Source organism: Solanum pennellii, chromosome 6 (genome assembly GCF_001406875.1).
Source record: "Solanum pennellii chromosome 6, SPENNV200".
Taxonomy (NCBI): domain Eukaryota; kingdom Viridiplantae; phylum Streptophyta; class Magnoliopsida; order Solanales; family Solanaceae; genus Solanum; species Solanum pennellii.
The window spans coordinates 54,660,556-54,730,799 of record NC_028642.1 but is presented as its reverse complement, the minus strand read 5'-3'; the positions used below and the strand labels follow the sequence as shown (position 1 = coordinate 54,730,799).

Below are 70,244 nucleotides of genomic sequence, written 5' to 3'. Positions count from 1 at the left end.
TAAAGAGTTGGTCAACTTTCAACATTCTACAATCATTTCCCACCTCAAATTACTCAAATCTCAAATTACTCATAACAAATTTGGTTTCACCCTGAGGAGGATGAGATGTTGCCCCGGTTAGGAGGTGTGAGTGGTTGGTCGTAATGGGCTTAAGGGAGGGAGGGGAGGCTAAGCCAAAGAAGTATTAAGGTGAAGTGATTAGGCAGGATATGGCACAACTGCAGCTTATCGAGGACATGACCTTGATATGAGGATGTGGAGGTTGAAAATTAAGGTATAGGGTTTAGTAGGTAGTCGGGCAAATTTCTTTTCCTTTCCCTGTGTATCAGTATTATTCTTGTTTTTCATTATTTTTCATTTCTACATGTTGTTCCTTTAACCTCAGTTATCTTATTATCTTGATGTTGTTTCTGCTTGTTGCTAATGTCTCTTTTTTATCGTTCTTTGAGCCGAGGAACTTTCAGAAACAGCCTCTACCTTCTCAAGGTAGGGGTTAAGGTATGTGTACACTCTACCCTCCTTAGACCCCACATGTGGGATTACACTGGGATTGTTGTTGTTGCGTGCAAACAACTTTTTTCACTTTGATGATGCAAGTTGCATGTAAATAAAGTAGTACATGAAATAGACTCAAAAGTAGGAAGCAAATAAATTACATGGCTAAACCTTGATATTCCAGTTGATCCTTTTGTTTTTTTACATCTCTAAAGATTGTCAATTTGTTATACAAATTACATTGCATATAATTAACTAGTACATAGAAATTTGGGGCCTTTTAACTTTTGCGGCATAAGGCAATGACTTCATTTGCCTTGCCCTCGAGCCGCTCCTATTGGCGAGGGTAGTCTATGAGAGATTGCATCCCAAACAATTTAAAAGGATATGGACAAGGTAAAACTTGCACCTACATTCTGAAGGTAAATTTTACGCATTCAACGAAACCACAAATACACAAGTACCACTGCTCAAGTTGTCGCAGGCGTGCTGAGAACATAAAAAAAGGAAGGGACTGTCTTGAGAAAAAAAGGGACTGAACGGGATTTTCAGAATAAATAAATGTTTGTAGATCAAATAACAAATCCAATTACTTATAGATTACACCAAAATGCTTTGAAAGGCAAATGAAAAGGCTCACCATCGGTACCACTATTCTGTCAAGGCCTGCTCGTGTCAAAAATGTAAAAGAGAGAAGACCGACACTCTGCGTCAATTTCCTGCTCACAGTAGCAATGTAAAGAAATAAAAAGTTAATGTTCAAAAGAGACAGTCAGAAACTCATTGGACCAAAAATGATGCTGCTTTCATTCACTGTTAGAATGGATATATGTATCTTACATAAACTGAACATTCAGGAAATAGAAAAGAAAACAATAACTCCATGTTCCAAAGGAGGAATAGCCTAAGGTAGAGTGGCATCCCCTAGGTATTCAAAGGAAGAGAAGAAAGAGCAATCCTTTCTGCTTTTTAAATGCTACCAGTCCCAAGACTCCCAAGAAGAGATACTTACTCCCTCCATCTAAAACTTTTTTTTCCAAAAAGAAAACTTTGAGGTGGAAGGAGTAATATCTCTACTGAGACTAGTGCATCTCAAAGTGTAAGTTCACCTTTTTTATAAAAGAAAGTTCTTTCCTGTGTTGAGTTATCCTAAAGCAAAATAAATCTCACTTCGACAGTGGACCTCTTTTTCTCTTCTTCTCCACAAGTGCAAAATAGAAATCTAAAAAGAGAATGGATAAATAAGAAGAAGCAAGCGAGAGAGAAAACAATACCTTTAATTCCTAAAACTTATGACCAACTTCAATGTGGTCTCAAGTTAATTTGGTGAAAGAGTTTGTCCTGGAACTCTTAAATCCAATTTTCTTGTTTTGCACAAAGAAGCGACATGGCTCCTACGGCTTGAAATGGAAAGCGAGAAGTGAAGTATATGCTTCGTTGAAGTAAAGCACATAATTTACAAAATAAGAATAGGTAAAAATACATGGATAAAGACTCTATTTTGACACCAAATACCATTTAGAACACCTAAACTTTACCCATGACAAGACACTTCTCGGCAGAAGTGTGACCGTGAACCCCTCATGCTGAATAGCAAAAATTGTAGTTTCCAGTCAACCTCAGGCGCATGAAGACCCTTAGATTATTTTTTTCCGTGTGAACCCCACTTCTTCGCCCCAAAACCAACACCCTCTGGCCACCACCCCAACCAAGCCCATAGCTTGCATCATCACCCTCTGGCCACCATCCTAACAAATTACATCCACCACATATTTTCACCCAAATAAACATATCCACAACAGGGGTGGAGGGGAAAGGAGAAGAACAATAACAGGGAGTTGGTTTTGAAAGAAGACTAGAGGCAGGGAGGGGAAGGAGGAGCGGAGAAGAGGGGGACGAGGCGGGTGGAGCAAAGGGACGAGCATTGGCAGGGAGAGGGGGCTAATCTTAGAAGAAGAAGAGGGGGGTAGATCTGTTAGGCTCTCTGTAAGTAGTTTCTCCCCTTCTCTTTTTTTTTTTTGGGTTCCTCTTTTGAGCGTCTCCACAGCATATCCTTAATGTTGAGGAATACAACATTACCAGTTTCAAAAAAAAAAAAAAAAAGAGGGGGGCGGGGATGGGGGTAGTCTTTTTCTTTAAGAAAAAAGTAATAATAAAAGTGACAATTACTTTTTTTTATACACTTGTCGATCACTTATTTGTTTGTTTGATATCAGCAGCATTCGCACTTCACGCACACTTCCTCTAAGAAGAGATGTCAATTTGATCATTGACAAAAAAAGTGTCTAACTTTGAGTGAGACATCTATGAATTTCGCCAAAGTCAGATAAAAATAGTTGTTTTCTGTACTATAATAATCAAATTGCAATTAAGATAACTACAATTTAAGAAATAGATCGCCTTCTTGTTGAGATCATTTGTGCATCATTATTTGAAGTGCACACTTCTTTGAAGCGTGTAGGAGTTCACCCATGAAGGATTACTCCTCGCTTCACATTACTTCCATCGCTCTAAGAGGTGAAATGGTGGTTTTAATAACAACCCTTGTACCAGTAACAGATCAAACCAAACTAACAAGCAGTTGAAAGCAAAATACTACCCCCTAATTTCAACTCCTTCAAGGAGTACAAGTAGGAAACTTCTTCCTTCACTTAAACAAGTCAGAAATCAAGATTATTATGTCGAACACAAGACCATAAACGCCTATTATACAAAGTTGCAATGCTGTGTAGAGATACATCAGCATATCTCTCCAACTAACTGCATAACCTAAAGGAAGAGACACGCCACACTATTGACTGCTCAATAGTGTAAAGTTCTCTCAGGTCAAAAGAAGGAAAAAAGTATACAGCACGTGCAATTATAGTTCACTGGTATCAAACCTGTTCTTCATACAGCGGCTGAAGACAACAACGTCAGCCCCAAGTCTCATTGAACTTGTCTTAAAACCGTTTCCATCTGAAAAGGAGGTGTATACTTGTATTGAAAGAAATGGGAGAACAAGAAAGTAACAATAATTACTTAATATCCATACATTGTCCAATGGCTGATTTGGACTTCTTATCTGAAAATCCAAAACTCAGACAGCATCGCATGGCTTCTTGGTCCATTCCACCACCATCATCTAGTAGAATATCAGAGACAGTCACAATCTCGTACCAACAGTTGTTCAACAAGAAGTACAAACTTCACAATCACAAACAAAGAAAAAACAGAAAGATGTGGAATACCTTGAATTAACAAAGCTGAAGTTCCATCCTTCGGATTTAACATTTTATCTATAATGGCGTAGGTGGCCCCATTTTGTATCTGTTACCATCAATGAGACATTCAAAAATAAAAATAGTAAGCACATTATCCAACTGCATGAGATCCATGAGTTACATTATTATCACATTTTAGACTGATTATAAGCCCTGATATTTCATCTAATGTGAAAGATAAAAGAGATCGCTAATTGAATTGAGAGGCGCACACATAAAAGAACATTTATTTTTTTATTTACGACCATTTATTGGGTCTTTATAGAACAGAATGATTAAGACCTATAACAAAGTCTTATTATCATTACTATGCTATTCATTCAAGTAGTTTTACAAAGATGCCACTGCCACCACTATCGCCACTCACCACTATCAACTATTACTGCAGCAATAAAAGCCACCCACCATCCACAGCAACCACTGCCTTCAATAACTACAATCAGCCTCACTACTACTACCAACCATTTACAACCATCACAACCAACTATCATTACCACAACAATCATCCGTAATTGCAAACAATCACCACCATCAGCACCACTACTACCATCAACCACTATATACTATACGCAACCACCATCGCCATCCACCACTGTCAATCAGCCGCCACAACCGTCAATATGCCTATCCCTACTATCAACTACTACACATAGTTTTTTTTTTTAAAAAAAAAGTTAAAATAGTATTAGATTAAGCCGTGTTTTGTTTGAATTTCATAATTATTAAAAAATTATGCATTTCAATGTCAAGAAAATAAGTGGGCGTTTGGTCATTAGAACAAAAAAAAATCACTTTATTTGGAGTTCTCTAAGTTGGAGTTGGGAGTTGGAGCTGGAGTTGTGTTTGGCCATACTTTTTAGTATTTAGATTTTGAATTTTTTTTAAAGAACATGAAATATGACTTGAACATAAATATAATTTAAAGGAGTTATTTTATAAAAATAAAAAATTTAGGGTAAATTTGAAAAATAAAAATTTATACAGTGAATAAAAGGTGAAATCAGGGATTTTGGTGTTTTCTAAATTTCAAGTACAACATCAAGTTGTATTGAAATTTTTTTATGGACAAATACTGATTTTCAAATTAAGTGAAATAAATTTCCTGAAAAAAGTGAAATTCTCATGGCCAACGGGTCATGAATAATCTTTAGTTATAGTATTTAGATCTTAATACAATATCTTAATATTTTGTTTCAAACATCTTCTCTTAATCTTAATATAAAACAAACAGGCCTTAACCAAAAGACAAGCTCATCACATAGGCATATGGAGGAGCACAGTAGGTTAAAGCTGCTCAGGACCTATTGCCTCCCCATCTCCTTAAGGAAGAGTAAAGCTTATTCATGAGAATGATTTGTGGTTCTCATAAGAAAAGAGATTGCCTATGCAATTGGTACCTAGTGTCAGTCAATCAAGATTTGCCATCAAAAAAAGGGAAGAGCCTTGAAAAAGGAGTTAATCTACTAGACTAGAATTAACTCACTAGAATTATATCACATTATCTTACATTGCTACTCATGTCAACAGTTAGAATCCCCAAATGTTGAGCAGAATGGATTATTGTCTCCTTAATATAGTCTTAGGCAATCCTCACTTCATTAGCTAGTTTTGGGGGTCAGGTTAGACCCTAGATTTATTTTCTTTTATATGGTATCATAACCAGACTCATCCCTATTGTTAGTTTACCCAATGTTTGCGTCATACATTATATCGTCTACGCTTCAAATACCCCAACCTTGGCGTACAGTGGGGAAGTTAGAATGTACCACATTGGAACAGACTCTTGTCTCCTTATGTGGTATTGGCAACTCTCACCTCATGAGCTAGTTTTAATTTACCCCATGTACTTTTGCTCTACATCAACGAACTTAAAATTCCGATCAAACGGAGTGACAATATAGGTTAAATATAGATGTTTCACTTTAGGTTTTTCAAATGAAAAAGTAGGTCAAGGACATCACAATTAGGACTTCTAACAAAAATAGGGTTCAGTAGATAAGAGCATGAAGACTTCACAACAAGAATAACATCCATATACTACGTATTTTGGCAATTTTTCCCCAGCACAGCGAAAATTAAAGGGAGTTTCATGATTTCATGACCAAAAAGGAAACAAAACAGAGAAAAAACTAAGAAGCTAGAGCGGCAATTTACCTCATCAACAGCGTTGTCAAGCAGTTCAGCTATGGCTACAAAATACAACACAAGGAAAGCAAGTGAAAGTCAGAAATTCTGTTGGGTGGCTACTTGTGATATGTCTACGCTCTTCAAGCAATGTAGGCTAAGGCATTGACAAGAATACATACCCCCAAATGCCCATTTATGTGAAGTGGCATTTGAGTGAAGGAACTTTGGGTGAACATGCAGGAAACTAGTCCCATCTTCCAAAAGAGACCACAAGTCAGATAACAGATAATGGAGATGTAAAATGCATACTTGACCCGAATCAGTTGGTGAGTTAGTGGACATGAAGCCTCACATACATACTTTAACTAGCAGGAAAAAAAAGAAAATAGGTGAAAGTATCACTTCAAATAATTTAAAAGCAGTAGGCAATCACTGTCAGACACGTCATTAATATAATCCAGAACATCATCAAAGCATCTTGAGAGAAGAATACTTCTAGAGGACGACTTGTAAATAAGCCCAGAATCATAATTCCCAGCTCTCCAAAACTGGCGGCAAAGAGGTGCTGGACATATAGGTGACATAGAGAGGGTTGAGGCATCAATTGGAGAGTGTTCTTTCTCCAATAGAGTGGTTCCACTATGTCCGATGCTTTCAACATCTTGCCTTCGACTACTGGCTTGGTATTCTGGTTGCATGATAATTCAGTTTCTTGGTATTCCTTCAGTTGCATGACCTTCAAAACCAACTGCCAAAATTTAGGAGCCTATCCACCCCTGCAGGATCATACTGAACAAGTCAATAATGTTTGTCAAACTCCATATGGATTGAAAAGGAATTAAATGACTGAAAATAATATATTCCACAAACAGAAGTCAGGAATAAGGATTTTAAAGCTAGAAGGTGACCTGCAAAGGACATTAAAGTTATGTTGCTCGGACTCTTCAAAAATGTCCTCAGGTATTAGATCCTTCAAAAATAGTGCATTTTTGGAGGATCCGACACGAGTGCGGCAGCATATTCAAAGAGTCCGAGCAACTTAGCTTTAAAGACCAGGCAAACAAAAATTTCAGAGATGTCCGGAGACAAAGACAGACAAAAGAACATTCTTAGAGGAAACTCTTCACACATGCATATACTATTCTTACACAGGAAGTCCTGTAAGTTAAAGCCCAACTATACTAGACCAGGGGACTAGTGTCTGTATTTCCACGTCCATGCCTGTAACACACCTAAACTTGTTTAATTTTTAGCAGTGAAGTTACAATTTGTACATCTAGAATTTCATTCAAAGGGACAAGATGACTAAAGACTATTTTGTGAACTAGTAATGAGCATTATATAGGGCCTAAAGCACGAAAGAAATACAACAACCAATTGCTTACTAACTGTTGGAGCCAGAATCCTAACAAAAAATTCAAAGAAATGAAAAAATGAAACAAAAAAATAAACTATATCTAGAAAGTTCTTTTATGCCAAGGGATTCACCAGTCATATATACAAAAGAACACATATTTTTGTACACTACTAGCACACTGTAAATTCCGGATAAACGGGATTCAATTGAAACTGCTTCCTTCCTCACCTTTAGCTCCACCACTGCAGCCAGCTTTTCAGCAAGCACTAAACTTCACTTTATTTAGTTTCACAAAGTCCATCCAATATTAGTTAAGCAACAAGCCAACACACTCCCACAAGTGCGTCTGGGGAGGGTGGTGTGAATGCAGTCTTACCCTACCTAGTAAAGGTAGAGAGACGAACATTAGTAAAGACAACTGGCAAAATACGCATAAGCTGGAGGCAGAGAGGAAGTAAATCTTTTCCAGGTTGACTTGTCATTCAAAAATCCAAACAGCAAATTAAGCCAACACCTTATGTACATCGTGACGAGATCTTTATCATTATCTTCTACTCCCTCTATTCCAATTTATGTGATGTAATTTGATTAGATATTAATTTAAGAAAACTAGGAATACTCCGTAATGTTTCAAACCCACCCTTAAAATAAATGAATTTCTAAATAAGAAAGTACACCTTTGTGGGCTTTTTGTCAAATAAGTGGGACCCAACATCGGTAAAATATAAGGAACTATGTCAATTCTTTTTGGACAGACTAGAAAGGGAAGTGTCATAAATTTGGATAGAGGAAGTACTTTTTATGTTCTTCTTTATCTTATGGAAGAAACAATCTATAGTTCAGAGAAAATCTTATCTCTTCAAAAGCGAAAGATACCATCAATCCTACCCCCTCCATTTTAGTTCATATGACAGTGTTTGAATATCACGGAGTTCAATATAAAAAGTTCCATACATATCAAAAGTACCACTAGAACTTGTGGATTAATTGAAATTTCTATAACTAATAAAAGAGCATGTCATTAAGAATGTGTTTGGTATGAAGGAATATGTTTTCCTAGAAGTTGTTTTCTTGGAAAACAAGTGGTTTCTTCCTTACTTTTTAGTGTTTGGCAAGTAAGCCAAAAATATTATCCCAAGAACATTTATATGTAATCTAGCAAAACTGTGAGATGGGACAGGGTGGGAAGTAGGGATTTGGGGTGGCGGGAGTGGAATGGTCAAAGAGAGGAGATTCGGGACATTGGATGAATGGGGAGAAGACGATGAGCATGGAATGTTACCTACGGAACTTGTTTATCCTATTTCCATTAAGAAAGTCATTTTTAAAGAACTTATTTTCGTAGATAAAATATTTTTCAAACAATTTTGACCAACCAAATATGAGAAAATTGGAACACGTACCAAACAAAACATAAGAGTAAAACAAAAGTTTAAAGTTAGTGACTTTGCAAATATAAAAAAGGGCCATTTTTATGAAATAGACTAACAAGGAATGAGTCATTTAATATCAAAGGAAGGGAGTTATCTTTTAGGGGCTTTAAAGATTAAGATAGAGTCCTAATAGTTCCAACTTGTTCAAAACTCATTCTATTATAAATAAGACACTCTTATACTTTGTTTGCAAAGTACTTGAACAACAATTTATGCAACAATGCTTTAATTTCATTTATCCCCCTTTTTATTCCAATCATGGTAGACAATTCACTCGAAAATCCAAATCCCGATCCCCCTTAGGAACAACAATTGTTTGCACTTCCTTCCTCCCTTAGAACTTGTTTAAATGGGTTTATAAGTCAAAAGTTAGGAATTAAACTTATGCTTTTGACTTATTTTTATCTTTTTGGCTTAAAACAATTGCTTTAAAACACTTTTTTCTTTACCCAAACATCATAAAAGTGTTTAAAAGCTATTTTGGCTTAAGACACTTAAAATAAGTCAATCCAAACAGGTTCACTCGAACTTTTAACCTCATAATTGGACTCAAAGCTCTCAAAGGAACCTCCTCTTGGCTGGGAGTTGATATACACACACATGCATATAAAAGAAAAACCTAAATGTTAGCAACTAAAGAGCTTCAAAGCCACTACACTTCTTCTTCATCACTTCCCTTCACATATTCATGAGGCTTTTCATATAAGCTCACACAAACCTACTCTTTGCTTGATAAGAGTTAGGGTATTAGCCAACTTAGTTGCACCTTGACTGTCACAACTGAATATTTTGTTACACTTCACCAAATCAAGTTACCATGCATCTCATAGAGAAGCAATACTTCTCAATTAGGGCAAGTTCAACAAACCAAAATCTAATATGGAACCAAACATGCAAAAAAATCACATTTACCTCTTGAACAGTTATCAATGTAAAGTACATACCTTACTAGTTACTTAGTTTGTGCCCAATCACCAAGAATTTTGAGAAGATTGGGCTAAATTTTAGCCTTAATCTAACATTTTAGGTTTGAAATTGGGGAAAAGGTAATTTGAGAAGTTTTAAGGCAACAAAAATGGGGTTAATAAGGAAAAGGGGGGAAAAAGGGGATGGGTTAGAATTTCAAGGCAAAAAGGTACCTTTTTATAATTATTTTATAAGAAATGTAAAATGTAGCTTAAGAAAGAAGCAACTCCAAATATAAAAGTACATTCATACCCTCACTTCATATAAGACTTCTAGTCCAACCTAGTACTAATATCAGCACCAAAATTGACTTTTCACTAACAACTTCATAGTGAGTAACTGCTGGTGAAGCATCATCCTGAACGGAACAGGTGATAAGCATTTACTCAGTCCAGTTAAAAATGATGACGAGTGCGGTCAAAATTTTCTTAAATTTAGTTTTTACTAATCGCCATAAAAAATTTATCATTTATGAAAAGATTTTAAAACTTTTCAACTTTGACTCAAATATGATAGGGATGAACAACTACTTTATAAATAAGATAACATAGTATTTTATGTATTATATTAATAAAATTATATATATCTTTTATGTTATTTTTATAAATATATATATTCCAAATTATGTATTATTATAAATTTTAAAATACACAAATTCCACGGAGATTTATTAGTTCAATAAATTAAATTTATCTTTTAATATAATCCTTTTATATGGTATAGACATCGGGTAATGTTTAATCAAATATGACTTTCTTTTTGTAAAATTTTAAATTATAATTAAAAAAAAGGTTTGAAATCCATTTTATTTACTTTTTAGAGAATGTAAAATTTCAAAAGATGATTTGAAATTATGTTTACATTTACAGTTCATAGATAAATGTTCATTTAAAATCAACACTAAATTTAAGTTTCTAGTTCCAATGATCAAACGCACTAAGTAGGCATTTGAATTTGCTATTTCAAATCACGATATGAAATCATAAGATGAGATCAGAATTTGATTTGTTCTCAATTTGATTTGCACAGTGAAATGAACCCTAAGTTTGAACTTTGAAGGAAAGAATCGTGTTTTGGAGAAAAATTTTGAGTGCATGTATAGTGTGTACAAAGTCCCACATGAAAAGTAGGGCGACAAATATTACTTATTTGATGTTGCGAATAGCATCACATTGTGGTAATAGCATTTTGAGTTATTTTATTCAATAATTGATATAAAAAATCAATGATTCGACGAGATAAGTATGAAGATGACAGAGTGATGATGTGGACCCAATTTAGTACCTTTGTTGGGGCCGATTTTGCTATGTAACATTGAAAGCATATACATAAGAAAGAAAGTAAATTTAAAAAACTTTGTTGACCATAAATACTCGATTGATATGGGCGACACAATTGATTTGTGCATTAGCTCATGAAGGATGAGAGTGACACATAATTTTCATTTTTCTTGTTTTACTTTCTATATTTGGTTCCAACAAAGCATAACTAATTATGGAAAAACTACCATACTGATTCTGCTGACTGAAAAATTAGATTACAATTTCATTTTGATCTGTTCTTTCACTCACTTTGTTGTCACCTGCCCTTCCTTTATACTTGTACCATTTTGCACATACAAGAAAATAACCCAAATTCAGAATCTCTAGTCCTGCAATGAGATAATAAAAAGAGTCTAATTTCCCCTTGTTAAGGTCCTCAGCCAACCAACTTGATGTCTTATGAACAACTGATGTCAAGAAACTGCTCAAATAACTCGACCCCGCCATGCCAACAAAGAAGAAAGATGCCGCGATGCTCCTCATGTTTTCAGGGCATTGTTTATAGAAGAACTCGTTCTCGCTGATTAGTGTAAAAGCCTCAGAAAGACCTGTATTCAGTCATGAGTATTTGAAGGTTAGAATTGTGTCTTAACATGAAAAAAGGAGTTAACTTCCGTTCTGGATTCATGAAAACATCCTTTGGCAAATGCTTCGTCTTTAATATATCTGAGAATTTCACACCGCAAACTAGTTTTTGAACTTCAAATTCTCCGATTCAAGTTGAAGTTGAAAAGATGAGCAAAACTGTAAAACAAACATTGATTTGCAAAAGGTTACCTGCTAATGCCATCTGAGGTATTAGCCATAGTCCTGACATGGATGAAACTGCACCTTTCCCCTGAGTCATTTGCAGCATTGGCCTAGTCATTGCCAGGGTCCTTCTCTTGTCTTCAACGATCCCTGATAGGATCATTGTTGCGATAGATAGAAATATACCAATTCCCATTTTCTGGAGAAGGGTGATTCCATCTTCTTTTCCAGTGAATTTCCGAAGCCATGGAAGTAAAACGCGATCATATATAGGTAGCCAAATTGTTATGCTGAGCATAGAAATGACTATGAAAGATGCTGGTGGGATGTGGAAATTGATGTGGCCTAGTCGATTGTCACTTTGTAAGGCTTGAAAGATAACATAATTTTGCGATTGTACAACAGAGACATAATAGATAGTTCCAGCAACCCATATTGGGATTACTCTTAGTAAGCATTTCACTTCTTCCACTTGCTGAATACTGCAAAGCCTCCATGGATCGACTGCAGATCCATCTGATGAGTTTATATGGTCTTCTGGGGTTTTCACTGCTGCTTTACTCAAGAATCTGAAATCATGAGCTCTTATAGTTAGTCAATAGTTTATCTTGACTTAGCTACTGTTAGAGTGGATTAGACTCCCACGTTGGTTAGCTAATGGATTGTTAGTCTGCTTATACGGACTTGGACAATCCTACTCTCATGAGTTAACTTTTGGAGTTCGAGTTAGGCTCATGTGATATATCTTTACATGATTAAATATAAGACTATCCACAACTATTACGGTGGCAAGAGGAATGAATTACCTAAACTGATTAGTGTAAGGAAGCATAGAATTCAAGGAATTGGAAGGTACATAGTTGAACAAGGAGAAGCATGGTTGCTCTGGCAGCTGCAGGTGCCTTTTCTTGAATGCAGCAACTAAGACCTGTGCGACACTTGACAAAGGGCTGCCTTTTGGCACAAACCTGACATATATTTTAGTGCCCACAAAGAAAAGTGCACAAGAAAGGAACATAGTAATTGTTGGGATGGCTAATCCTAGAGACCAGCTGATATTTGATTGAACATACACAATGACAGTCAATGAGACCATCACAGCAAACGTGCGAGTGAAATAGTACCAGTTGAAGAAACTCATAACTCCTCTTCTTCCGGATTCAGTATTGGGATCAAATTGATCAGCCCCAAATGCTAAACTACAAGGCCTTATGCCAGAAGCACCAATTACTAGCAATCCAAAACCTCCTAGTAAAAATGTCATTTGCCTTGCTGTTGGACCAACACATACTGGTGCAGTTTCTTGATTACCACATTCAGGTGGATGAAACTTTGAGACTGCTGCTGTTAAAGTCAGTACTAACATCCCCTGTAAATGATCAATTTGGAAAACAACGATAACTCCAGTAACTACAAGGACTTTCAAATAATGATTTAAGTTAATGTGTGTTTGGTACGACATAAGTCATTTCCTAGACCAATTATTGTCTTTTTTTCTTCATGTTGAATGATAAAGGAGATTTTTTCTAGAAAGATTATAAACATCGTTATCAATCTTTACTACTCAAAACTTTCAGCAAAACACTTTCCAACCTGAAAACATAAAAAATGACTTGTGTCGTACTAAACAACTCTTAATCTCAAGTTTTATCTCAACATGAATATTTCTTGTACCAAGAAGGAACACACTGAGGCAAATCCAAGAATGTTGTAACGACCAAAGTACGTATCAGAAAGAAAAGCTCCAAGCAAGGTTCCAAAGTTGCAAGTACCATTGAAGATATTGACAATATTAGTAGCTGTTATGCTCTTCAAATGAAATATACTTGTTAAATAAACCAACAGATTTGATGAGCTTCCAATTGTTCCTAGCTTCTCAAATGTCTCATTCCCTGCAGTTTATCATACAGCACGAAGTTAGAGTCAGCTAAATGAATCCTCAGTCTCATTTCATATCATCGAAAAGTATACAATAAGTTTAGTATACACAAAAAATAAAAATATATACCTATGACAAAGGGCATTGCTCTGATTCCTCTGTACTTGATTTCATCTTTAGTTGATTCTTTGTTAGTTTCCTCCATATTTGCTATTCTTTTCAGTGAGGTGTTATTTTATTACTTAAGGAATAAGGCAAAGATGAAATGGTTATATAAGGGAGATGTATGTTTTTTTAATTGAATCTAATTCTTTTATATCACTCATGATGTTTACCAATAAAAGAATAAGTTGACATTTTCCTCTATGCATTATTTGTGGAAAGAAATTTGTGAAACTTTTTTTTTGTACTGTTGAGACATGTGGAGAAGGGTAAACCACCCTAGTGGAATCATTATATCATCTCTAAAATTCAAGGATATCAAAACTTAGATTTTATTCAACTTGAGACTAACTAAAAATTTACTGACATGTTTTGCTCCTTATAGGAAAATAGAATTTTTTTAAAAAAAATAATAATGAAGTGGGGTTAAATCAAGTTTTTTTTTTTCTTGTATAAAAGTGGAGTGAAATCACATCATTTGTTGGCATCCATTAAAAAATAAAAAGCCAATGCTGTTGGAAAAATGAGTCGTTGCTCACAACAATCCATCCATAGAGGGAAACCTACATAATTAAATGTAATCTTAGTCAGTTAATTTAATCAATATGATCGAAGTATACGCTAGAGACAGGTATATTATAAGTCTATTTAGTCTAGAGTATACATATATCCTAGTACATGTTTTATAAATTAAATGGACCAAATGCATTGGACTATAAGTTTACCATTATTGATTGATTGTATAGTGTTAGGTAGTAAAACTATACTGGACTTAAACAGAAATACAACTATTTATCATAATTATACTGTAAAATATTAGTAAATATGAAATAAGAAATATAAATTAGAGACACTAGATAATAGAATGTAGAGATCATCGTATTCAAGTGTTTTCGTTAGCTAAAGCTTAATATTAGTTAGGTACATGTACAACAATTGATCACTTTCAGAATCAAGCCTAGTTAGAACCTTTTTAATGCTCATTTACCTATAATTGTACTCTGCCATTCCCATTTGATTATAGGAGTTGGATAGATTTGTTGTTCCAACCCTACATCTACATACTTTTTGGTTATTAATATACACATTTGAGGTCCAAACAAGACCTCTCAGCTCAATAAGCGAGGCTTGCTCAAGTGATTGAGCACCTTCATCATTATGGCAGGTTGAAGGTTCGAGTCAAGCTGGAGGGTAAGTGGGAACACTATTATTGATCCTCCTCGGGGGTGTGGGGAAAAAAGAACACACTCAGCTCCCACCATAATGGTGGCATTTAGTTGTAGGCCTAGTCTCTGGCACCCATCACATTCAGAGAAAAGTAAGAAATGAATAATAAAGTAACAATGTAACAGTATCAACCAAAAATGTTTGCCACCTTTACTTCTTCAGATGTGCACAAAATGTATTTGTGCAACTTGCAAGTATCAAACTTCTGTGTATGCTATCTTGTAAAAGCAATTCCATTTTTTAAAAAGGAATCGCTAATTTTTTTCAAAAAAATTCCTATGGCAGACTGTTAACGGTGAGATTAGACCAGCCAATCTCACAAACGCGGTATATTGACAGGGACAATATGATTTTTTTTACAGGAAGCTTATGACTATGAGTCCTCTTCATAGCACTTTAAGCATGGTACATGAACAAGCTGCTTCCACTCGAGCAAGCGATCAGATTGTGCGTTGGATGCCAAGCCAGATGCAGTAACTTGGACTTCAGGTTACAGGATATCTCATTTTCTGAGTCATGATCTTGTCCTGAAATCACCAACAAAAAGCAATGTAGATAAAGATGAAACTAAATTTTGGTGGGGTGGATTTTCCACCATTTGATTAATTATGGGCCTTGCACAAGCATATGCATAATCAGTACTAACTACCTTGGCGATAAAATCCTCGTGCCAAGTTGCTCAATGATGACCTTCGAGGCCTTGAAGTAGTTTGAGAGGTTGGTTTTCTACAAATCAAGGTTAATGAAGTGTCAATAATTCAACAACAGAATAAAGACAATAGAAGATCATCTTAGTACAAGGGTTACCTATTTGATTCTTTTTTGACTTCCAGTGTGATGCCATTTTCATTCCCAGTTCCAAACGAAAATACACGAAGATGATTGCTAAATCAACAAAACATTACCATAAAAATTTCATCATATGTACAGAATATCAACAAAATGGAAGTACATAATTACACAACAACTGATAGAATTATTCATATGTAGGGGTTAAAACTTTCTTTGAAGGATAAACCTGTAAGATCCAGTTGCAAATTGAAGTTCGTTTCCATTCAGGCAGCAATCGAACTTATCGAAGATGGCATCATTTGTATACAACTTAGGAAGCTGCCACACAACATGTATTAGGTCACAAAATCAGAAAATGCTATCAATCTATTTTGATTATATAGCATGTTCACACAACACACCATATCTCTAACTGTTTATATCTTTGTAAACCTACGAGAAAAAATTGTGGCAAGACCCACATACCTTAGGACGGAGGTGTTCATGAATCTTATATGTTGCAACCGGGGAAGACTCCATGTGAGTGTCCCATAGCTATCAGATATTCAACAAATAATACATAACTACAGATCCATCTTATGACAGTACATGTAAAACATAAGAAGGCAACAAGCACGGGAAATATGAACCACTCAAAGTCACAGCTTATTTGTCATGTCACCAAGATTAACAGAACAAAGAAGATTCCACTAATGAGAGATGAAAGAGTCAAAGCGAGGTGGCAGTTAAAAAGGTAAAAAGGAAAACAGAAAAAGGAAAGCTGAAATCCACAAGCTGAATACACTTTTAAGGACCCAAAAGATGAATCAAGGAAAACGTTGACACACAATTCCAAGGATAAAAAAGTGCAGGATGCACCTAATTGAGGATTGAAAATGTGTGAGAAGCACATATCAATACTAACTCTATCCTGTAAATCACTCTATCTAGTTCTTGAATATTAAATTGAAAATTTTATATTTGGAAAACATTTCTTTGACGAATGTAATTAGAGACCAATAAATGCAAAGGAAATTTAGTTCATGAATCAAAGTGCAGTGTACATATACAGTAAAAGGATTATCGAAATTGAGAAGACCTTCAGAGTCATGTAATCCCGACTTAAAATATGCCTTCCATCCATTGCATACTTCATGTCAGATATAGAAGCAATGATCTCACTGAAAAATGTTTTAGAGCCATGGCTCCTTCCATCTTGAAGTCTGTAAAAAGTAGTACCATAAGTTATGGTTTGTTAGAAGTACTGTAAGCCTCGTCAGAGAAGCAGATTAGAAGACATACTGAGTCATACAGATGAGAGAAATAAAATGGAAATGGGTATACAACTTACATTTTCACATTGTGATCACATATTGCAGACATCCTCATGTCAACAAGACGTATGAATCCCCGCGAACTACTATAAGCCAACAAATTGCAGTGAAATGGATGGAATTCTGCTGATGTAATCACCTCTACATACACAACAGTGCGATGATCATTTTCATCCTTTATCAGGTGGCAGTCTGGTCAAACTTTTGATGCAGAATAGAAGGATATGGTGATGGAACTACATTACCTAATGGCATCATTTGATCCATGTCATAAAGTAGATCATCATTTCAAATTTACTGGTCAAGTTCCTTTCAGGGGGAGGAGTAAGGGCGGTTTCTGATTCCTTACAAACGTTCATAAGATTTTCTTTCTTTCTTTTATTCTATTCTATTTTTCTTGTTTGGATATGATAGGAGGCATTCTCCTTATATCAGAGGAGAACAAGATGTCAGAATGATAAATGAATGCACTTAAAGAATAAGGAAAAAAGGCTTTTTCAGGGTGCAGGGGCGGGGTTCTTTTTTGTTTTAATGCTTTTTCTAAATCACTGCTAATGATCCCTTAGATGCAACGACATTCTTGCTTTGATTTTCTGCATGCATTTTTGGAATTTGATGATAAAACCGAAAGCAACCTTTGATTGCTTACTCCAGAAACCATTTTGAGAAAGAAACCTAAACCCGCCACCACACAAAAATAATCCCTAGCATGAGTTTTAACAGTAGAGGTAGATAACTTACGATGGTACATACTCAATACGCGAGGCTTATATAGTATTCAGATACATAGATGTACAATCTACACATACCCTTATGTTGTTAGCTATGAGACCTAAAGCTACTACCTGAAACCATATTTTGCCTTCTATAAGTTCTTGAAGTGCTCTGTCATTATATCTAGCAGGTAATATTCACAAATTACATCTCCATACTTTCAGAGAATATAAACTGGAAACTTCAAATTGGGTTAACGGAGAGTAGCACCGATGCATGAGATAAGATCCAGCAGGTTAAAGCATGTAATATGCTTTGAGAAGAGATCCACAATTACCTGTAAGATCTTCCATATCTTTTGGCTTCATATCAATGATATTGAAACACTGATCTCTAACCTCAAGGTTCCATACGTTTATCCTGAGGTCATCCCCAGAGAGGAATGTCTCACCATCGCTGTAAAAGTATTAAAACCAGAGTATTATCTAATGCCTCACATTTCATCTGGTAAACAACTTCAATACAGTTGAGTCTTTCTGGTACTGATAACTAAAAAAGGATAATCTGAGCTGATCGATCAAGCTCAATCAGAGGTGCTGGTCAAATTTCATTTCAAGTGAGTAAGTTTGAAATTCATAATATTTGCAAGAACACAAGAATACCTATTGTTTGAGATGGAATTGATGTTGAAATCATGAGCATTTGCATACACTTTTCGGGATCTTGTATAATCTACATTTGTGATATCTGCAAGCTACATATAGTGGAGGCCAGAATTACAAGCTATGAGAACATGTCAAATGCATAGAGTTTAGGAGAGGTGAATTTAATAAAAATGCAAGAATATTTAGGTAACAAGTAGAACAATTTACACTCTCCGTGTCATACATGTGATGATGATGTGCCGTTCATTTTGTTAGTCCATTCTAGACTGTAACCATTAACATGAGATGATTCACTTTGTCCACTCATGTAACTTCTATCAGCTAAAAGAGAATTCTCTGAAGTCACAGATGAATTGATGTCCATTTGTTTAACTTTCTTTACTTTCTGTTCCTTGATCTGTAAAAGAAACAAATTAAGAAAATAGTACATTGATATGTACAACTTAGTAAACACACAGTAACGGGAACTGAAAAGTCTATCTAAATTCATCCAGAAAGAACATCCATCCAGCCTTTTCTCTTGATACAACAATGTACCCAGTGAAATCCCACAAAGTGGGTCTAGGGAGGGTAGTGTGTATGCAGACCTTACCACTATCTCATGGAGCCAGCCTTTTTTCTTAATGAACAGACAAATTCCATTTTGGACAGACGTTTAACAGGCAATAGCTAATACTTGAATTTCATCACAGAGAATTCCTCCTTTATTTTCCCCTTGTTTTTAGTTTTGGTGTTAGGTGTACGTCAGAAGAGTATCTAAGTATGAGATACTTTAGAAGATAAAAAATGATAGTACCACAGGCACTTCTAGTTATCAATATTTTGATGATACAGGAAAAGGCACCCAGAATAGAACCTTCTATTTGAAGTGGCACCAGACACACACACACACACACACACACACATATAAAGGATAATCCATTTTGCATGCTCAATCTTTGAGTAAATATGGAAATGTAGTAGCTGCTGAAATATAAAAAAGCTCATCTAAGCAGTATTTGTCTAGTATCATTCTGAAGGAGCTCTTAGCCAGCAAGAGAACAACCAGAGAAACCTGAGGTTATCCATAGAACACAGTTCTTATCTTTTCATCACCTGATTTATGCAGACATAGTTATGTAAAGAGGAACCATGTAAAGGCAAACAATTGATTTCTCAGGGTACATTGTAGTACTAAATCACATATCATAACAAACAGAAAAGTTAATCCCCTAAAAGGCATAATCCAAACTTCCAGAAACTTATAAGACAACCATCTGTTTCTTCAATTTGACATTGTCTGAAGTTTCACGAATGCCATAGGGACTTCATACCTTCCAAAGTTTTATCGTCCTGTCGTTTGCTGTAAGAAGAAATAACGATCTGTTGAGTTTCGTACACCATCTGATTTTATTAATCTTCTCTTCAATTTCCACACTCTTCAAATAATCAAACTGAAGAAAATGCAACATGATCAGCATCCATAGTTCATAAAGATCAGCTATACATGCAGAATTTTAAGCAGCCTAACAGATGTATATCCGAAGGTAGATAAAATGATTATCTAATCATACCTCAGATTCATGACTCTGGAATTCTGTCTTATACTCAAATTCAGGATGCTGCTTTTGTGGAAGGTTGAACTGACCAGAGTCACTTCGAGAACTGCACTCAAAGAGATCCTAAAAGAACATAGTGGTGAACAGGTTACATGCGATGCAAAATTTGGATATGACAAAAATGATATTTCTGAAAATTTTGTCCGCACTTCTTTACCAGCATGCCGCTCAAAAATCATGACACGTCCAGCTTGATCTCCAACAGCCAGATTATCACCATTCTTGTCAAACTCCATTGCAGAGATAATATCACCTAACATAAAATGTTTTTTTTTTAATTTGTAGGTCATCGAGAAATATAAAGGCAAATAAAAGTGACACCAATTTCCTTCTTGTCCCTTGTATTTCTTTGGTTCATAATTCCTCTCTTTTGTTTCAGGCGAGAGGGTAAAATAAGGAAAGAAGAACTAGACATCTCTTTGCTGTTTTTATTTTTAGATAACTGAAATGCTGAAAATATTATAAAAGTAGAAATCAGCAATCACCAGCAAAGGTACCAAAAGCTCACAGACAACTCAATTATCTATCTCCCGTGCATATGAGAATTTCAAGATAGATCTATTATCCGATAAAGAATAAAACGTATGATGATGTGGTCCAACATGCTCAAAAAAGAATTATATTCCATTATATAAACAGTATTGGCTTCAACAACTCATCCCAACTTTCTGTGATCTAACAATCCCCATACCATGCGTTATCCCCTTCTCATTAAAAGAAAACAAAAGTCCGTTCCAGTTCTTCCCCTTCCACATATATGATGAGCTAATTATAAGGATTAGTTTGTGAACAGTTTTCCTCTTCTTCTTTTTTCGACTCTTCTTCTCACGTTCTCTGCCTGGGCAATAACTTTACCAGTCACACCAAGGTTCCCCGTTATATGTAATACTAAAAAAAGCATGCAGAAAATGCTAAAGGATTGTTTCTGCTAGCATCAACCAGTCTCTCATCTCCATAGAATATTAAATGTACCAATTCAAGCAATATCCTTCCATCCACAATTAACAACAACAACTACTACCACTATTGAGCCTCAATCCCAACCTACTTGCGATCAGCTCTAAAGTTTCATCTACCAGAATTGAACCCGCACCTCAAATTTCTAAATAATCCTGTATTGAATCAGACAAGTTTACCCTATTAGGCCACAAGATTTCATGTATATTTAGTTCTACAGCATCTAAAGTCTAATCTTTCTTTTTTATGAAAAGGGAACCTGCAACTGCTACCTTTGGCTGCACCCATGGTAAAACCCTACTCTTATGCAATAGCTCGCAAACCACACGAGAGAGTTAAAAGTTACACATTCCATACGAAACCAAATTAAAGAAGCTGAAAACTAAAGGAAGGAAACCATACATAAGCAGCAGTACAACAGATTTGACATACTTCCACCCCTACCCTTACCCTACCCCAAAAAAAGGAAAAAAAAATACAAATCAAACAGTATATTACTGAAATTCATTCACGTAAAGATTTAACTATAAAGAAAAGTGAAAGAAAGTTACAATCTTGTACATCCTCATGGGGATTTTGTTCACCAAAGACTTGAGAGAACTTCCATTCAGACCCAAAAGTCATAACTCCTCACTCAAGAAATTAAACCAACACTCCCAAGATTTGAACTTTATGATTTCTATCACTTAAAAGATTGAATTTTGGAGACAAGAAGCTTGTATAAATGTGTTTTCTTGATTTCTATTTGGGCTATTGAAGTTCAAGTGTATATATTTTTTTTTTCTTGTTATCCACTCGATGTTTCCCGGGAAAAAAGAGTTTGTGCAATAACTGTTTTTTGTCTTTTTCTGTGATTAACCAAAGGTTTTTCAGTCGCTGATACATTATATACACGCCGGGTGTAACAATTTCCCATTTTACATTTCATAAATTCTGCAAATAATGGCCTTAAAATATTATATTTCGAGATAACGTTAAACTCAGATTTAATATTTACTCTAATTTATCAACTTAGTATGTCATCTTTGGAGTTTGAATCGTAATCTAAAAATAAAAATAAATTACTTAAACAAATATTTACTATATGTCAATACCCTCTATTCTATTTTAAGATTATCAGACCAGTCCAATTGGAGAGTGTAGTTTTAGATTGTTATCGATTTTATTCTTAAGCGAGCTAGCTTTTAGGGTTAAAGTTAAACTTATCTACTCGGGTGTTAATGTATTTGCATTTTGGTTGGTAGGGAAATTTATACAAAAAATAATACAGAACTACAAAGCCATTTATAGTCATTATTTCAGAAATAAAAAAATAAATGCGTGCCATAGCTTCTTCATTTTCCCCGTCAGAAAAATTTAATGGCCAACAACTAACAAGGAGCCACTTGCTTTGCTTGGTTATTGTCACAAGTAAGTATTACAAACAATGCTTTCCACAGAAATCTACAGTTATTTTTTGTTCTCTTTTCAACCCTTTATTCTAATCCTTTTACAAACCAAAATTGCAAGTTGAGTTGTGTTATCCAGTCTTTTTCTTTGATTTTGAATCTTTTAACCATTACTCAGAGCAGGGAAAGCTGTTGAGCCCCGAGAATATAACGTGGTCAGCTTGGCGTCTTCCATCAGTTCATGCAGACTGCTTCCTTCACCTTCTGCAAGTAAGCAAAGACATAAGCATGAGTTGAAGTGATGGAGTTTCTACCCTGAACTTACTGAGAATTTCTTCTTACATTGGAAACTTCTATCCATAGATCAAGTGTCTTCACCGCTTTGCCAGAGAGTAGTGTCTCACGAGCTAATTCCACTCCTTCAGCCAGATTATCAACGCGTCCACTTACCAGGAGAGCAGCTGATGCATTTAGTGCCTGTGGATTTATTTGATAGAGATGATGTAAGAACTTTCAAGGTGAAAGGAAGTTGTTGAAAACGAAAAGAAGTTATGTCTATTTCTTTAATGAGGATTCACACATTTGGTAACAAGCTCATGAAGAAACTTACAAATGCATCAGCAATTGACCCTTTTTCTCCTGACAGCACACGTCTGAGCATCTCGGCATTGTACTCTGGACCTCCACCTCGTAGGCTTTCAAGAGTGCAACGAGGGATGCCAAAGTCCACTATTGAAGGATTTACGTGTCAGACTAACTTTTAAAGAGACAATGTTAAATGCTGGTGAAAAAGACATCAATCATAATGCACCATTCTTTACTGCAGAGTTCTGCAATGCATATTTAAAGTGGCATTCATTGTTTATCTGTGCAAAGCAATAAGATATAAAAAAAAAAGTCTTGCACCAAAAGAGAAAGAAATTTATGAGAATAAGAAAAGTTTTAACTGTCCTTAGATTTAGAGGTTACTTACATGGATCAAAGGAGAACTTCTTAATATTATCTGGTGTGACGTCAAGGACTAATCCAGGGCCTGCAAAATAAATTGTCACACATAATATGATGGAAATGTCTATATCTAGTTACTCACATTTTTTTAAAAAACAAATGGATAAGCAAGACAAAAACAAAAAAGAGCCATGAAATTACCAAACACAATAGATTCTGAAAGGGGACCATACCAAGAGGACTCATCTCATCTAGGCCTTCTGAGTGAACAACCAATGCTCTTTTCATGCCAAATCTTTGCAATGCTTTAGCCATTTTGTGGACCTATAACAAGAGATTGCTTCATTCACTAAATGAATGTAAAAAATACGAAGAATAAATTTGAAACGGGTCAAGAAGCTATGACCCAAAGGGAAGAACAGAGATAAGACCAGAAAGATTAGCACATAAGTTATGTTTACAAGATTCTTAAAGCTACATTCATAGTACAGGTGGTCTTGCTGTAATTAAGGTCGAAAATATACCAGGTCTTCTTTGTAAACTCCTACTACAGCAAACGGCACTCTTGCTGGGTTCAACATAGGTCCCAAGATGTTGAACACCGTCTTTACTTTCAGCTTTTTTCTGATAGGTCTGACGATCTTCATTGCCGGATGGTAGATCGGAGACATCATGAAACCAATTCCAGCTTTATTTACACACTCTTTCACCCCCTGATCCCAGTAATAATGAGATACATCAGGATCAACCAAGTTGAAATCATATATAATGCCAGTTATCCTTAAAGTATCATGCATTTTTCAGTAATACTCTTAACACCATTTATTATAGAAACTAGCTCTTAACACCATTAACCATTGTCCCAAAAGACAGAGAACATATAACATATCTTTGTTGTCTCTTGGTGGCAGTTACCAAGAGCAAATAAAATGAGCACATGATGCAGACAACTTAGATCTAGAATAAGCACAAATGAAAGGAAACACATCCTGCTATTGCCATCATACTACTTGGGAAATTCTTACAGTGGACAAGTTAGTATCAAGAAAAGGACAGCAGTAGCTTTAAGGGCTATCATCCAGTACAAATGGATTGGACAATGGGTGGGATTTAGCGTATCGCCTATTCTAAAGGGTGCTTTTCTTTAATAAAATACTTATCATTACATCCGTGGTCGCTTGATGACTCATTAAATTAGTTTAATAATTGATTTGATGAATGTCACAACCAGTCTTTTTTCTTATAAAGCAGCTAACTACATAAACAACAGCATAAACTTCATTTTTAAACCTTTGATTTTGAAAACTACAATATGATGGTGAATGTCCTCAAGTGTACAGTACTTTTCAGCCAATAAGAGCAATTTCACTAACCTCAGGGTCCAGCTCAATGGCAACACCTAGTTCTTCCAATACATCTGCGCTCCCACAAGCGGATGAACTGGATCTGTTCCCTTGCTACAATTCAATTCCACAAACTTTCAGCCTTAAATATACACAATTTTACAATGAAATGAAATATGCATTGAGACGGAATAACTCTGTCAACCTTGGCTACTTTTGCACCACAAGCTGCAGCAAGAATTGAGGCACCTGTTGAGATATTCACCGTGTTTGCTCCATCCCCTCCTGTCCCAACAATATCAACTGCGTCACCTAAACCTTCAACTTGTCTGCAATGCTTTATCATTGCCCTTGCCAATCCCACTACCTAACAATCATTATTAGCTCGATGAGGCTAAGCGGATCAGACAATAGTGACAATATCATGGTTGATTCCCAGCTCTCAATAATGAAGGAGAGAACTAACACGTTCTAGCTCTGGTGAAACCAGATACCTACACAGACAATCATGCCCCCTGACGCGAAGGATTGTATATCAAAGCGGAACCTTTACATTATATTTTGAATTACGAGCTCTAGCTTCAAAAAACATAGAGTTTTCTGATTTTTTTTCATCAATGCGCAGAAGAGCCACTTTTCTCTCACAACCATGAGAGACTACAAATATTAATGAACAAGGTAAAATATTCATTCACCCACATTATGCTTCAAGAGTATACATAAACCTTTACTCTGAGTCTTATTGGATGCACTTATAACTTTTAGCTTATTTTGGTATTAAAACAAGTGCTTAAATACACTTTATTATCTTACCCAAATGCGATAGAAGTACTTAGAAAAACAACTAAAATAAGTCAATCGAAACAAGGTGAATAGTTGAAGGAAGCTCTACTTACTTCTTCAAAGGTTTCTCCTTTAGCTCTCAAAAGAACAAGAAAAGCACTAATCAAAGCTTCATCAGCACCATCCAACAAGAAATCAAGAGAATCTTCTGATTCAGATTCCGTCAAATCTTTCCCACTAATTAAAGCCTCAATCAACTGAAACCAAATCAAAAATAAAACACACCCACAACAAAAAAGAACAAATCTTTAATCAAAATAACAAAAACCCAATTCACAATTGTATTCAACAATCCAAAAAAGCCAAACCTTATATTACCTCACTAAATGTGGATATGGATGAATGCTTATTGGAATCATTCAAAGCATAGCAAAGAGATGAAAACTTCTTTTGGGTAGTTTTAACAAATGGGTTACTACTATTTCCAACAAACAATTTTGTAAATTCAATTCTTGGAGAAACAGATGGAGATACTGCTGAAAATGGAATTCGACACTGAAACAGAGCCATTTTTGGTGGCAGAGGAAGAATAAAACAGGTGATTCAGTTACCCAATTTAATGTAGTGAAGCTGAAGAAGGGATCTTTGGGTGCAATAAATATGGGGAAACAAGTTGAGTCCGTGTACAGTTTGCTCAAAGGGTAACAGAAGGAATAACAATCATATATAGAAATAAAAAATGTTATTCCATCATCTTTTATGATCTGGTTCGAGTCATTTTGGTACGGAGTCATTTTTATTAAGAGTATTTTTATTATCTTTCGATTTAAATCTATTTGATGTAGTGTTATTTTTGTTTAGAAGTGTTTTATTCTTTTATATAAGACTTTTTCGTGCGAATTCAGATATAATAGATAATCAAGATAGATATTAAAAATTGGCAAGTGATAAAAAAACAAATCAGATTTATTTAGTCAGCAATCAATGTACATATTGAACACCGAGTAAGAAATTAAAAAAGAAACACAAAAGGGGATAGAACTATTTTTATTTATTTATTATCTATCATCAGTATCCATCTTTATTTATTCATATATAATAAAATAGACGGCTTAAAAAGTAATAAATTAAATAGTAATTATATGATATTGCCTCTAATTATTATACGTCGTTTTATTTATGGAAAAATGGATATTATTTGATTTAATACTTAATAAAAAGAGAAAGTGGATATAAATAGATAAATTAACTCTATATTTTTTGAATTGGACAAATAAAAAAAATATTAATGTATGATGTATAGTTATATAAGTAAAAATAAAGTAATTATTGTATTTATTATTGTAGTCAAAATTGCCCAAGGGCCCAGATTCATAAATTAGGGTTTCTATCTTTCTGACCAAACAATTACTTTTTATTGAACAAAATAAGATCAAATTGACCACGTGACTGGTTGTAGCTTTATTCACTTTTTTTAAAAAAAAGATAATAAAAAAAATCTTAAAATATTGATCAAAATTGATAAATATTTTGAAACTAATTAAATATCAGACTTAAAATTGATTGTTACATCAACCAGTTTTGAATTTGTTTTTTTTTAAAAAAAGAAGCTTCTTTTATTAATTTGGTTATAGGGTGGTAGAATATTATAGAGAATTTAATTTCTATTAAGATACGTGGACGTATGGTGACAAATTGTCGAAAAAAGGACGTTTTGCTGTTGGTAGTTGGCACCAACCCTAGACATTTATGTAATAAAATATGATTATTTTTTTTCATAATATAAGGATTAATTAATAATCAGCCTTTAATGGCACATTTTGCCAGTGGCATCCATTAAAAACATCTCCATCAAGATTGTTAAGCTAGGCCTACGAGACGACTTTACTTTATGAAAAAAAAAGTGATATTTATTAGGGAACATTTGGTTGATCGATAATTTTAAGTATAGTTAAACTCAATCGTTTAAAATGGAATTTAGAGTGTTACTATTTGTGGATTACTAATATAAATCTTTTTTGTACCGGTTGTATGCTGACATCTTAATTTGACTTGGCCTGTCATTCTTGGAACATCAACACCGAGATTGTTGAACTCGTCGTATAAAAATGACTCGACTTCACTAGAAAGACATGATATTCATTAGCGAGAGTATGGTGATCAATGATTCTGACTTGGTTGGGATGGAAGCTAGAGTGCTACCTTTTGTGGATTTAAGGGCCCCATTTGAACCTATTGAAACATGAAAGCCAAGTCCCAAGGGACAATCTTTATGATATAATCATATAAAAATAATGATTCTACATCCTTTAACCAACTTTTCTTTTGACTGGGATTGAGTTTCTTTTTCTAGTATATCTAGTCATTGCCCCCACCAAAGGATCTCAAACACTAGTGTTGTGTTGAAACCTCTACAATTTGAGTTAACAAAGCACATTGTAGGCAATACTACTCTCCTACTCCAAATACAGTGAAGATTGATTGTATTAACAAACTGAAATAAAGAAATTACAATAACAAAGTACTACTAATTCTCTTTTGTCTAACATCCAAGACTCAGAAGCGGAGCCAGGATTACAAATGAACAAAAAAAGTGGAAAGAAATGTTTACACTTCTTTATAAATAATATGGAATCATCTATACACATTGCAAGTGAATAGTTATATAAATAAGAAAATCTCTGTTTCCATAGTTACCCCAAAATGTACATCTAACAAACCAGAAGTTTAAATCACTGTATTTTTTTTTTTGCCTAAACTTCTAAAGATTCACAACTACTTTGTTAAATAACTTTTTTTTTCCATTTCGTCGTTCCTTCCAGAAAAAAGAACAAAAGATCCAAGTTTGGTGTTCAAAATCACGAGCTGCTATAGCCGTCTTGAAAGCTGAAAAATTTGTTATTTGGCCTTAGTACAATGAGGATTCATACAGCCGATCCTGACTTGGTTGGGATGGAAGCGCGTGGAAGTTGGTGTATCATCTTGCACACTGATAAGACTGAGGAAACCACTTCGAAAGCAAATGGTGTTTCAGCTTCATTACCAAAACAAAAACACCATAGCATGGTATGTGCATAAATGCCACCAACAAGTACCTAAAAATATCAATTCAATAGTTCATAGTAAGTCTGCTAGTGTACTTGCCAAAAAAAATTCAGGACTTTTTGTCTATGCTACTCGGACTCTCCAAAAATGTCATTGTACATGTGACCGATCCTCCAAAAATACACCAAATTTATAGGATTCTGCATACACGGTATTTTTAAAGAATCCGAGCAACATAGCTTAGGACGTGATAGGGAGTACATACCACAAAGGTGAAACTGCAGATGATAGATCAAGAAATGGATAGGGCCACCTGTTTAACAAAATAACATGGATACTAATTAATCGATTAAACAAGTGAAAAGATAACAACATATAAGTATTAGCATTATCATTACCAGATTGAAATGCAGGCATGAACAACCCACTGGAAAATAACATAAACTCCTGTCCACAGAAAGAAGTATCCAATTCGAAACCAAGGAAACCGCTGAAATAGCATAACAATGAGAATCAGTAACTACATCAAATCTACGAAGACCACATTTGGTATCGATAAAAGTATGCAAACTTACCAAACAATTCAGAGCAGTATCACCAAGTAGAAATACAACATTGACTGAATGCATATTTATAATCCACTGCAACATAGTTAATAAAAACATTTAGAGAAACAAAACAACGAAAAGTAATGTGCACAATCTCATTGAGCTAGTGCAGCATACTCACAAAATTCAACTTGTAGCCTTTGATGGTTAAATATGGAACAAGTATGAACCAGAAAACACAATCCGTAAGCGTTACAGCCCCTGCATTCATCTAATACAACAAGAAAGGTGTTAACAATCTTTAATTCAAAAAAATTCAAAAGCTGTTTACTTCTCAATTCACATCTCAAATTTCATTGAATTGAATCGAATCGTGATATACCTGAAATATTATTTGAAAAACATATTCCCAAAACTCAGCAATTTGACGAGAAGGCTGTTCTGCTTCAGCATTTTCCCTCATATATTTTGCAGAATTTTGTGAATCATACTCAGTATCTAATCTCTCATTATCAGTTGCATCGATACCAATTTTATTGTGATACTTATAACATCCATACATCGAAAGAACAGATCCAATCTACATAAAAAAAAACAATATATCATAACATAAGACATGAAAAATTTACCTATCGAACCATGAATTTTACACTCACTTACCGCGAAATAAATAGTAATCAGCGTAAATGTCCACCTATTCCACAACCAAAAAAAATCAAATGTTAAAACCGTTTAAAAACTACAGTCAGACTTATCTATAACAACGTTACTTACTGAGTGTAATAGTAAAATATCTCCCATCCATCAACAGTAACATTTAAGATTAGCAACAACAGAAGAATCAAAAAGGCGAAAACTCTAAATGCAAGAAGCCAAGCAGGGTGTATAGTTTTAAGACATGGCCTCCAAACTTCATCTTGATACAATAAACCAGAGGACTCTGTTTTTTGGGCTTCAATGTTTCGATTTTTTCGAATTCGAGAACCTTCATACTTTTTTACAAGTATTGCTGCAAAAATCATTGATGTTGAAACCCAAATGCAACATAGTAAGAACCTCCAATTAAGCCAGTACTTATGAATTGTTGTATCAGCAATCATCACTGGCTGCCAAGAATTCTTTGGAGCTCTTGTTAAAATACTCATTGTATTTTTATTTTTTTTTTACAAAAGAATTGAAACTCCAAATTTTGTAAATGTGGAGTTTGTGATATATGATGTGTAAATGTTGTGGGGAATATGTTATGTACTGTAAAAAGTAGATAAAGGAAGCTAAGGGCAAAGGTGAAATGCAGTATAAAGCAAGTTTCTCATGGAAAATGTATATAAGAGGAATATTTGTACAGTTATTGTTGTGCTCAGAAAATGCAAAACAGGTGGTAAGAAATTGACCAACATTGATGTTTGAAAGTAAAGTAGAGATTCCAAACTTTTCAGTATATATTTGTAGTCTGTTTCGAATTTTTAAAAAGACATTTTAATTAAACACGTCTTATTATCACATAAACAATTTTAAATTGATATTATTGAGGAAAATAATTAATTGTAAGCAAAGAAAGGCAAGGTATGGGGGTGGGGTGTAAGAAATGGTTTGCTTCTTTACTTTTTAAGGATTAAAAAAATAAAAAAACTGATATAAGAGAAGAGAGAGAGAATAAAAAAGGAAGATGTTCTTTGAGGACAAGTTTCTTTATTTATTATCCCAATAAGATTTGCTAAATGCCTAATAGGGTGTATACTGTATAGTCACAATCTCTATATGCCCATGCAAATATAAAATCATACTGAAATTATGTTTAGAGAATTGTATCCTATATTGGTTTAATAAATATAATATTTTGATAATTTTTATTATTTTTTATTATTACATAATGTTACATATTAAAAATTTGAAAGATAAACGTATAAGAGAAATACAATACAATATAACTATGTTAATTGATCATTACATACAATTTATTTCTTTTTATCTATAATGATAAATTTTAAATAATAATTAAACAGACATTATATTTAAATTTAAACTAACAATACATAGGTAACAGTCATCCAAGGTGCAAGACACACAACATATGTTACCTTTTTCTTGTATAGTTTGTAGGAGTAGTCTTTTTTGGTCTTTTAAATTTTCAAATGGCATAGGTGAGGACCCACCTATCTGTGTTGGATTGGTGTTTGAGTTTTCTTGATAAACACAAAAATGTTAATTATTTAAAAAAACATTGCACTTTGCAAAGATTTAGGTAATTGAAATGATACTAAAATTGGAAGTCTTCGAGATATATCATTAGCTCAACGATGTTTGTATTGACTCAAGAAATGTGTTCTCTTTTAGTAGTTTTTATTAGTTTCTTGTAATGTTCGATCAAATATTAAATTAGCATACTCCTTTTTTTTTATAATTTATATACTTATCATCGTACTACCATTCTATTCAATCACAAGAAATTAAAAAGTATTGTCGCATAAATTTAAATTAGTAGGTATGAGTAGGGTTAAAGAACAAATTCATGAGGTATGTTGAACAAAATAACAATACGTGTTGTGGACTTGAACGGTGATATGGAAAAAGAGAAATTATAAAGAAATTGTTGGGTTAAATAGTAACGCGTAGACGCCATAATGTCTATGGAGAAAACGCATATTGTTTTTTTCTTTGTTTTAAATTGTGGATTCTTGTCGGTGAAGAGTCTACATCCTTAGGTATGCCCCCACAAAGCCCTATTTGTTTTGGGCTGAAAAGACAGTCAAGCTTCATTCACAAGTAACACAATTTTCCTCTCAAGTCCCACCTTTTTTCCTTTTCTTAAGGTGATGGTATAATTTTCGATAAATAAATTCACTTTTGATATAGAATAAATGGGTGAAAGCCCGATGAAGCTACTATTGGCATCAAAAGGAGACACTATTTATGTACGTCTATGAGCACTACTTAGTTGTTTCTTGCAGCTCAAGTTTACAAGAGATGGAGAAAGATTAAAGTGAACGCGGCATAAATCTTGATTGAGGAGGAACACTATTAAGCCAAAGTTCCAACTTTTTTGGCAACAAAATATACAAATTTTCAAAATATGGACAAACAAATTCTAATAGCAAAAAGGCTAAAGAAAACATCCACAAGCAAATCCCCTAGTCCTTTATAGAAGATGTGAAAACCCAATGCTACTAACTTGCTAGGATTTAGCTAATGTAATCCACACAACACATCATCGTAATTACATCTAATCATAAGCTTATTTGCCGTTGCAGGTTTCAAATTTCGTTTTCTATTATATAGAATAGAACTGATAGAAGCATGAAGTGGAAGACGAACAAGGGTGAAACCAATGTCCAAGTTATCGAAAGCACAGGAGAGGAAAACCAGAAAAATCTTGCAACATATGTAACAATCCCCTAGTGACTTGTGTACTTTCGGAAGTTAAATAAACAATATGACACCAATGTTCGAATTGATGCAGCCAAGGACAGTTCAGTTGAACTTTATTGCCATAGCTTAAGCATCATTGCATCAACAAGACAAAATCAAAACTTGTTAAATCAAAAACTTGAAATATTCATTTCATCTCCTGATAATATCACTGATTGAACGCATAATAATGATGAATTGGATAACAGAAGCTCCTGAACTACCTTCAATATAACAAAATATCCGAACAGTGAAAGAACAGAAGAGAGAGATCAAATTCTGCTTCACAAGCAATCTAAAAAAGAGATGTTCCTTTTCCTTTCTTGTCTCCGCCAATCTCAAAATGCTTGCACCTCTGCACAACATCAAGAACAATGAATTTTCTTTTTAATAATAATGGAAATGCAACTGCAGAGTAGAGATTTATCAGTAAACAACCTTGATTGGGTGTTGCGACACATGTTTGCAACCTTGGCATTGCAACCTCAAGACAATCTTCTTTGTGGTCTTTGCCTGTTTAGGAATGGTGAAAGAAAGATAGACAAAAATCAGTGATAAAGAAACCAGCCTCGAATGTCAAACATGCTCACATACAGACCAACTACGACGCTTAATAATTGGAGATCCACTCTCTCCCTTCTTTCTTTTTGTATCAAATGAATTCCATATTTCAATTTAAACAGATCAAGTCACTAACTATAAAATGTTAATTAATTATTGGATTTAGAGGAATCTATCGCCTATTTGGCTTAGGTGGCTTGAATTAGTATTTAAACACCACATGTTAAACAAACACCTTGCAAATATTGAAGCTAATTTATTTATCAATAGGCAGTTAGTTACATGTGAATACAAGTACTAAAACTAAAGATAAACAATTAATAACATTAATGTCTTTAGAGCTGTTAACACTACAAGTGAGACGATTATGTCAATATCTTTTAACCTCAAATTAACTCCAGCACAAACTCATTTGGTCAATATCTTTTAACCTCAAATTAACTCCAGCACAAACTCATTTGCCTCAATGCACTTTAAATCATAAATGAATAAGAAGTGATTATATGGAGACTAATATAAAATAAGAGATGGAAGCCTCAAAATCCATATCATTTGGTAGCCTCTCAATTCAAAATCTCAAGCATAAAAAGAGAACTAGAACGGGACAATATTACTGCATATATACATGAACATTATAACAAAGCATACTTCAAAAATAGAGAAACATCCTCACATTATACCAAAATGTACTTAGACCAACAATCCATTTAGAGTTTTGACACCATTCAAATTTTAGCAAATATCTTATACATAAAAATATACTATAGTAATGCTATTTTTAATCAAGTGTATCAAAATCTTCATACAAACATCCCTCATATAATGAATGTCATATTTCTTTTAATGAAAAGATAGTAGCACTCTAAAATATAATATCAATAAGAAAAATACTGTCTTAACAGTTTAGAACTTACAGCCAAACAAGACACAAATTAATTTGTACCTAGACTTAATTTATAACCAAAGTTTTGCAGTGATAATGATCAGCTTTATCCAAACAGGTATATGATTATTTAATGCAGTGTAGCTCAGGTAATTGTTATGTTGTTTGATTATAGTTTTAGTTCGGTCATTATCGGTGGTAAGGTCTAATACAGTCTAGACTCCAGCCCTCACTGTGAACTACATTAGGTATACTGTTGTTACAAGTGATTAATTATAGAATTAGCAACAACAGTTAAAATTTCGGATTATTGGATCAATACAAGTAGAAATGGATATTCTAAATTATATAGCCAATATGTACTAGCTTGGAATTGAAACATGGAAGTTGTTGTATGCTAGAGAATGTTTATCACCTTTTTGTGAAAGACAGGTTTTGTCTGTCCACCATAACCTGACTGCTTGCGATCATAACGACGCTTTCCTTGAGCAGCTAAGCTATCTTTTCCCTTCTTGTATTGCGTCACCTTATGCAAGGTGTGCTTCTTGCACTCCTTGGACTTGCAGTAAGTCTTCTTCGTCTTAGGAACGTTCACCTTCATAAATCCAACAATAACACATCAAAACATTACTAGATTCAATGAAACACATACAGTAATATAAAATTAAACTAGCAGCATGCTTCTATACGAAATGATTAGTAAAGATCTGCTCACTTTTCTCTTTCAGTTTCAGTATATTGTAATAAAATCTCGATATATCACTAAAGCCTTAGCAATTTCTAGAGCAAAATACATAGCAGGATATCACTTACCATTGTCGCCGGCGGAGAATGGAACCGAAATAGCAGAGAAGACTGACGCCGTTGAATAACCCTTTGATGTGTGAAGAGATTGGGTTTTGTAGTGAAGCTTTAGGGTTATTGTGGACTTGGGCTTGAGATAATATATCTTACTGGGCTTTATATTACTTATAGGATTAATTACATGAATATACAACTTAAGTTTACATATTCTCCATATTTTCCTTCTTTTTTTAAAATTTACTAAAATCCCTTTTTTTTAATAAATTTAATCTAACAGATACATAATTAAATTAGAATCCTAATTAATACAAACCAATTAAATCTTATTCCTAATTATACTCTTTATTTTTCCCAAATAAAATACCCATTTACACGATTCCCATAATTAATACTAACCCCTAATTTTACTCTTTCTTTTCTCCAAATAGAGAACTCTTTTACACCACTCCCACTAACCAATTAATTTTGAAAATCAAAATCTCTTTATTCCGTCCGTCCGACTTCCTCTAGGCTGTCCGCCATTTTTCTCTACCTGTCCGCCTTTGAAAATCAAAGTTGTGCTCTCCGTCCGTACGCCTTCGTCTAATCTGTCCGCCATCTCTGTCCGCCATTTTTTTTCCAACAATGGATAACCAAAGTTCGAAGAATCATAAAACACAAAAAGAGGCACATGCAAAGACACCCAAGAAGAGGGGTAGAAAGCTTGCAATGGCCATATCCAGACCTCCACTGCACGTATTTCGATTTTATTTATTTTTTTTAATTTTTTTTGGTCACATGCAATGACTTTTTGTATTATCAGAAAAAATATTTTTATATTTTTTAGATTATTTATCTGATTCAGAAAATACTATTTTTTTTGTACATGTTTTTTGTTAAGTATGAATAATGTATAAATAAGTTGAAATTCAAATTATTTTTTTTATGTAAATCAAAACCCAGTTGCACATCCTCTTGGTTGTCACCTCCTTTTGGGGTTTATGCTTAATAGATCTTTAATAAGAATATAATTTTAATTTCCTGTATCAATTATATTTTTTAGATTATTTATCTGACTCAGAAAATACTAACAGAGTTATAATTGTAGTTAAACTTATGTATCAAGTATAACTTTGCATTTTTTGTATCATGTTAGTATCAAGTAGACAGACTTATAATTGTAGTTACACTTATGTATCAAGTACGACTTTGCATTTTTTGTATCAACTATAACTTTGCATTTTTTATATCATGTTAGTATCAATTAGACAAACTCATAATTGTAGTTAAATTTATGTATCAAGTATGACTTTGCATTTTTTGTATCATGTTAGTATCAAGTAGACAGACTTATAATTGTAGTTACACTTATGTATCAAGTACGACTTTGCATTTTTTGTATCAACTATAACTTTGCATTTTTTGTATCATGTTAGTATCAATTAGACAAACTCATAATTGTAGTTAAACTTATGTATCAAGTATGACTTTGCATTTTTTGTATCATGTTAGTATCAAGTAGACAGACTTATAATTGTAGTTACACTTATGTATCAAGTACGACTTTGCATTTTTTGTATCAACTATAACTTTGCATTTTTTGTATCATGTTAGTATCAATTAGACAAACTCATAATTGTAGTTAAACTTATGTATCAAGTATGACTTTGCATTTTTTGTATCATGTTAGTATCAAGTAGACAGACTTATAATTGTAGTTACACTTATGTATCAAGTACGACTTTGCATTTTTTGTATCAACTATAACTTTGCATTTTTTGTATCATGTTAGTATCAATTAGACAAACTCATAATTGTAGTTAAACTTATGTATCAAGTATGACTTTGCATTTTTTGTATCATGTTAGTATCAAGTAGACAGACTTATAATTGTAGTTACACTTATGTATCAAGTACGACTTTGCATTTTTTGTATCAACTATAACTTTGCATTTTTTGTATCATGTTAGTATCAATTAGACAAACTCATAATTGTAGTTAAACTTATGTATCAAGTATGACTTTGCATTTTTTGTATCATGTTAGTATCAAGTAGACAGACTTATAATTGTAGTTACACTTATGTATCAAGTACGACTTTGCATTTTTTGTATCAACTATAACTTTGCATTTTTTGTATCATGTTAGTATCAATTAGACAAACTCATAATTGTAGTTAAACTTATGTATCAAGTATGACTTTGCATTTTTTGTATCATGTTAGTATCAAGTAGACAGACTTATAATTGTAGTTACACTTATGTATCAAGTACGACTTTGCATTTTTTGTATCAACTATAACTTTGCATTTTTTGTATCATGTTAGTATCAATTAGACAAACTTATAATTGTAGCTAAACTTATGTATCAAGTATGACTTTGCATTTTTTGTATCATGTTAGTATCAAGTAGACAGACTTATAATTGTAGTTACACTTATGTATCAAATACGACTTTGCATTTTTTGTATCATGTTAGTATCAAGTAGACAGACTTATAAATGTAGTTACACTTATGTATCAAGTACAACTTTGCATTTTTTGTATCATGTTAGGCTATAAAGTGTCTGTTAAGTATCAAGTACAATTGTTTCGTCTCCACATTTGATATATTTGTATCTGATATATAATTTTCTTTCTCCATCTCGGGTATGTAACAAGAATCACCAATGTTTGATTCAACAACGTTTAAAGCATTAGCGTCTCTTTGTCCACCTTCAATACACATAATTGCACCACTGCTTGAATCAAAAATTTGTAACTCCTCTGTACTTTTATCATTTGTATCGATGCAAAGCGGATACATACTGAATCCAACCTCTTGCTTCTTTATTTCTATAAACAGCTTCACACCCATATCATTCCTAATTATCATCGGAGAAGAATTGCCCTCTACAATATATCGGATAATAATATTTTTTTTCAATTCATCAATATTTAATTCAGTAGCAATTGCTGAGATTAGATTCATATATGAAATATTTTCCCCAACCACTATCCCATCACTTTTGTATTGATTGTATTTAACCTCACTCTCCCATATTCCTGAATGCCTTAGCAATATCGTAATATTCATTACGAAATCGGATACAAAATTACCTTCAAGGAAATTTTGAATATCGTTTCTGCCAAAAAAAATGGAAGATCACTAATCAAAATATCTTTTCTGCCAAAAATAAGGGAAGATCACTAATGACAAAATATAATTTAATTTAGAGTATTATATTGTATAAAACTTGTTTTGAAACACACAAGGTAATGCCTTTATTTAAGGGAATAATAACCGTGGCATATTAAAAGTAGGAATTAATTCAAATTTCAGTTTTTAATCCCCCAAATTACTCAACAAACGGATAAAAATCCCCCAAATTACTCAACAAACGGATAAAATGGAATACTATATAATGTATCCAACTGTTTTATTATGTATCAGAAACTTATTAAAAATAAGGGATTTTTTGTAAATTGAAAAACAGTAGGGATAGGAGGTAATTTATGTTTTACACTATGTGATTTACATAATTTTTACTTACTTATATACCTATCTATTTTCACTGGGTAACCAATTGGTAGTCCTCATTTAAATATTTAAAAATATATTATTAATATATATATATATGAAATTTATTTTTTAAATATTTTGAGTATCAAAACTTTAAGAATAATTTTTTTGGGGGAAAAAAAATTAATTGCACTTCAGAATTCAAACACACATGAATAGAGTGTCAATTAATTTTTACACGTATTTTAATCGTATAAAATTAAAACGATGTCAAATAAATTTATTAGATTTGTTATTATTTCAACAGATTGATTATTTGAGTTTGTTCTTCTTGAGGTATGAAAATTATGTTTCAAATTTGGAATTTAAGTAGATTTGTATTTTAGCTACTTTTTGAATGTAACTCCAATTAAAAAAAAATTGTTTGAAAATTTGTCTTAACAAGTAAGTAAAACTTCAATAAATATGTCCAAAAGTTTGGCTTCATTTAAAATTGATTAAAATTTGAATTTTTATATGTAATTCCAAAAAAATAACAAATTGGGTTCCATGGTCTAGTGGTCAGGACATTGGACTCTGAATCCAGTAACCCGAGTTCAAATCTCGGTGGAACCTTTACTTTTTTCTGATTTTTATTTATGACTTTAGTGGACTTGAACTTCCTAACTCGAACGTTAAATTACTATAATGCACTCAATTTAATATTTTGTTCTATATTATATTAAAAACTGACACATATTCACATTGATGGGTAGAGACGTTTTTGAAAGGTTGTGATTTTTTTTAATAAAAGTTGGGACTTTTTTAAAAATGTTGTGGCTTTTTCGATGAGTAATGATATTTTCGAATGATTGTGATCTGAAGAGTTGTGACTAATTTGATAAGGCACGATAAACATACTTTCATACTATCATTTATTGTCTATAAATAAAGAGTTTTTCTCACATTTTAGTCGACGAATTTTGTAAGTTTTCTACTACTATTCTTCTTAAAACAAGGCAGACCGTGAGAATTGTTATGAACAATTCAATTATAATATTTTTTGTGGACAAATTAGATTGATAACACAACTTCAAACGAGAAGACTATCTACATAATTAATATGACTAATTTTCATTACCATAAATATACTTTTGCAACAACGTCTACTTGATAAAAAGTTCAATGATTTTATATTGTACAAACTACAACTTGGTGTTCAAGCTATGAAAAGCCTCAAACTGTTGGAGAAAAAATATTTGATCAAAAACTTGTTTGAAGAATCCACAAAGAAGTGTCAAATCACCTTATTTATATCTGATTTTATATTATAAATAGCTATAAGTTTTTTTTTCAAATGTTGATTTGACAACTTGTAGTTATATAAAAAAAGTTTACATCCACTATTTAAAAATATTGACATTATTTTTAAAAAATTATTATTACATATGATTTGATATTCACGTACAATCAAACTAGTGGAAAAAAAAGAGCTAAATAATCATTTAAATTTATATATAGGTAAGTTTACTTAATGCATAAAATAGCACAAAAGTTCAATAATCAGAATCTTTTTGGGTGTGTTAAAAAGAAATTTTTAAGAAAATGTGTTTTCAATTTTGTTAGTACTTGATTAATTAGTCAATATTTTTGAATTTTAGAAATAATAAGTTTCTTTAGAAAAACATTTTCTCCAAATAATAATACATAAGACAGTGTATAATATATTAACTTGTCTTTTTCACTACATAAATTTGGTAGAATTAGCATAAAACAACACAAGGAAACATTTATCACTGCCTATTAACTAGTACACTTATTTTTTTCATACTTAACATTTAAACATGTATAAATCTTCTAAAACATTATAATATCTATGAATTAATAATAATTAATTAACTCTAGAAATCATCTCCATCAAATCAATCTCCTTGTTGACTTCACCTTGCATCAATGTTGGCACTTCATAATAAGGCATAATCTCCATTCCCATGCATTTCTCATAATTATTCTCATTAACCATAATAGATGAAGAACCAACATGAGGAATATTAATTTCTTCCATGAAAAAATTATCATCCAATGTAAATTCTGGGACTTCACTCAAATCAAAATCACCAATATTATCATTATTATTATTGCCTTGACAAAATTCAATAGCTTCTGGCTTAGGTGATACCTTAGCGTGACGCTTATTAGGCCTGTTGACCAAATTTTCATTTTTCTTTTCAGGGATTGAGCGCGTGTAGCCTGAGCCTCCTGGATAATCTACACGCCTGATCAAATCAACGCGACCATTGGGATTTGTGTCATTGCTCTTTTTGGTGCTTCCTTTTTCTAAATTCAAACTTTTGATGTAATTTTGAAGGAGGGAACTAGGTCTTGGCCATTTAGTACGACATTTTCTTTTTGAAAATTGCCTTCGTTTTGTTGCATTCCAATGATTTTTAATTGAATTCTCAGTTCTTCCTGGAAGTCTCTTTGCAATTTCTGCCCATTTATTTCCAACTTCACCATGAGCTTGGATTAGGATCCTATCTTCCTCCTCCGTCCAAAAATCTTTCTGGACGACACAAATACGAACAAAATGTAAGTTTTATGTACTGACAGTCAACACATAAGATAATCGCGTGTTAAAGTATTCAATAGTTTTATGCATTAAAACATTTAGATTTTGTCTATATTTTTAATAGTTGTGCAAATGTAGCTTTTGAAAAACCATCCTTCCAAAAAACATTAGATTTTGATTTTTATTTATTTCTCATTATTGTTCAACCTTACGGATAAAATATTAAACTATCGTCCAACACATGAAATAATTAGCTTACAAAATTTTAGATCATCGTCTAATATTTTCTAATAATATATTCAGTTTGTTCAAAAGAAATCGATTTTTAATATATGATTTGAAAAAATGCACACATGGTGTAAGACAAATAAAAAAAAAAGAGTCATTATATGTAACTTGAATCAATAGAAAAATTGTTTACAAAATCCACCACAGGCCCATTAATAGAAACAACAATCACAAAGAAAGAAAAAAGAATCTTTCTATGGGATGTGATAAAATTGCATTTAACAAAACAATATTATTTTTTAACATTAAGAGAAGATCCAAACAAAAGCAAGATTAAAATTATTAATTGCAAAGAAATAAATTATTAATAAGAAAAAAAAATTAAATACTTACTTTTATATCAGGTCTGAGATGGTTGTGCCACCTCTCCCTACATTGCTTGCCTATTCTTCCTTTGAGCATTTGAGCAATTTGAGACCATTTTCTCATTCCAAATTTCTCTACCAAATGGATCAAAAGCCTTCACAAACATATAAAGCTATTATATTACTATTTGAAAAAATAATAATATATCAATTAATTTCTTTGAAATAATGAAAATTAACCTAAGCGGACGCAAAAATAAAAGGGCGTAACAATCTAGGCACTATTTAAGAGATGATCATATAACTCAATAGTTATAACGTAAATAAGTAACTAAAATTATATATGCATTCTGATAAGATAATCATATAATTCAATAGTCAGAGATATGATTACTTACATGTCTTCTTCAATTGTCCATTGTCCTTTGGACGATTTAGACTTCTTCGGCCTACCTCTACCGCCACCTAGCTTTTTCTTCATAGATGAAGATAAGTTGTTATGATGAATATCACCAGTGACACATGAACTTTGATCATCAGGCACATTTACACCATCAACAACATGAAAATTATTCTTCATGACTACTTTGCTACCACTACTCTCTCCATTTTCTTGATCAAAAGGATTACCCTCATAATTAATAAAGTTGAAATCCCCTAATGAAGAAAAATTATCCTCAATATTAGAAAATGGATCAAAGGGGTCATGATAAGTACCATTGGTGTTATCATCAATCATAAAATTTTCAGAAAAATTGTTGAAAGTATTAGAAAAATTATGATCAAGGTGTTCAAAATCTTGAAGATAATCTTTAGAGTCTATGCAAAAATCATCATTTTCTTGTTTCATCATGTTGTTGTTGGACATAAAAAATGGATCAAGTTCCATTGGAAGAAAATTAGTTTAAATTAAAGGAGGAATTAGAGGGGTAAAAATGGAGCTCTCTAGCTATTAATAATTAATTTCCTTTTCTCTTTGTTATCTTAATGGTAGTAGTAAAGGAGTGAAATTTATTGCATTGTTGAATGTGAATGTACCTAGACCTTTTGAAGTTTAATTTTTTATCTTATGATATTATTAATAAGAAAAAAAAATTAATTCGGAGGTAAGTTATTCACGTCTATTTTATATTTTTGAGGAATTTTAATTTGTGATGGTTAATTAGTCAAGTAATATTTTACTGATACAGTGATATTTGATATTTGTAACTAGTGACCAATTTATTTAAATATTTTTTATGTGATCAATGTGTAAAAATTTCTTTATCTATATAAAATAATTGCAAGATCATTAAAATTTTATTGTCAATATATATAAATTAAATTTGATATTTTTATAAAGAGTGATACAAATAGTAAAATATAATTTAAAACACCATACTTGTTTTTGTTAGACTTAAAACAAAGTGGTTACTAAATGGAGGCATAAATGATTGGATTTTCCCAAGTAGAGATTTCTTTTTCTTGAATTTGACTGATTTAATTACAAAAATCTGTTTTTTATTTGGTCAAATTTTCCACTTTTTTCTTGGGTATGTATTATTAAATACATTTTACCTTTTTTATATAGATGGAAATATAAATTAAAGAAAAGTTAATTTAATACCCCTTCTCTTTTTTCAAGGATAGTTGTGATTAATCAACTCAAGTCAATTTTGTATGTATCTAAAATTAGATCCAAATTTATTATCACAAAGAATTAGTAGGTGGAATGATATTCCAAATTAGTATATAAAATATTTTACCATTCATGCATAAATCAGTATTTAAAAAATAGAAATTAACGATAGATAAATTTGATAGTTAAATAATAAAATTTGTTGTTAATTTTATTTAGTGGTGAATTAATATATGAAATTTGAATTATATATTGAAGAATAAGTCAATAACATTTCTTCAATTAAAACAGTAGTCAATTGTAGCAATTCCTTGCTATATTTAGTGTAAATGAATGTAATAAAACTTGACTGCAATTAAATTTTTTGACTCATGATAATAAAGTTTCTTTTGAGATAAGTGTTCATTAAAAACAATTTTCCTAAATATATTTTCAATTACTCTTCAATTTTAGTTTTGGCCATTTGCATTAATTAAATATGACCAGATTTTTTCTATATATTTAAATACAATAATATGATCAAGTTTTTTGAAAATGGATTTTTTTTTTTGGTCAAAATATTGATGTAGTGATATGTGAGAATTTATGTTGAAAACCCATTTTAATTTATGGAAAAGATAAATTTACCATTGGTAAAAAAAGAAACACGTTTCGTGTTTTAGTTTAGTATTATATTTTTATAGTCTTTAAATGTAATAAAGTTTTTTTTTTACCATTATAGTCTACCAATAAATACTTTGACCAGTTAATTGGACAATTAGAATGTTTTTCTTAGTACCTACAAATAGGCTTTTTGCGCAGAAGTAAATTCTGAAATTAATACCTATCACATTAAAGTGTTATTAAAAAAAAAAGACATTTAAGTGTTATTAATAGTAAGAAAATTATCATAGATTACATAGCAAGACTTAGTAAACGAAAAGTTGAGTCCATTATATTGATTTAAAGCCCTATTGGTCAAATTTTATTAGAAGATAACTATATTAAGTGAGCGTATGATATCAACTCTCACATTACTATGAAAAAAATATCGAAAAAGGGTGATACTTGTTATACCTCTCAATGTGGATACCAGACATTCGATAGAAAATCAAAAGATAAAATACCTGCCCTAGGATTTTTAATCAGACTCCGATATCAAGACATTCGATAGAAAATCAAAAGATAAAATATCTGTCCTAATGTAGGATTTTCCAGAGCGAATTCGAATTTAGTTTGACTCCAATATTGATATCAAACACCGCACGAACAACCGACGTAAAATGGGGTGTGACAATATTGGCAAGCGCACACAGTTGATATTAAGGCTGATTTTTTTTCATCATAGGAGAGAAAAAGATGCAAGGACATGTACAACTCTTACAATCTTTCACCTCACTTTTGGTAGTAAAAGCAATTTTTTTACTACAAAACATTAGCTGAGCATTTCGAATCTGTTGACACTACTGAAGGCATAAGGTTGTGTACACAATCCAAAACATCACACTTTTTATGTTCATCAAGGCAATTATAGGTTTTTAGGTACTAATATCAAATCTGAAAGGCATTCTTTTGATGATTCAACTGTCATTTGTCTACAATCTATTGCTAGTGAAGGTGTCTCGATATAATCCCTTGAAACATAGGAAACTTGAAAGCAATTACCACTCTTGAGCTTGATGGGGTCTGGGAGACAGTACCCTTTTGCTGTTTTCACATCAATATATTAAGGATAGAATATACGGTTAGGTAGCAGGGCATTGTAGCTGGAAGGCCTTCTCGGGTTGTTTCCCATCGATTATTGAATGGTGAGGGACATCAGCAGGCATCTTTTCAGCAGAGAGACTTGTTTCATCAAACACTTTAATGACTTCTTGGTAAACAATGGCATTACCGTCTGGTGTGAGATGTAAGCCATCACTGTAACAAAATAAGACGAAACAAATGAGAATTTTCACATTTCACCACTATTGAGTAACTTTCAAGACACACAAATATTGATTATGTTGTAACAAGAATGTCAATCTTCCCCGCCCATTTCCCTGAACCCCCAATCATTATTATAAAGCATATATAGGCATGATCATTCCTCTAACACCACATAGTACAACGAACTTCAAATATTAATGGAACTATGCAAAGTTTTACTTAAAAGGATCTGCAAATTTTGTCACTTACCTGAGGAATTTTTTTTGCCAACCCTCTGTTTCCTGCATTTTAGACCACAGATTGACGGAAGGGAGACCTAGCTCCTTTGCCAATTCAACACACTGTTTTGCATACTCTCCGGCTACTTCATTTGTCCTTTCTGGCAATTGCATTGCTTTGTCTCCATATTGGGACCTGTTTTAAAATTGAAAAATAAGATATACCAACACAATTATATTTGATTTAGTTGACAGTGGCACACTTATGTTTAAATTCATGCAATACCAAAAGCGAATAAATGAAATGAAAAATCAAATAGGAAAACAAACTTGGTTTCGCTGATAGAGTTGATCCACTTGCAAATGTTTAAAACTGAACTGCTTTGCTTTTAGAGGAAAAAAGAAGAGCAAAATAATTGGCTAAAAGGAAAATGACCATAGAACAATACTAAGAATATGACATGATGTCCATGGAATACATGATAAAGGAACATGCCATACTGCTAAAAGGCAATGGGGTCCTTAGACCTTCATCAATAATTCGGAAGATCATTTGCTTAACTGTTGCTGTACAAATTATAGAAAGGGATGTCCTCCCTGATGAGAGGACACTGGTGTCGGGTTGGTCTCTTGAGTGAAAATGCATAATGGGCTGCTATATGGGGTACTGTTCGATAGTCATGACAATGGCCAGTGCCTAATGATGCTGAAGCTGTCTTTGCAGCAATAACTGTAATCTATCATTCCAATAGGCACTGCCGACAAAAACCAATTTGCTCAACCCCACTTTCTTTGTGCTTTCTCTTTTTGGGGATTTTCTATGAGAAGTTAGATTATTCTATCCAATTCATGTTTGAGAGGTTGGTTTATCTCTCTAGTTATGCTGATAAGTTAATGGATACTGTTATCTACTCTGATTTTGAACAGTTGAAATTCTATCCCATTGCTAAAAGGAGCTCTGGTATGTGTCAAGAAGATCTCCAACATCTTAGATACCATAAAAAAAAATTTTCAAAAAAAAAAAAGAAAAAGAAAAGAGCAGTTGGTTGCCTCATTATTTTTATTTTACCAATAGAGAAAAAGTGGATTACCTTGCATATTCAAACCGTCCTGCTTCATCAATTGGTGGTGGAGTTATCAGCAACAACAGCACCGATGGGGAGCATTTCTGTGTTAGGACAAAATGAATGAGATATACAAAAGAGAGCAAAGCTCAACCCAGATTTATAAACATATATATAGCATAATAAAAGACAAGGGCCTAGTGTATCCTGTTCTACTCTAAACAACTCAGGAATTGAGCAATTGGATGGGATTGATTTCATTTGTAATAAGATGATAGATATAACTAGAAGAGTGAACATCAAACAACATAAAACTCGTCAGCAGGTTGTTTCAAGATCACTATATACTTGGGAAATGAATACGTTCTAGGAATTTACGTCTTTTATATCTTCTGAACAAGCACGTCTAAAAGTAAAACTGGAATGGAAGTCTTGAAAAGAAAAAGTAGGAAATAGTCAGCCTGCTTATGCCAATTTTTTTTTTTGAAACTGGTAACATGCCTGCTTATGCCAATTTAACATTCACATTTTCCTGCATTGTACTTTTTTCATTATTTGTGGTAATGAATAGTCGGTAAAGTTAGATATCCTGAAAATCTGAATGATCTTTTATTTCCTTTGCAAATAATTTGGGTTTTAAGTGAAGTCATTCACTTACGCTAAAAATCTACCATTTTAGCAAGAGTATGAACAACAAATTAGGCAGAATGCCAGAATCTGCACGTCTTTCAACTAGAGTAGCAACTACGTTTTCTTGAGAAGTTGCATACTATTATAGACTACCATTACACAACTTGCACAACAACTTCCAAACTTGGTTTTAACAGATATTTCGTTCTTTCTGATGTTACTAACGAATGTGTTCCTCTGTGTAACACTGGCTCCTACCTCTTTCTGGCTCCTACCTCTTTCTGATGTTACTGACAAATATGTGTTCCTCTATGATACAGTGAATCTTATCTTTGCCAAGACATAATCATGTCAAACAAGTTTGACATGTATATTTCACTTCTCATTAACCTTGAAAATACAATACAAACATGCTAAAAATTGCACATACCCTGCCAAACTCATATCTGAATCTTATACTCGTAGTAAGTCCATGAATAAAGGTGTTCCTCTTCTAAAGTGGGCAAGGAGAAGAAGAGATAGAACGACTAACAGGCACATAACACTATCAACCTTCAAAAATATATTAGCCTACAGTAAATTATTTGATTAACACAGAATATCCACAACCATAGTTGGTGGTGATAAGACTCTTACTACTCTTTTTTAGTGTTGATTCAGTTCAATTATTCCACAAATTACAAAATTGCCGGACAAGGAAGTCCATGAGATAGAAATGACTATCTGACCTTAAAAATACTGTTAACAAGAAATCAAGCTTTAAATAATAGCTCAGCATCAGAGGCTCAATTTGATTCTTCAGTATCCTCGTCATACGACAGAAAATTGCTGCAATGCTTCTATATCTAATTATTTGGAAAAACTAGCTACATTTTTACAATTTTTTTCTTTTAACAGTAGGATTGAGTAACTCTGTGTTTTCCTATTCCGCATCTGAATTGGCTTAATACTTCTAAAAAGTTTCATTGTCATTATTAACTCTATCTTTTTCATCTTCCAGATGCTCTCATTCTTACTATTTGATAAGTCTTCCACATTCAAACATAATTAGGAGGAAAATTTTAGCACATATGAAAGTCCGCATTTAGCAATGAACAAGCATGATTGAATTGGGAAAATTCCAAACCTTAAAATGTTGTATCATTTTTCGTAGGTTTTCCTTATATTCCTCAAGTGGGACATGTTGTCTTTCACTGGTTCTTCCCAAAAGAGCAGCATCATTGGCTCCAAAAAATATAGTGACAGCAACAGGATGTGTTGGAGCGTCCTGTAATATTAACAGAAGCACACTAATCAAAAGATTTGGCAATAAGTAACAGTGCAGCTCATGACCATGACAGACCTTTGTATACATCAAAACTTCTAAAACATATGCATTGTACTAAGAACCTCAAATCTGAGACAGCTTTGAATGTATCAAATAGCCTCATAACTTAGCTTGATTGAACAAAATCACTGACTTGAAAATTGGAGAAAGCAAGGTTGAAAAAGAGGAGAAACTTTATGTTTTTTAACTCCTAACCCTTGTTGATTGCATTCAATTGTTCTTTTTCCATAAGTCTTTCGTGATCCCATTGTTCCATGAACATTCAAATTAGGTATAAAGCCATCGACTCCATACATCCGGGGATGTCAGCTAGTTCCTATATGCAATCACTAATGCTGAAGATACTACTCTTTACTAGCATCAACACACTTCTAAATCATTACAACTCCCAAATGTCTTATCACCTTAGCTACAAGGACTCTTCACTTTTGATGCCGCACCCATGTGGGATTCACCAGAAATACACTACTTTTGGCGAGTCCAACACGCACCCGTTGACATTTTTGAAGAGTCCGAGCAACATAGCTTATCACTATGACGAAATAAGATCCAAAATAAGTTGGGGTCAGTTAAATGAATCCTCAGTATCCACCCTACTCTATTCGATCCCATTTCATTAGACACCTATCAACCAATTCAGTGGACCAAAAAAAAAAATCTATCTTTCTCTTGCCCATTGATTTTTTCAAATTCAATAAAATTCTTAATCTTACGCAAAATCTAACAAAATCTTAATTAATTACAACCCATCAAATATTCTACTTTAAATTATAATATGATCCAAAAAAATTGAGCCAAAAAGAAAAATGGTAAGAGGATCGGTTTACATACCAATGGAAATAGGTGATGCAGCAAGAACAATGCCCATCTGGTGTTGTATCCGCCATAGCCACGATTCAATATATCAGCCTTTCATCAAATCCAATTACTTTATACAATTAGAATACGTTCAATAGATCAATTTGATTGAAAAAAGAAAAAACATATACAAACCTTGCGAGCATAAGTGTCAGCAAGAGCAGCACCCCAACCACCTAACTTGAAGGATTGTTGAGTAATGGAGTCTCCAAATATTACTATCTGTGGCCTCATTCACTTAAACTAAATTCTTCGATGTTTTTGTTTTCCTGTTTTTTCTTTGCACAATGAGACCACAAGAAGAGAGAAAGAAGGGAAAATGGAAGAAGCCAATTAAACGTAAAAAGAATAAATTAATGTCTAATTAATTATTTTGGATGAGTTATTTCATCATCTACTGTTATATTTCATCTGTTTCAATTTATAAGAGTTTTTTTTCTTTAGAGGTTTCAAAAAGAATAATACATTTGTATATTAAGTATAATAATTTTCTTTTTAAATGTTTATTTTACTCATAATGAAATGATTTATAATCACACAACACTCGCTTGAGTCGGACTCAATCACTTTTTGAGTTTGGACATCATTCGTTATTCACTCTCTTGCTATTATCCGCAAGGAGCACAGCAACCAACATGCATATTATCATATAGAAAGAGGCGAAGCGTAGCGATTCGTACTACTGGAAAAGTTTCGCTAACCGATAGGCAATAGAATCCGTCGATAGGCACAGGGAAGCGTAGCGGATCACATAGATAAGCTCCTACCTGCCAGCGCGTGGATGGATAGGGCAGGCGAAGCTCGAAGGGGATGGATGTTTGAGCAGTTGAAAGAGACGGTCTTGAAAATTGAAGTATTTTTAGAAATATCGGGGGTTCGAGTCCCTCTCCATCCGCGTGAACATAACATGCAATGTTGTTACGACTCCACGACTATCACTATCCCCTCTGACACTATTTGTGCTAGTACAGATGAGTAATGAATCACTATCTTTTTTTCTTTTTTAAACTTCGTGCTGAGTAAAATTATCTCATATAACCTCTCTAGACTATCCTTAGTGAAATTTCACCGCATATGTTGAGTATTGTGTCAGGTCGGCAATAATAAAAAAAATTTCTCAAAAACAAATGTCCGGCCAAATGTGTAACTTTTCAAAATTATACGGCCCAAAAGAGACACAAAATACTATACTTTTGGGCCTGTAAATGTACATCCAATCTACATTAATGGGTCAATGGCCCTATTGGGCCATTAGGTTTGCTGAGTTCATTTTGACTTATCTGCATTACAAGCCCAAGCCCATTACCAGTCCTGTTGAAACTTGATAAAATTACAAGAACTAATTTTCACTTCATTATTTTTCTAAAAATCAAATGCTTTGGCGTTTTGTTTCAAAGCATGTGACATAGTTTTTCGAAAAATTAAAATACACTAGTACAACCATCAGGCTATAAGTATAATTGCAGTTTAATTCTTGTAATTTTGAATTTAGAATAAGGCGTGTATGTTGTCTTATCACGTTTCTTAGTACGTTCTTTTAAAAATTCTACATGACTACGGAAAATGTTTGTGTATCAGATGACAAATTTTCCTTTTTTTCTTTAAAAAAAGTGATAAGCTTTATTAGGAGCTGTGATCAAGTTAGTGCCACCAATGTAGTGTAGAAAACCAAATGTTTTGAAAGTTGCTTTTTCATTATCGATTATTATTACTAACTAATTCAGGAGTATTAATTATTTCATGCTATTGCTTTAAAGTAGAGGTTTTCTAATACGTAACGCATTTTAACATATAATTTCTCAATTTTATTTAAAAAAATTATATGAACGTGTCATATCACGTCCTAATTTATCAAGATTATGACTTGTAACACCAAGTTGATCTCTTTTGTTAATTTAATTATGTGATCTGAAGTATAGTGGCAACTTGTTACACACTTACAGGCCATAAATTGAAGTATAGTGTTATTAATTCGAAACGTGTAACCCCAAAGTCATTATCGTCGAGTTGCATTTTTATTCTTTCAGGTTAACTCATACACAAACACATATTATGTATCTGTATATATATTTAGGCATGTTGTATTACATTGTATTTCGACTAATTCAGATTCACTATTTTTCGGGATCAAACTCGAGATTTTAGTTAAAGTCTCATCAGCTCTCTATCTTTTTTAATCATATTAAGTATACCTAATTTGATCTCCTTTTAAGTGGTATCTAAATCATGCGCATGTTGATTTTGACACCAAATTGGAATTCTCAGTATCTTGACATCATTGATACAATTGTAAACATATACTTATTTTGTATTGTTTTTTGAGTATTAAAAATCATGTAATTGATTTTATTGACAGGAGATAAAATAATTCACAAAGATCTGGTAATGAAAAGACCAATTACAAAATTAGGTTTAAGAGATCTTTTTATGACATCTAAAAAGTGGTCATAAAATCTTTATCTCACTCAAGTTTTATATGGAGTTGGGTAGGCAAGATACTTTGATGCTTTGCTTTTTTTCTTTTTTAATAAAAGGGTGTCCCGATCAACTTACACGCAGTTAAACTAATCCTCTGAGTAATGTTGTCCTCCTAAATTTAGACAAATGGAAAAATATCAGCAATTATTTCATATTTTTGTCTCCATTAACATTTGACAAAGATACTTGGTTGCTTTTAACATATTAGAATAATAATTAGAAGCTGAAGATAGAGTGGAAGGGCTTGTATACATTCCACTAGGTTGTGTACCCCCTTAACCAATTGGCTAAGTTACAAAAAGTTAGCCTAGCTTGTCATTATTATACTTATCTAATTAACATCTGGGGTCGTTTACGTGTGGTTGGTAGGATGAGATAGACAAAGATATTCTAAATATCTCGAAATTATTATCCTTATCACACTCATTTATCGACCCCATTTAAAGAAGCTAAGCTGTGTAGGTGATGAGTGGTAAAGGTAACATGATAAACTTCACTGCAGATACAGATGCAGATGAAACAAAATGCAGTAACAGAAGATATGTAAAATGCTAACAAAAACAGCTGTACTTAAGAAAATTATCACTCTTTTATTCATTGATATAATGGTTTGTCTAACCTCTGCCCAGAGTATTTTGATTTGCATACAAGAACACAACACAATAAAACAGGATACACTGTTAAAGACCAGTAAAGACACACAAACAAGGAAACACAGATGCCAAGGAAAAGATTAATCACATACTTAAGACTTAGACAAGACCTCTCGAGAACAACTAGAGACTCTAATTTCACAACAATATTTGTTAATACTAGGTGGAAGATGGACCGCGATCATTTTGACCGAGTTTAGATGGCTGAGGGCTTGGAGTTTGTTTTATTTCAAGTCCCTTGCCATTGAATCTGGGGCTTCTTTCTCCTCTTAGTACATTGATTCTTGGACTATAAGCCCTTTGAGATAACTGTGGGCTGTGTATTGACTTGATTTCATCAAGTGAGGTAGGAGTTGAACTAGTTACTCTTGGGCTGCATGAACGCCGAATCTCCCCACGGCTTCTTGTGATCATATCATCAAGAAGCTCACCACTATCAATGCAGGCTGGTCTTCCCTGAGGATCTTGATCCTGCAAGTGCATAAATTATAGGATCAACAAGATGATATCAGGACAGTTTCTATCATACATTTCCATCAAAAACTTTTTCATTCACAACTTCCCTAGGCCAAATTTCATATTCTGATTAATGGTTGGTAGTGAACGTTATTTAAGACTGAAGGGGATAAAAAGAGAACTTCTTTTTAAAAGCTGAAAGATGTAGGAAGGTTTTGACAACTTACTCCATAGGACATGTTGTATGCTATTGCAGGGGCTTCTTCATATTCTGCAGCGTCTAGATCTTGTAAATGTGCTCCTTTGAAAAACTTGGGAAGCAAATACTGGCGTACTGGGACTAGAAGCATGATCAACAAAGGGAAAAGAACACCAGCTATTGGTATCCATGTGATGCCGAAACATAGGAGCAAATAAACTGTCTGAAACAAGGTGAACCAGGCAATTGTCTTGAAAGGTACCGTCTCGACAAATGTTGCATGATTATCTTCCAAGACCCTGACAAATGTGCAGATTAGGAAAGGTATACCAGAAGCGATATCAGAGACAAAATCGACTACATTCTATATGTATAATATAAGAACCTCGCGGGAAACTGTAAGAGGTCATGGTGAAAATGAGGATAGATTCCAACTCTTTAAGGTCTTTCAGAAAAGAAAGCTTTTAGTTCACTAAGAAGTCATCTCATTTTAAAGATTCTAATCAGTCTAAATTACAGTAGACCTCTCTCTGGGATGTGATCCGACATGCACACTTATAACTTATGAAACAATATTAGAACAAAATAGATGGGAAGTAGAGTAGGGACTGAGATATGATCGGAGCATTGGGCAGTGACTTACTTGTATCTTCTACTTGGTGCAGTGAAAAGCAATAATATCCTCTCCCAAAACTGATTTCCTGGCAAGCTCTCTATTGCCATAAAAGCGAAGTATCCCCAGAGAACAGAAGAAGGAATCCTTTTCAAGATAGGCATAGCAGCCACACAAGCACCAACCATTAACGCCTGAAGGAGATTACTTAGACGCTGTTCTTTGACTTCTACTGGTAAGAGCTCATCAATATCCTTATCCACATCAAAGACTGTCTCATCGACTGGTGCGTCTATGTACCCGGTACTCGATGCCCGTTGAACTGTGGTCTCTTTTAGCTCTTTCAACCCCTGTTAAAGGAACACTGTAACAATAAGCATTTTAACTATCTTAATCCTATCCATTTGGAAATGACTCACTATTTACCAGGCCAGAAGGAGTTTGATACACAAGGGGAGTCTGCATCTCATTGTAAGCCTCCTGCATGCTCCTATATAATTGGCCAAGATTTGCATTTTTATCAATGTTTTTTCTCGCTGTTGAGGCAAGTTTATTCCGTAAAAGCTGTTTCAAATAGAAGTGCGAAAATTAGAATACTCTCTGACATAAGAAAATTAGACTGATCATCCTAAATTTACCAAGAAAGCATGAGAAAACAAATACTTGATAAACTAAAAACTTTTTCCATTCTGGGCCATCATGTGGTTTTGATTACATAATCCTTATTTCCTTACTCTTCAATAAAACAATAAGAATAATTAAGATTTCACATGTGCCTACTGCCTAGCAAGCTGGTGTCTGGACTTGCATTATTCTACAAGAAAGTAAACTTCCAATTCAAGGTTACAATTTGTGGAGCGTGTAGACTTCTATATTGAGAGATAATTTCAGTACCTGATGTTTCAGAGTGGCCAAGCTTTTTGTGTGCATTGGAGATTGTGGAATGACTCCATTTGAAGGAGGAATGCCAAGAAGACCACATATTATGACCTAATGAACATAGAACGTTATTAATGTACTCTTATAATGTAAAATTGATGTTAACAAACAAGAAAGCCAGAGCAAACAGCATACCAAGAAGCCCAAAAGAAGGAGGTCGTAATGATACGAGGAAGGTTTCTTTAGATTGAACTCTTTCTGTTGGGAAAGTTGAGATGCAACACTGTGATCGAAATAGTAAAGGACAGCAATCATTGTGGCTGGGATAAACGCTCCGACAATATATAGAGGAGGAACATGCATCATTTCCTGTAGGATCAAATGGATATCAATATCTCAAATCTTAAATCCATGATCTTGAGATTGATCAAATACTACAGATTTTTTTAGGAAAGCACCTTGATAACTGTCCAATTTGAGTAAGCTCCAGGTGACCATGGATTGGGGCTGAAAAGCCTCCGTGGTATCCCTTGTGGAACATCACGTGCTGGTATGTAAGAAACAGCCGTCCAAACAAGCACCATTAGTGGGACACCATAGTCAGCAATAAATCCTCGAAACCAGCCTTCGAACAACATTGAAGTGTCAGCAAATTAATAAATTACCTTAGTTTCAACAGGAAATGACCATTCTAAATTGATGACTATTAGCAAGTGTCTTACCTACAAACTATATCAGATATTAAGGATAATATGTTTTTAAGAAGACAAAATTTCATTCTGTTATCAGTAATATTCACATAGTTATTCAGAATAATAAACCTGTTCCATAGCGCCAGGATCTAGCTTTACGGCTCCTCAGTGCGGTAAGAATAAGCCCGAAAGATAAAACTAGTGCAAACATTCCATTTCCAAAGCGCCAAGAAGGTGATAATGCAGCCTGACGAGGATTTTCTCTCTGAGGTATGCCAAACTCCTCCACCAAACCCTGCATTTTTGCGACAACCATTGAAATTTAGGAAAGCATTATGCTAATTCTAAGAATATTGTCCCAATATGTTATGAAAATTGTACAAACTGGTGGAAGCCCTGTCTTTGGTGCAAACCAGCCAATAGTGGAAAAACTCTAGAAATGGGTCATAACTCATAACTGGCTTTACTGATGCTCACCAAATACTGAAAATAGTTCGAAGAAGACATAAATTTCATAAGTTTTTTTGGTTATTTAGCTAAGAGCTTCACAAAGATAAAGCTTCCATTATAGTGAACGTAAGTCGGATGCTACTTTCTGAGAAAAATATAGCAGGACTAAGATTTTGTTTTTATGTTCTTCGTGATTATGTTGGTTTGATGCACTCTGCATTGCTTTCAAATTCTTTTTTCTGATCAGAAGATTGACGGAAAACTAGGATCATACAACATATTTAAGTTTGGTTACCTTAATAGCCTCTTGCATAAAGAGCATTGCTATGAGCATGCCAAATAATTCACCAGCCAGACGTGTAAATCTGTTTATTATGGAGCACGCCCCCAGAACGGCTAGCAAGAAAAGCAGAAAGGCGGTCCAAACACAAACCCTGCACATAAACATGTTAGAAAGGATGATGATGAGGCTAGGAGTTTGAGAATGCTCAGTAGTTACCATCCTGTCCAGGCTAGAAAGAGATTCGGACCCAAGTCCTTCCGATCTTTCGCAAAGTTGAACATGAAAGTGTACATCAAGACAGTTGGCTCAGCTACTCCTAGTATAAGGAGTGGCTGTCCACCAAGAATGGAATGGATTACACCACAAAGTGCTGTTGAAGCAAGAGTCTGCACTGCAGTTATACTTCCATCTGAGATAACATTTGACAGAAATGACATCTCAGTGACTAAACCATCAATAAGAGGTAGCTGATACAAGAGGAAAAGATCAAATCTAACCGGTGCTTCTTTCCAGTTGCTCCCCGAATGAAATAACGGGAATTGCTGATGCAAAGAAAATGTAGGTCGTTGGAGCCAGGATCCTGCGACAGCATATGATAGACAACTTTTATGCATCCAAAAAAAGTATAGAGAATAAAATAATTTACTACTACTACTTATGCACTACACTGTTAATAGTACAATTTAACTGAAAGAGAATGTTTTTCCAAGTGCAAATCACTGATAATTAAGTTGCACTTCAGCTAACCTGATACCAGCACGGAGACCACCAGTCCAGTCTTGCTTGTAGCATAACAATCTCCCCTTGAGATCATTCTTGATTCCACGTAGAGGAACAAATGTTTCTTCCATGATCACTCAAAATTTGTTCGAAATGAAGGGTGGAAATTTTGTTCTTTTTTTGTTTCGTTTTGACAGATAAGAAAACTCAAAGGACAACAAACTAACACAGGATCGAAGGGACTCGAGAGGCCAATATCAAACTCAACTAGACTTGCATAGGCAAAGGAAAAAAAACTTTGGGCAGGAAGACAACAACACTTACTTGATCATGACTAGAGTGTTTAGGATAAAACAGATTATTGGCTGATTCATTTAATTTAACTGTATACTGACCTTCATTAAGGTCCATAAAATAAGATGTTATATATATCTAACTCTACATATTAACAGATTTACAAAGAATACAAGTTAGTATAGAACAAAAGAATCAGTTAGCAATGAATACTATATATGTCTAGAGATATGTCAAACAAGCCTATTTGAATTCCATAGGACCACAAGCAATATAAATTTAACGGAGTAAAGCCATAACTAATTAAAAAAAGCAAAACTTAACGAAAGGAAATGAAGTACTCCATCTACAAAGATCTCGAATTAACGGTTGACTCCGAAAAGCTCTAGATCCATTACATGTATATAAAGAGAATACAAGTTGCCACCAAAATGCACTTCAACAAGAACAAAGGGCAAACAGGGATCTAATTTTCAGTTACATGTCAGAAATTTAATACTATCTGATAAAGCTATTTGGTGACAAAAATACCAAGAATCACGAATTTAGCGAGACCCCATTTATAGAAAAAAGTGATTTTTAGTGGTTTAAAGTAAGTTTAACCAAATGGGTATATGAAGAAAGCAAGATTTAACGAGAACCCATTATCAAGAACTTGAAAAGGAATGATTTTGACAATGAATTAACCAAAGGGGTACCAAAGAAAGTAGCTTTTCACTCTTACATTACCTAGAATTAGAACCCTTGAAGAAAAATTAGGCAGGAAAATTAGTTATTTGAGCAGAGCAATAACCAGTTTACATGAGTCAATAGAAGAAAATGAATAGGAAGTTTAACAAAATGTAGCAAGAAAACTCAATGCAGATATGGAGGAGGAATGGGTGAGTTGCTGATGGAAGTAAGCTTCTCTATGGTTGAGGGATTATTGGCTTCAACAAAGTGAGAGGTGAGTCACTATAAATAACTCCTAAAAACCAACAAACAAGTGATGAAAAAGAAAAAAAAAAAAAAAGGGAACTAGTAGTTATTTGGTGAGTGAAACTATTAGTGTTTTTTTTTTAAAAAAAATAACATATAAGAGATCAAGATTATCATTCAGGGTGTCAGTAAAAAAAATATTTACGAGGTTAATAGAAATAGAACACACATGATTTTAAAAGAAATTCGCAATATCTTGATCATTAGATTAAATTTTAATTTAGAATCGATAAAAGAGTGTCACTTGACACTCTTAGGTAAGGGTGGGTCCACCCTTGGTCGAAAGGATTTAAGTTGAGTATGATTAAATAGAGTATATGGAATATAAGTTTAGTGTCGTATCACAAGAGACATACCGGTAAGTAAGAATTGATATACAAGTTATTTATAAAAGAGAAAGTTTGACTATTTTGAATTTTAAGGAAATGAGGAGATTGATGAGGATATCGCACGTCGTACTGAAGTGAGATGAATGAAATTGAAATTTGCATCATCTAAGATACTATGTAATACGAATGTGTCCCTCATACTACTTAAATGTGAATTTTATAGAGTGATTATTAGACTACCAACTACATTGTATAACATAGACGAATGGTCAGAAATTATACATTTAGAAGATAAAAAGAGCTGAAATGTGAATATGCTTAGATAAATGTGTGGATTAGAAAAGATAAAAATAGGAACAAAGATAAATGGTGCAAGTTCAATGTGTCCTTTGTGGTTGACAAAATGTGAAAAAACAGATTGAGATAGTTTAGATATGTGAAGCATTTGTCTTCTTCAGAAGGTATGAGAAAAGGCAGAGATATGAGAGATTGGTGATAATAGCTTTGAAAGAGGTAAAAGTCAAAAAAAATTGTGGAGAGGTGATTTAACAGGATTTGATATGACACTGATGTTATACTTATTTTTTTCACTTTCATATTTATAAAAATTATAATTGATGATTTATCGAAAATAACTTTTTTTTATCTTTTATACACTCGATTAGATTTGCATATACCTTATTCTTCATTCTTGGTGAACCCCACTTATGGGACTATAATAATAATAATAATTAACTATTTCAGAGTTCTTTTTGTAAAAGGGAAAGGAGATAATAATAATAATAATAATGTTTAGTTAATTAGGAGATATTAGGGGGAGACAAAAACAGTGTTCAACTGAAAAGCTTATTTCATGACTAGGAAATGGATCGCTAAAAAGGCTGTGGATAAAAGAACACAACCACAAACTCACCTTTAATTAACTACTTTAGCTAATTAATCTTGCTTAATTTAATGCAAAAAAATTGGAAAGTAGTATAAAAAATAATATTTTGGCTGTTGATTAAATTGTTACTCCGACCCCTAATCCTCTAATCCATATATAATTAAGTGAACTGTTGGAGTATGACATAATTTTTTTAAGAACATAAATTAACGTTCCACTATTTTGAACTATCAAAAAAGTCGCAATAATTCAGAGTAAAACATCAACAACACCTTATTAATGTAATCCATAACACATAATCCATAACACATATTTTAAAAGTTAAATTAAACGAAAGTGAAATTAACTTGTTAATATTACCTAATATGTACACTTCACATCATACTCAATAACATAAATGAAATTGGAGATATAGTCATTTTTGCCATTTAAACAGAATAATTGTATTTTAGTAAAAAATAATGTAATAATTAATCATGCCTTAAGAACAAGTTATGGCACTTTATAGCCAGCTAATTGACGTACAATTTAGTTAGCTAAAATTCCAAGTTAGTATTTCTGAAATTCATCAATTTGTCCACCTTCATTACTTTTTATTATATTATTTTATACAGAAAATAAAAATAAATAAATGCACCGACGAGACATTTATTTTATTTATTATAGAAAAAAACATTACCTAAGTTGTCAACCACATTTAGGAGTTAATATTATTGTAACTGAGCTTAAAAAAATTAAATATACATGTTATGACCTTCATCAATAACTCATGTTATGTGTTTGTTTTATGTTTTTTAAAATTTTGGAAAAATAATTTAAGCATTTATATTATATAAATAAGTTAATTATTTAAAATATGTTATTTTTTTATTATATATTAAACTCAATAAGCAATCAAAATTTCTTTTAATTGATGCTATTTATAATTACACGATAACACATTTTATCATATTTTTTTATATTTAATTAAAATAAATCATAATTTTAATGTCATTTCATAAAAAGACGTATAAAATTAAAACGCGATAACTAAATGAATAGAAGGGAGAGTACTGTGGCTACAGCAAAGCACGCATTTTAAGCTAATAGACAATACTTTTAATATATATATATTAGGTCAACTAATCCTTTTCACGTCTCTTCCACCCCACACCCCCTCCCTTAATTATGATGTAATTTGTCCCTATTCTATAAAATTACACAAAATAATCATATGATTAGATCTTAATTATGCATGTTCAATGAGAAAATAAACCTAGGACTGCATGATGAATATTTTTATTTTTTTTTGGGAAGAGTTTTCAAATGCATGTATGTAAAAGAAAAAGGCCCTTATATACCTTTTTAAGTGTAAAAGTGGGATTACCTAATTAATTAGAGATTCCTCTCTTTTTTGCTACATTTAAAAGGCACCTAATTAACTTTTTTTCGTTAATGCCAGCATGTACTTAAAGTTTAATTTATTTCATTTAATATATCTTCTTTCATTTTCTAGTGGAAGATCATTAATATATATTTTTAAAAAATTGATACTATATAGTATTAATTTATTATGTGTTATAAAAGAGATCTGCCTATCATGCTATCTTATTGATAAAGCCACTAGCACACCACTTCCATTAGCTACAGTTATTTTTTACTCTCATCAGTCATGGTGTTTGACCATTAATTTGTTATTCCATCTTGATCAATTAATATTGTCAATCTTTTTAAGTTATTGCAATCCCGTATTTCAAAAAGATATTTAATTAATCACTTTCTCTGTCTCGATATAGTGTAATTTTACCGTACATAATATATAGCCTTAAATAAAAGAATGTAGAAAGTTGAAGATTAGAATAAAAGGTTGATATAAGTTATTAGAAAATAAAAAATTAGCTTCAGACAAAATTTTATAGCTACAGTTCAATAATCACATGCTAATTCATTCAACGACATATTATAAGCAAATTCAATTAGTTTGGAATTATTTAGCAACAGATTATATATTGATTACGATAGATTTTATAGCTAATTTCATATTTTATGACCGCATATAAAATTTTGTCTCACTTTTTGGTTGGATTAGGCTTGGGTTGGGGTGGGGGTGGGGGGTCTCTGGCAACATTGTATCTATTTTAGTATTAGGTCTATTGTTTTTTTTTTTGTTAAATAAGATGATATATTATATATATATATAATTTAATATGTATCAGTACAAGTAAATAGCCGAATAAGGCTAGTAACGTCTTTTGCTTTTGTTATAGGTTATCCGTTATTATATATTTTATATTATGTTTCAGTTAGTACATTATTTCGCCGTTCTCATTATTCCTTTTTGGTATGCTATATATATGTACGATTTTCCTTATTAATTAAATATTTTCTTTATTATAGTATGTATTTTCTTTTTCTTAACTAATATTTGAGTCGATGATTTTTTAAAAACAACCTCACTAGCTTTAAAAGTTAAGAGTAAAATCTGCGTACTTTTTACCCTTTCAAGCCCTATATTAAGAAATTACATTAAATATATTATTCTTGTTAAGATTTTAATATTTCATTTTTCTTATTTTACATTGGCCAAGTACACAATAATCACCAAACAGTCGGTTCAGTTTTTGGTCCTACAAAAGTATATAATTGAAGTCTACTATATCTCCATGATTGAAATATATAGAGGGGATATATTTAACCCTAGCTAGGGTTTATCTGTTATGAAACTAGTAATTTAGTGTGTCTTTATTAGCCTCCTTTATTGGGTAATTAATTAAATCAATCCCAATTATATTTTTCTTTCGGTGAATTAAGTCTTATTCCTAAAAGGCTATTTGACCAAAAAAAAAAAAAGATCAAGTTTCAATCTTCATTTCATTGGCTTATAATAATATTAATTTCTCAAAACCTATGCAAGTGTTTGCGTCAATTGCATAACTACTTCAAAAAGTTAACCTTACTATGAGTTTAGCCCATAACGTCATGCACCTATCAATAATTTAGAGGATAACAAAGGTATTTGGCTGGTTAAATATGACGTTTTGAACATTACAAGTATAATTAAGTAATTTTTTCCTGTTACAAAATTAATTCTGATGTGATAATTTGAGTAATGAATTATTCAGTACTTTAGTTACTCTATTTTGAAGAAAATCATTAATGAAGTGATCTTGTCAAACTTTGAATTAACGCAAAGAGTTGACTTTTTCGATCCAAATGTTGTTCATTGAATTGATGATTGCAATTCTCAACCAACATGTGCAAACAAGTAACAATAATAATAATAATAATCTACTTACTATTTATTAAAAATATATATAAATTAAAGTGTGAATTTTTTCTAATATATATATAATTGATTATAACCACTTAGAGTCAGCGGACGGTTTCTCAGTGTAATTATTTTTTATATAAATAAATATATAGTGATGATAATAATGAGAATAGACATTGCAGGCTGATGTGATATTTTCTATTGTCAATGCCTCAGCAGTTTTGATTTTTAATGCCAAGAAAATTGATTAATTATCTTCTTTTTTGACTTTGCACTATCCTTCCATAAGCACATATGTATGGAAAATATAAATATTTTATATAGTTCATTTGCATGAAAGCTTAGGTGTAAGCAAAAATTCAATCGAAAAAATATTATTGGATTATTATTATTCGATTGACAGATTTTTCGTGATTTTATAAAAAAAATTTATTAGGTTATTGATTTAGTGTCAGTTTTTACTATAGAGTTATCGGGTAAACCAATAACTCATTAATATAATGGTAATTTATGGCTATATCTTTCATAATAATTTAATATAACTAGTCGTTTTATAAATACTCTACACTACGGCCTACACACTCCACATGTCACATTACTTCTATTTCACAAATCACATAGGAAATTTCATCTATGTTTTGATGGAATTTCTCATTGTATTTCTTGTTTTACTATATCAAAGCATTTACAGTTGACTTGCTTGTCTTATTGTATCGTGTCAAATTATTAGAGTGAAAATTATATATTTATTTTATGAGTATTTTCTTATTAGGTAAATCGAAAATCGATCCTTTAATTACAAAACATCAATAAACCAAGAACCAATAAAAAAAAATATCTTACTGATTTGTTATTGGTTTAGCGTACTTAAAAAATGATAAATCGAACCAATAATCCATAAAAATTGATTGAATGCTAGTTAATTAATTCATATTATGTCTCTATAATATTTCAAGTTAATTATAAGTTGCATATAATTGTGTTTTTTATTTTATTTTTGCAACCACGTAAATGATAAAATGGAAATGTTTCTAAAACTAATTTTTTATCACGCCTATGTATTTAGGTTGAATAAGTATTTGACATCAAAGAACCTAACGGAACTTAATATTCAATAGCTGAAATTGAAAAAATCATAATTTCCAAAAATATATAATATTTTGGACCTTCAAGGTCATATTGTGTTACACTAAATATCAATTTGCTATGTAGTTCAAAATTAGTCTTACAAATAGTTATACTTAATACAGAAATAAACCTTAAGACTACCCAAGAACATATGGACTATATGTATATTAGTATTATATATGATTTCTATAGATAAAATATGATTAAACTTTGTTTATATTAGGAAGTAGGATCTTATTTTTTTCAAGCTTAAATAAACATGTTACTTGAATGATTATGTTGGGACTGAGAGAGAATTTAATATAGTAAGCACAAAAATCCAAAATAACAAATTTGATTAATCCAAGAACTTAATAATTTTTAATTTAATTTTCTTGAAGTCAAAAACTAAAAAATATAATCAAAATATTTATATCCAATCCAAATAGCCTAGATGCCCGCTACCAGGGGCGGAGCCAACATATCTTCAGGGGTTCATAGAAACCCCCTTCGATGAAAAATATTTTTTTTTCTGATTAAATTTATATTTTATGTATATATGTTGAACTCTTTTACATAGTTTGTGAGTTTGCTTCTTCAGATTGATCAAACCCTCTTGTTAAAAATTTTTAACTTCGCCATTACCGCCACTTCTACCCTTTGTGTTATTTCTTCATAGATATGGGATTTTTTACCTTAAAAAACAATGCAGCAATGAGATTTGGAAGTGACCATTATGGGTTTGTCTCCCTCTTCTGATAATAAGATAAATTTAATTTTAAGCTAAGATAGAACAAGATAAGCATTACAAATCTTTGTTCCTTTATTTCATACCTAATCCTCAATATAATATATATACATAGTACTAAAATTTTTTAATTATGATGCATGAAACCTAACATCTTGATTGGATGTTTTGGTTTCTTTTGATTGTTTTGTGCTTCAAAGGATAAATAACCTCCAAACTAAATAAAATGTCTATTAGGTTAAGTTGTATTCAATTTTTTAGATATGTCATAATATAATTTAATGTATACTTTTTATGATTATAAGTTGTTCTTCAATATTAAAAAAATATGTCTATATTTATTACAAGCTAAAGATTTTATTATATGTATATTTAAAACTATCCTGATCAGGATGGGGTAAAATAATTAAGTATGAGAATGACAAAAAAGGATGAAAATTCACTCCAATTTTGAGTGTAATGTGAGAGAATTGGACTATGCTTATGTAAGATTTTTTGTATTTTATTTAGTTATAGCAAGTTGTACACGAATTATTGGCTTGGATGCCACCGTCACTAAAAAATTAAATCGCTCGCACATCGTAGCTAACACAATTTTTTGATAATTTGTTAGTACTAATCGCAAAATAGATCACATGATATTTTGTTATTTAGCTATATGATTTTATATGTCTCTAAGTCTTAATTTTAATAATTTTATTATATTTTTTAGTTAATGATTAAAAACACATTTAAAGTATCTTAATTTTTTTTAACTTTATACCTAAATTATCAAGTATATATGTCAGTTTCTTAAATGAACTATCGTCAATTATTAATTATGGAAAAGCATCTACTTTTTTCATTTTTCCTATTTGGAAGTTCAATTATAAAACTCAAACGAATAATGATTGAATTGCGTTTTGCTAAATGGTGAGTGATCTTTCAAGTTAAAAAAAAAATAAAATAACACGCCAAATAATCTAGATATGAAATTCAAAAGAGTAAAATATTTTAGATATATTTTTAACCATTCACTTAACATTATTTAAGTTATAGCTCAGAATAAAATGGTCCACATTTACATATAGAATATTGAGGACATGAATTTGAACGCAAGCTGTCAAAAATTGGTCGTACCAAAGAATTGATTATATAACTCATAATACGACAATTATAACGAAATAATTCTAAATGATCATCATTTGACTTAATTAATTAAAATCAATATAATTGGAAGTGTTAGAAAATGTTTGTGTTAATTATTTTTATTTTTTTCTTAATTCATCAAGCAACTAATTTGGATTCTTATGTTTATATTTATATATATATAATTTAATAAAATTACAGAAACTAAAAACGACAAGATGACCTGCATCTATATTCTATCGTATTAGTTTTAAATGAATTTCCAACATAAGTTGACTAATTAAAAATGACGTCTAGCTGCATTTACACAAAATAGAACCAAAAATCGACACAGTAGCAAATTTTTTAGTATATGAATTTAGAAAATTTAATGAATTTATTAAATTTATCTTTGAGTCACTAATCACACTTGGTGGATATGTGGTCCCTTAATATTGTTTTTGCAAATGCTAAGAACTGTAGCTAAATTAGGTTTATGAATTTAATGAATAAATAATGAGATTGTTGTGTTTTAAAGAGTGTAAATGGGAAATTAATTATTTTTTTTAAAAAAAAGATATCAAGAAAAATAATACAATTTGAATAGTATAGATTTTTTCGATGGGTTAACCTTGCGATGAGTTACAATTTTTTTATAACGTTGTTACATTTATAATGAGTTATATCTGACTAATATATATTATCTTAATATAGAAATTAAATTCATAAATATGATTTACTATTCAAAGATGCCTCTCTTGGTATAATAATTTAAAGGGAAAAAGATAAATATATCTCTGAACTATCATAAATGATATGTAAATATCTTCCTTCATATTTTTCAAACATTGGTGCCCTTCCGTCCAAAAACTAGAGCATATATACTCGTCCACCGATCTGACAGGACATACATGATCAAGTTTTCGGATGAAAAAAACATCAATATTCCAAAAATATGACGAAGAGTATCTACATATCATTTATAATAGTTTAAAGATATATTTATCTTTTTTCCTAATAATTTAAATAAATCAATAAGAAGGTCCCTTTTTACTTTTAAAAAAAAAATTAAGCACTAAGGTCCCCACATGTTTTCCTCTTTAAGACACATGTTTTTTTTCTAATTCTAATTTTTTTTTAAAAAAGGTTAAAGTATTTTCTTTTTGGTTTAAAAAGAACTTATCTCAGCAGTTATTAAATGAAAAAAAAAAACACATAAATAAGCTATTTGCAGCACCAAAGGACAAGTTTACTTTCTTACATAACAAACACCATGGCTGTACGGACGAAAACAAAGTAAAAGTTACACGTGCAACTATATACTCGTAATAAGAAATTCAAGAAAGTAAAAAATATATTTTGAATTTCGTAATTCAAAAATATGTCAAACATTCATATATGATAAATTATAGGGAAAATGCATAAGTACTCCCTCAATCTATGTTCGAAATTTCAGAGACATATTTATACTATATTAAGATCTTATTATCCTCGAACTTATTTTATAAGTAATTTTCTACCCTTTTTCGGCTTATGTGACACTAGTTTGATAGAAAAAATCAATCAGCGTTGGACCCACAAGATAGTGTAATAGGACCTTAATATAGTATAAGTATGTCGAAAAAGGGTAGAAAATTATTAATAAAATAAGTTCAGAGGGTAATAGGACCTTAATATAGTATAAGTATGTCTCTGAGATTTCGGACATAGATTGAGGGGGTACTTGTGCATTATCCATAAATTATACTCCAATTTCTAATTTCATGATATTAAACATGTCATGTATTTGATTTGTAATAGATTAAAAAATAAAATAAATAAATTAATACTAAAGGAATAACTTTAATTTGTTGTAACTAAACGGTAGAGCTTTTCTTTTGCATAATAATAAGTTGGTAGTCACTTGAATTAAACGACAAAAATATATTATGTATTGTTTGTTTGATTATATAAAAATAATTATTAAGTGTAACCTTTTCCTTTCCAGAGTCGATCTTTTAATTTTTTACAAAGGTTGTTGTGACAATACTTGGTATTTATATACTTCCATCTACATTAGAGTTTTGAGAAATTTACAATATATTCTCAAAAACTTTAAGACAAACTAAATCTATGATAGAAGGAGAAAATGTTGGAGAACAAGAATTAAATTAATTACACTCTAAATAAATATTTAATATTGAAGAACAAGAATTAAATTAATTACCCTCTACTTGCATTTTGTTTGCAACTTGCAAAATCCTTCCTATATTTTTTATTTATAAAAATAATAAATAGAGTAAATTGAAATTTTTATCTTGTGCCTTGTATAATTGATGCTAGTTTTATCAGTTTCAATTTATTTATTTTTTGTACAATTTAGTTGAACATAATCTCAAAGGTTTTGTGGATCTAAAGTTTTTAAGTTTAGGGTTTATCAATTTATCTGAAGATAAAAAATCTTATACATGATTAATTTCAATAATGTAATAGATTTTAATTTTTTCGAAAGCATTTATCGTCTTTATCTTCAAAGTTTAGTGAACATCATATCGAATCTGTCTATTATTTTCTTTTCTTTCATTTAGGTCAATTATATGAGGTAAACCTGATACTAGCTGCTTTATCGGGAAATTTCTTATTGAAGTAGGAGTTTTATTTATTTTTTTTAAAAAAAAAAGCTTAATAACTACTATTAACAATGCTTTGGATGATTTTAGACTCAACCTATTTTATTGTCTCTTTTAATTTAACATGTGTATATCAACTATCATTTTTATCAGACTATCGAAACGCCCCCACATAAGCTAAAAGATAAAGAGTTGATTTGATTGAGAAAAAAGAACGTCGCATTGAAGACAACAAAAATTCATTCTTTCCATTCATTGGCAAATATAATTTCCACTTGCATGATTATTAATTTACACAACTTTTTTGAATACATGCAACGCATATGCATGCCTTTTTTTTTTAATCAACAACTATATAATAATGTAAGAAATAAAGAAAATAAAAATACTCCACTTGTAAAATAATATAAAGTTTGTCTAATCCAATAAACCTCAATAATGCAATGTAGATTGAAGTACATTTCCAAATCAGAAAAAAATTGTTCATCACATTGAGAAAACTTTTTCTATTTGTTTCTTCTTTTACAGCAAATTAAAGTTGAAAATAAATATAGTCTACTAGCTGCTAAATTGTCATTTATATAGGGGAAGACTCTATACATTATTAATTCCACTAACATCTTTTCATTTTTTTATTTTTTTTTATCTTTGAACTTATTCGATTAATTTTCTTTTGAAGTATGAACGTACTATTTTCTCCGTTCATTTTTATTTGTTCACAATGAACTTTAAATATTTTTAAAATAATAATAGATGAAGTGTATATTTTATCATGATATTTATATTAATTAATTGATGATTATTAATGAATTTAAAAATAATTTAAAATAAGTAATTAATGTTAAGAGTAAAACAAAAAGAAATAGTTGTTCTCCTTTAAATTGACAAATTATTTTTAATATAGTGGATCATAAAAGTAATTATAGTTAAGTCCTGTCATTTAGTGCTCGTTAAAATTACCAATGTCTAATCACATGTTTATGATTTGATTATTTTCAAAGTGATTGATTGGAAAATGAGAAGGAAAATGATAATTAAAACAAAAAATACTCTAGCCGTTTATTTTTATTGGTTCACTATATTAAAAATAAATCTCAAACATTTACCTATTCACATTAATATATCAAGAGAAAAATATATATTTTGCCCATAATAAATAAAAGTATATATAATAATACATATATTTTGTTTCTCAGGATACAAAGTCGACAAGTAAAAATAAATAAAAAGAATATCAAGTTGTCACTTTAAAAGGCCGTTATTTACGAAATACAAATTTTGGCCCAAGTTGAAGCTAGTATTGGGCCTTCGTCCTAAAGCTTTAGAGACTTGTCAAGTCCTGTAGATTTTTGCGATCTTTTAACAATCACTTATAACTAATTTAGTATAATTTTACTAACAAGATTTGAGGAGTGTATTGTCTATACAAATTTTAGCTACCTTGTGATAGTAAGGAAATTTGTTAGAAATCTTATTAATGTAGTGGAAAAGTTGGTTACTATTACATTAGAGTTGAGTTACTTACAAAATTGTATTCGATAAATCCTCGATTCAAAATTAATGCTAAGTTTCTCAAATGTTCACGCATTAATTGTCAATTTTGCTTAAAAGTCTATTAAAATGTTCTTTTTTCTATAAATAAAGAAGAGTGTAGTAAGACAGCAGGGCATTTGGTCTAGTGGTATGATTCTCGCTTTGGGTGCGAGAGGTCCCGAGTTCGATTCTCGGAATGCCCCTCTTTTTTTTTAATAATTCTTTAATTTAGGTGTGATCGCGACGAAAGAAATTGTTTTTTTGCTTTAACTTAACTTAGGTGTGATTGCGACGAAAGAAAATATTTTTTGAAAAATGTTTTGCCGACTTGTGTAGACTATAGAGTTCTATAATTGAGGAGTAATTGGGCCTAGTAGGTACTGTTCCTCTACTGTGACCAAGGCCCACCATCCATTTTAGCTAGCTAATGATGGGCTTAAAAGGCTCTATTACCTTACTTAAAAACTTAAAAGAACCAAAAAATGGAAAAATTACGGAATTACACGACTTAAGTGAAACATAATATCTAAATATTTCAACCATTTGAACTAGTTATAATTTTTTTTTTCGTTCACTCGCTTAATCATCCACATATATCATTCTACCATTTCACCTCTATTAAATACATTACAACTTTGTTAGTGCATAATGTATCTGGTACAAAGGTTATTCTTGATATATAAACCCAATTATTTCAAATTTAAATCAATATGAATATGGTTTTATAGTTTTGTATGTAATATAAAATTTATATATATTTTACATATTATGTATTGTTTCCTATGTATTGGTCCAAGGAACAATGCCGCGAGTTCTGAAAATTTTGAGATTATTATAATGAAAAACTTTCGAAATAGAAAGTAATTAGCCCACGATATCGCGGTTCCTATACTTTATACAAGGAAAATATCTTCAATACTTAGGGAGATTTGATTCTATATCGCTTTATAAACTAGTTTTTAGCTATATTTGCTTTTACTAATATTCTTTATTTTACATTTAAGAGAT

General features: G+C 32.1%; 9 protein-coding genes and 2 non-coding genes across 15 annotated transcripts in view; 2 read left to right on the top strand and 9 right to left on the bottom strand.

Annotated features, from left to right (window-relative positions):
• LOC107021385 (protein MICRORCHIDIA 6-like) overlaps positions 1-9,810 on the bottom strand; it is a 16,360-nt gene extending 6,550 nt beyond the window's left edge. The window contains exons 1-9 of one of the 4 annotated variants that reach the window (XM_015222032.2): positions 9,620-9,810; positions 7,471-7,623; positions 6,379-6,674; positions 6,065-6,139; positions 5,913-5,947; positions 3,726-3,804; positions 3,530-3,619; positions 3,378-3,453; positions 1,136-1,214 (exon numbers count right to left, since the gene is read on the bottom strand). In XM_015222032.2, the coding sequence (XP_015077518.1) occupies positions 1,136-1,214; positions 3,378-3,453; positions 3,530-3,619; positions 3,726-3,804; positions 5,913-5,947; positions 6,065-6,139; positions 6,379-6,583 (639 nt within the window). In that variant the 5' untranslated portion in view covers positions 6,584-6,674; positions 7,471-7,623; positions 9,620-9,810. The remainder of the gene's footprint in view (positions 1-1,135; positions 1,215-3,377; positions 3,454-3,529; positions 3,620-3,725; positions 3,805-5,912; positions 5,948-6,064; positions 6,140-6,378; positions 6,675-7,470; positions 7,624-9,619) is intronic. The other 3 variants (XM_015222030.2, XM_027918102.1, XM_015222033.2) reach the window with 3 other exon arrangements.
• Positions 9,811-10,986: 1,176 nt separating this feature from the next.
• On the bottom strand, positions 10,987-13,966 carry LOC107021712 (protein NRT1/ PTR FAMILY 2.11-like). Its single transcript, XM_015222417.2, has 5 exons — positions 13,722-13,966; positions 13,388-13,605; positions 12,520-13,082; positions 11,741-12,282; positions 10,987-11,511 (listed from the first exon to the last, which is right to left on the bottom strand). The coding sequence occupies exons 1-5, from the start codon at positions 13,795-13,797 to the stop codon at positions 11,174-11,176; spliced, it is 1,737 nt and encodes a 578-aa protein (XP_015077903.1). The 5' UTR covers positions 13,798-13,966; the 3' UTR covers positions 10,987-11,173.
• Positions 13,967-15,061: 1,095 nt separating this feature from the next.
• LOC107021207 (serine/threonine protein phosphatase 2A 55 kDa regulatory subunit B beta isoform-like) lies at positions 15,062-21,870 on the bottom strand. 2 transcript variants are annotated; one of them, XM_015221816.2, is made up of 14 exons: positions 21,572-21,870; positions 20,213-20,316; positions 20,019-20,126; positions 19,779-19,898; positions 18,689-18,862; positions 18,463-18,554; positions 18,138-18,256; positions 17,104-17,227; positions 16,852-16,975; positions 16,239-16,307; positions 16,000-16,091; positions 15,789-15,866; positions 15,631-15,707; positions 15,062-15,508 (listed from the first exon to the last, which is right to left on the bottom strand). In XM_015221816.2, the coding sequence occupies exons 1-14, from the start codon at positions 21,642-21,644 to the stop codon at positions 15,378-15,380; spliced, it is 1,485 nt and encodes a 494-aa protein (XP_015077302.1). In that variant the 5' UTR covers positions 21,645-21,870; the 3' UTR covers positions 15,062-15,377. The 2 variants fall into 2 exon arrangements, with proteins under 2 accessions (XP_015077302.1, XP_015077303.1); XM_015221817.2 differs by lacking the exon at positions 21,572-21,870 and having other exon boundaries at positions 20,221-20,316.
• A 449-nt stretch (positions 21,871-22,319) lies between these two features.
• Positions 22,320-26,207, bottom strand: LOC107021002 (anthranilate phosphoribosyltransferase, chloroplastic). The gene is made up of 10 exons (XM_015221565.2): positions 25,861-26,207; positions 25,596-25,739; positions 24,905-25,066; positions 24,730-24,813; positions 23,881-24,069; positions 23,590-23,680; positions 23,382-23,441; positions 23,019-23,137; positions 22,751-22,885; positions 22,320-22,672 (listed from the first exon to the last, which is right to left on the bottom strand). The coding sequence occupies exons 1-10, from the start codon at positions 26,050-26,052 to the stop codon at positions 22,643-22,645; spliced, it is 1,206 nt and encodes a 401-aa protein (XP_015077051.1). The 5' UTR covers positions 26,053-26,207; the 3' UTR covers positions 22,320-22,642.
• Positions 26,208-28,125: 1,918 nt separating this feature from the next.
• On the bottom strand, positions 28,126-30,422 carry LOC107021884. Its single transcript, XM_015222602.2, has 8 exons — positions 29,850-30,422; positions 29,736-29,769; positions 29,458-29,655; positions 29,257-29,346; positions 29,103-29,168; positions 28,926-29,017; positions 28,793-28,840; positions 28,126-28,577 (listed from the first exon to the last, which is right to left on the bottom strand). Exons 1-8 carry the CDS (start codon positions 30,218-30,220, stop codon positions 28,460-28,462), a joined length of 1,017 nt encoding a protein of 338 aa, XP_015078088.1. The 5' UTR covers positions 30,221-30,422; the 3' UTR covers positions 28,126-28,459.
• A 2,033-nt stretch (positions 30,423-32,455) lies between these two features.
• LOC107021030 (60S ribosomal protein L44) lies at positions 32,456-34,879 on the bottom strand. Its single transcript, XM_015221600.2, has 4 exons — positions 34,738-34,879; positions 34,340-34,519; positions 32,919-32,993; positions 32,456-32,835 (listed from the first exon to the last, which is right to left on the bottom strand). Exons 1-4 carry the CDS (start codon positions 34,738-34,740, stop codon positions 32,776-32,778), a joined length of 318 nt encoding a protein of 105 aa, XP_015077086.1. The 5' UTR covers positions 34,741-34,879; the 3' UTR covers positions 32,456-32,775.
• Positions 34,880-38,751: 3,872 nt separating this feature from the next.
• TRNAQ-CUG lies at positions 38,752-38,823 on the top strand. Its single transcript has one exon. It is a non-coding gene; the product is annotated as a tRNA-Gln (tRNA).
• Positions 38,824-40,078: 1,255 nt separating this feature from the next.
• Positions 40,079-42,238, bottom strand: LOC107022459 (transcription factor MYB98-like). Its single transcript, XM_015223063.1, has 3 exons — positions 41,748-42,238; positions 41,378-41,504; positions 40,079-40,750 (listed from the first exon to the last, which is right to left on the bottom strand). Exons 1-3 carry the CDS (start codon positions 42,236-42,238, stop codon positions 40,079-40,081), a joined length of 1,290 nt encoding a protein of 429 aa, XP_015078549.1.
• A 2,078-nt stretch (positions 42,239-44,316) lies between these two features.
• LOC107021522 (GDSL esterase/lipase At5g62930) lies at positions 44,317-49,329 on the bottom strand. The gene is made up of 6 exons (XM_015222201.2): positions 49,108-49,329; positions 48,946-49,023; positions 47,914-48,054; positions 46,185-46,261; positions 45,125-45,289; positions 44,317-44,866 (listed from the first exon to the last, which is right to left on the bottom strand). The coding sequence occupies exons 1-6, from the start codon at positions 49,204-49,206 to the stop codon at positions 44,692-44,694; spliced, it is 735 nt and encodes a 244-aa protein (XP_015077687.1). The 5' UTR covers positions 49,207-49,329; the 3' UTR covers positions 44,317-44,691.
• A 2,691-nt stretch (positions 49,330-52,020) lies between these two features.
• On the bottom strand, positions 52,021-57,671 carry LOC107023413 (probable boron transporter 2). The gene is made up of 12 exons (XM_015224103.2): positions 56,423-57,671; positions 56,173-56,255; positions 55,892-56,084; positions 55,688-55,826; positions 55,072-55,237; positions 54,709-54,875; positions 54,446-54,619; positions 54,266-54,361; positions 53,798-53,935; positions 53,402-53,721; positions 52,787-53,057; positions 52,021-52,574 (listed from the first exon to the last, which is right to left on the bottom strand). Exons 1-12 carry the CDS (start codon positions 56,524-56,526, stop codon positions 52,263-52,265), a joined length of 2,163 nt encoding a protein of 720 aa, XP_015079589.1. The 5' UTR covers positions 56,527-57,671; the 3' UTR covers positions 52,021-52,262.
• Positions 57,672-69,367: 11,696 nt separating this feature from the next.
• TRNAP-UGG lies at positions 69,368-69,439 on the top strand. Its single transcript has one exon. It is a non-coding gene; the product is annotated as a tRNA-Pro (tRNA).
• Positions 69,440-70,244: the final 805 nt, after the last annotated feature.

Bases quoted from the DNA above. Each gene is read 5' to 3' on its own strand.
- LOC107021002 (XM_015221565.2), bottom strand. From the start codon at position 26,052: ATGGCTCTGTTTCAGTGTCGAATTCCATTTTCAGCAGTATCTCCATCT. The intron at 25,740-25,860 runs GTAATATAAGGT...ATTTGGTTTCAG, and splicing joins CCATATCCACATTTAGTGAG to TTGATTGAGGCTTTAATTAG. The intron at 22,886-23,018 runs GTAAGTTTCTTC...ATAAATCCACAG, and splicing joins GGTCAATTGCTGATGCATTT to GCACTAAATGCATCAGCTGC.
- LOC107022459 (XM_015223063.1), bottom strand. From the start codon at position 42,238: ATGGAACTTGATCCATTTTTTATGTCCAACAACAACATGATGAAACAA. The intron at 41,505-41,747 runs GTAAGTAATCAT...ATGTTTGTGAAG, and splicing joins TGGACAATTGAAGAAGACAT to GCTTTTGATCCATTTGGTAG. The intron at 40,751-41,377 runs GTAAGTATTTAA...TGTGTCGTCCAG, and splicing joins ATCTCAGACCTGATATAAAA to AAAGATTTTTGGACGGAGGA.
- LOC107023413 (XM_015224103.2), bottom strand. From the start codon at position 56,526: ATGGAAGAAACATTTGTTCCTCTACGTGGAATCAAGAATGATCTCAAG. The intron at 54,620-54,708 runs GTGCTTTCCTAA...TTGATCCTACAG, and splicing joins CAAATTGGACAGTTATCAAG to GAAATGATGCATGTTCCTCC. The intron at 52,575-52,786 runs GTAAGTTGTCAA...ATGCACTTGCAG, and splicing joins CATACAACATGTCCTATGGA to GATCAAGATCCTCAGGGAAG.
- LOC107021207 (XM_015221816.2), bottom strand. From the start codon at position 21,644: ATGACTTTTGGGTCTGAATGGAAGTTCTCTCAAGTCTTTGGTGAACAA. The intron at 18,257-18,462 runs GTATTCTTGTGT...ATACTTTTACAG, and splicing joins AATTCCATCTCAAACAATAG to CGATGGTGAGACATTCCTCT. The intron at 16,092-16,238 runs GTATGTGGGTCT...GTTGTGTGGCAG, and splicing joins ATGAACACCTCCGTCCTAAG to CTTCCTAAGTTGTATACAAA.
- LOC107021712 (XM_015222417.2), bottom strand. From the start codon at position 13,797: ATGGAGGAAACTAACAAAGAATCAACTAAAGATGAAATCAAGTACAGA. The intron at 13,606-13,721 runs GTATATATTTTT...GATAAACTGCAG, and splicing joins AGCAATGCCCTTTGTCATAG to GGAATGAGACATTTGAGAAG. The intron at 11,512-11,740 runs GTAACCTTTTGC...GACTGAATACAG, and splicing joins ACCTCAGATGGCATTAGCAG to GTCTTTCTGAGGCTTTTACA.
- LOC107021522 (XM_015222201.2), bottom strand. From the start codon at position 49,206: ATGAGGCCACAGATAGTAATATTTGGAGACTCCATTACTCAACAATCC. The intron at 49,024-49,107 runs GTTTGTATATGT...ATTTGATGAAAG, and splicing joins CTGACACTTATGCTCGCAAG to GCTGATATATTGAATCGTGG. The intron at 45,290-46,184 runs GTAATCCACTTT...ATTTTAAAACAG, and splicing joins GGACGGTTTGAATATGCAAG to GTCCCAATATGGAGACAAAG.
- LOC107021884 (XM_015222602.2), bottom strand. From the start codon at position 30,220: ATGAGTATTTTAACAAGAGCTCCAAAGAATTCTTGGCAGCCAGTGATG. The intron at 29,770-29,849 runs GTAAGTAACGTT...GTTGTGGAATAG, and splicing joins ATATTTTACTATTACACTCA to GTGGACATTTACGCTGATTA. The intron at 29,347-29,457 runs GTATATCACGAT...TTGTTGTATTAG, and splicing joins TTTTTCAAATAATATTTCAG to ATGAATGCAGGGGCTGTAAC.
- LOC107021030 (XM_015221600.2), bottom strand. The intron at 32,994-34,339 runs GTGATAAACATT...ATTCCTAAACAG, and splicing joins AACCTGTCTTTCACAAAAAG to GCAAAGACCACAAAGAAGAT. The intron at 32,836-32,918 runs GTTGTTTACTGA...GATGTTGTGCAG, and splicing joins TGTCGCAACACCCAATCAAG to AGGTGCAAGCATTTTGAGAT.